The 72,089-nt window shown below is 37.7% G+C and overlaps 1 protein-coding gene and 10 non-coding genes across 11 annotated transcripts in view; all 11 read left to right on the top strand.

Annotated features, from left to right (window-relative positions):
* The window catches only part of LOC141378811 (uncharacterized), a 2,025-nt gene extending 1,759 nt beyond the window's left edge, over positions 1-266 (top strand). Inside the window, exon 4 of the mRNA XM_073930296.1 lies at positions 48-266. Within this exon, the coding sequence (XP_073786397.1) occupies positions 48-146 (99 nt within the window). The 3' untranslated portion in view covers positions 147-266. The remainder of the gene's footprint in view (positions 1-47) is intronic.
* Positions 267-39,430: 39,164 nt separating this feature from the next.
* Positions 39,431-39,549, top strand: LOC137488371 (5S ribosomal RNA). Its single transcript, XR_011007388.1, has one exon. It is a non-coding gene; the product is annotated as a 5S ribosomal RNA (ribosomal RNA).
* Positions 39,550-41,390: 1,841 nt separating this feature from the next.
* Positions 41,391-41,509, top strand: LOC141378858 (5S ribosomal RNA). Its single transcript, XR_012394376.1, has one exon. It is a non-coding gene; the product is annotated as a 5S ribosomal RNA (ribosomal RNA).
* An 8,334-nt stretch (positions 41,510-49,843) lies between these two features.
* LOC137488368 (5S ribosomal RNA) lies at positions 49,844-49,962 on the top strand. The gene has a single exon (XR_011007385.1). It is a non-coding gene; the product is annotated as a 5S ribosomal RNA (ribosomal RNA).
* Positions 49,963-51,809: 1,847 nt separating this feature from the next.
* On the top strand, positions 51,810-51,928 carry LOC137488367 (5S ribosomal RNA). Its single transcript, XR_011007384.1, has one exon. It is a non-coding gene; the product is annotated as a 5S ribosomal RNA (ribosomal RNA).
* Positions 51,929-53,782: 1,854 nt separating this feature from the next.
* On the top strand, positions 53,783-53,901 carry LOC141378856 (5S ribosomal RNA). The gene has a single exon (XR_012394373.1). It is a non-coding gene; the product is annotated as a 5S ribosomal RNA (ribosomal RNA).
* Positions 53,902-55,750: 1,849 nt separating this feature from the next.
* Positions 55,751-55,869, top strand: LOC137488365 (5S ribosomal RNA). The gene has a single exon (XR_011007382.1). It is a non-coding gene; the product is annotated as a 5S ribosomal RNA (ribosomal RNA).
* Positions 55,870-65,155: 9,286 nt separating this feature from the next.
* LOC137488393 (5S ribosomal RNA) lies at positions 65,156-65,274 on the top strand. The gene has a single exon (XR_011007409.1). It is a non-coding gene; the product is annotated as a 5S ribosomal RNA (ribosomal RNA).
* A 1,850-nt stretch (positions 65,275-67,124) lies between these two features.
* Positions 67,125-67,243, top strand: LOC137488392 (5S ribosomal RNA). Its single transcript, XR_011007408.1, has one exon. It is a non-coding gene; the product is annotated as a 5S ribosomal RNA (ribosomal RNA).
* A 1,851-nt stretch (positions 67,244-69,094) lies between these two features.
* LOC137488366 (5S ribosomal RNA) lies at positions 69,095-69,213 on the top strand. The gene has a single exon (XR_011007383.1). It is a non-coding gene; the product is annotated as a 5S ribosomal RNA (ribosomal RNA).
* Positions 69,214-71,059: 1,846 nt separating this feature from the next.
* Positions 71,060-71,178, top strand: LOC141378912 (5S ribosomal RNA). Its single transcript, XR_012394432.1, has one exon. It is a non-coding gene; the product is annotated as a 5S ribosomal RNA (ribosomal RNA).
* The last annotated feature ends 911 nt before the right edge of the window (positions 71,179-72,089 follow it).

Raw genomic sequence — 72,089 nt, 5'->3', positions numbered from 1 at the left:
AGAACTTGTGGCATTGGCTGACTGCCCTTTATGTGTCTCTTTACCAGGAGGGAACCAGCAGGAGGACGCTGCCATGGCGCCCTGCCAGGGGGAAAAGCCAGGGCGCTCGCCCACTCGAACAAACAGAAGACTCTGAATCGTCCTAAATAAATATTGTACAACTTAACGGTCAAATGGTGTTCAGTGTCTTCATTATTCCTTTTATTTATTATCTGTGTGGTAAAAGTAGATTCAGTAGGGACAAAAATGAGCCCTGTCTTCTTAGTTCAACGCTGTATGCCTGCTGCGTCCAGGTTCTGCCTTGGCTACGTTCCGATTGGGACAGATTATCCCTAACTTGTGTGTTAAAAGTGTCACGTGGGATGCCCTCGTCCAGGTTCTGCCTTGGCTACGTTCCAATTGGGACAAACTATCCCTGCCTTGTGTGTTAAAAGTGACTCGCGGGATGCCCTCGTCCAGGTTCAGCCTTGGTTGATAGCTCATAGGGAGAATTAATCCCTTTTGCAGCACAAGGAGGTGATGGGCTGGACAAATCTGTCCAGGTCTGCAAATGCTTTGAACGCCCAGAAGGCCTTGAGTCCAATTCTGTATATTAGCAATCTTCTCCCGGGACAGCTCGGTCCTTTGAGATGCATGAATAGGTCAGGACAGGGCAGCTGTGGAGTGGAGGTTAACTTTATGGAGAAATCTCCACTGTGCTACTGGGTGAGAGCGTATGGCAAGCCGTTTTAGCATTTAAACCTTGTTCTGACTATCCATAAATATATTTAGAGATATCTAATTATATTTTGACTAGTCATAATTACAATTCGACTAGTCAGATTTGAGATATTTGCAAATATATTATGACTGACTAGTCATATTCCTCCATTGACTTCCATTGAAAAATATTTGCAGATATCTCTAAATTAATTTTGATTAGTCACAATTGTAATTAGAGATATCTCCAAATGAACTTTGACTAGTCAAAAATCCAATTCAAGATATCTACAACTGTAATCCGACTATTAGTAAATTAATTAGAGATATCTTCAAATATATTTGTAAATATCTCTAAATATGACGAATTAAAGATATCTCTAAATGTATTATGACTAGTAAAAACTCAGTTAGATATATCTCTAATTACAATTGTGACTAATCAAAACTCATTTAGAGATATCTGCAAATATTTTTCAATGGAAGTCAATGGAGGAATATGACTAGTCACAATATATTTGCAGATATCTCCAATCTGATTTCGTACTAGTACAATTGTAATTGCAGATATCTCTATTGTCATTCTGAGTAGTGGAATTATAATTATGACTAGTCAAAATATAATAAGAGATATCTCTAAATATATTTATGGAGTCAGAACAAAGATTTAAATGCTAAAAAGGCTTGCCATAGAGAGTGCTTCTCACTGAAAAGAGCAGCAGCGATGACGTAAGTTTGCCGAGGCCCGATATGGTGTGAGCGCGGGCCGTCGGGGGAGACGGGAGAGGGGACAAGTGTGCTTTGGCCCGGTTCGAGGCAACTGTACCTAGTGTGAGTACAGCCTTAGAGTGTGTGCTACACCCAGTGGTGTAAAGTAACTAATTACAAATACTCAAATTACTGTAATTCGGTAGTTTTTCTCAGAAATTGTAATTTACTGAGTAGTTTTATAAATGTGTACTTTTACTCTCTCGAGTACATTTTTACTGCTGTATTGGTACTTTTACTCCACTACTTTCCTTCAACCTGTAGTCACTACTTTTTTTTCTTGTCTATATGGAATAGAAAAAGCAGCCCTGTGATTCCTGTCTAATCAAATAGCACATAGAAGGTAAATCACATCATAATGATCTACCTCAAGACATGTGCAATTTATAATTGCAGCAAACTGTTTAAAAGACGTATACAGTTATAGCTGCTTATGCGGTATATCAAATGTACCAAAAGGCTGGATCATAAAATCCCATCCAATAAGCACAGAATGGATTGCTGTATGTGTTATATGAAAAGTATGAGAAAAAGACTAGAGATGAGAAGTAACAAAGTACAATACTTGTTACTGTACTTTAGTAGATTTTTCTGGTATCAGTTCTTTACTCCGCTACTTATTTTTTTGACAAATTTTTACTTTTACTTCTTACATTTTTACACAAATATCTGTACTTTCTACCTCTTACATTTTTAAAATCACCCTCGTTACTTTAGTTTTCATGTGTTTTGTGGCGCGATCTATATTATTTCTTGTCATAGCGCAATAATATGAGCGCCTTTGAATGCAGTCAGTCTATTTATGTTATGTTGTAATTGACAGCATCACAGGCGTATGTAGTATCTGTTAAGGTGGTGCAGAGGTGTGGACTCGAGTCAGACTCGAGTCATGAATTTGATGACTTTAGACTCGACTTGACAAAATATAAAAAGACTTGCAACTCGACTTGGACTTGAACATAAATGACTTGGACTTTGACTAGGACTTGCCCCTATTGACTTGTAAAGACTTGCTGCTTTCCATGAAAAGCCCAAAAGATAAAAAAGTATGTTGACATGGACCGCTCTCTCTCTCTCCCCCCCGTTTATGTGTGTGTGTGACAGCATGCGCGCGTGTGTGTGTGACAGCATGCGCGCGTGTGTGTGTGAGCATGCGCGCTTTCGGCATGACATCCAATCAAAGCACGGTAGATTGTTTTGATTCCACAGTATCCAACGTGACTACTATGAGGCGCCGGAGCGGACAAAAGTCAAGCGAACGCAGAGAGAATTTGAATTTGAACTTGAGATCGAGCCAATACTCGCGTGCCAATACTCGTTTTCTCTCTCCCTCTCTCTCTCTCTCACACATACAACATACACCTCTCTCTCTCTCTCTCTCTCTCTCTCTCGTGCATTCAGTCTCTTTGCATTCGCTTGACTTTTGTTTACGATGGCGTCTCATACCTTTAGTGCTTTTGCTCTCACGGGATCCTCCTGCTAAACTGACCCTTCGCTAAGCCACGCCCAAAAACCGCCACCCACCAATCGCGGCTTACCAATCGTAGCTACGGGCAGGGGCTCTGTCAAGCTTTCGAGCGAGGGAAACAAGCCAAATCGTTGCGCAATTGGATTGTGCAAATCTGACACCCGCCATCCTAAAAGTTTGGACTGGGTGGTGGGATTTTTTCCCTTTTCAAAACCAAAGCCCAAGAGGAGAAATGCCAGCGTGGATCAAGCTGTGTGAGGGGCGGTAAAGGAGTTAAGCTAAGTTGGTTTTGTTTTCGATATTCACATTCAGTGATAGGTGGCAATAACTCACACTCCTCTTATCCTAAACAGATCTAAACTGTGTTTCTTATAAAAAAACAAAAAAAAAACAAAGCAGGTTATGTTTCCCAGCGGTCTTTTTCTTTTTTTCCACTCGATATTATGAGCACTGCTTAGTTTAAACCCTCGCTATTGTAACGCATATAAATACATACACTAATATTTGCTGGTAGGAAAAATCTATTTGTTCACTTCTGTTATTTATACTTTGATTTGCATTTCAATTTTTTTTCTTCCACTTAACTGCAAATTTGAATAAAAACTGGATAAAGAGCACACAAACATGCTGACAGTAATAGGTACTGTACACTGTTATGGGTCAATGATGCTAATATTCGGCACAAATCCATCAGTTTCTTAGGTTATTAGATTATTTTATAATTTCACCTCTCCTGCTGTGCATGAACTATGCTGTTGAATGTTCAGCGTATGAGGTGGCTAGGCTAACCTTGCTTCAATTTTGATAAAATTATTTTCTAATCAGTTGCTATTATGTTGTGAATATACCCCTGTAATGTATACTGCAGTCCTCTTTTGTCTGGCTTTCTCAGATATCTCACCTGTTTGCCAAAAATGACTAATTAAATCCTTGGGAATGTCTGACACCTGCGCATACACACTGTAATAGATGTGCCAGGCATGAAAGCTTGACAGGCGTAGCAGCAGTAACTAAGGAGGGCGAGGCTTAGCGAAGGGTTATTCCAAGAATGTTGATATGGTTTCTTTCTTGCTTTACTATTTATTAACAATACACAAAAAACTAAAAGGTTAAGGTAAATTCTTTAATAAATTCTAGTGTTTTTGAGTATTATACTTGTTGTATACTTGTATTATACTTATGTTTTAGGCTAGTATTATTTACGACTTGTTAATGAATGCTTCATAATACAGTAGCATTACCAATAGTGAACAGATAAAATAACACAAAGTGTAGTTTTACTACAGTAAAGTGTAGTGATTTGTAGTATAAAATACCCTATATTGTAAAGTAATACAGCACTGGGTAATTTGTTTATATTACACTTGTGTTACCATAGCAACTATAGTATTACCACAACTGATCAATTGAAGTTCTTTACTGTAGTAGGCTACTGTTCAAAACACAGTACATGCCAATATACGTGTTCAGGGGCCCTGTGGAACAGCTTTCCTCAAAATGAAGAGGATGACATGGAAAATGTCCTCCACAATCTCATCAGCAAAGTGGAAGCCAGCAGACACTAGTTTACTTTATTTTAGCTGCCATGATAAAATGAGATTGATAGTGAGATTTATTTGAAGAGTGAATAGTACAGTAGGCTATAATACCTTATCAAGTGTTTCCTTATTTTTATCACAGTTACATTTCTGCTTGCATTAGTTTTTGTTTAAATGCTTTTAAAATAAAATGTATTCTTTACATCCAACATCTATTCCAGGGGTGCCTTATAGTGGTGTAAACCCCTTTACAAGGGGTGTTACCCCTGTGTAAACTCAAGCCACCCCTGTGGCCACCCCGATATGATTTTGCTGTTGACATTATTTATTTAAATCTACTTACATAAATGAAATACAATGCAATATTTCAATAAATAAATAGCAGCCACTAAATTTTTGTGGATTGATTGGTGCCACTGACGTAGCTGGCCTCTTCTGGCCCCCCTTAAGCAAATTTTCAGGGGGGCACCACTGGTCTATTCTCTGTCTTTAAGTGTTTGAAACTGAAAATATCTCATCATATAAAACAACCAAAAGTGTTATGGTTAATTAGATTAAACATTTAATATGTAAGTCTATTTTAGTATTTTGGTTATTGTTATTAAACAGTGCAGCAATATGAATCATATCAAAAAGCATGAAAGGAAGAGGGAACACGACACAAATTGTGAGTTTGCATATAATCTCTGAGAGCTCTCAAGAAAATGTGTGTGTGAGCAGTGCATATTTGAGAGCGAGAGAAAATTTGCGCGTGAGCAGCGTATATTTGAGAAGTCGCAATCAGTTTTGTCCACAAACAGAGGAAATCCGTGCACGAGCATCACACAAGGTAGAGAGCAAAGCTCTTCAACGTTATGTGAAGAAAACAACGTTATTGTTTGTATGAAGTAGCCTACTTCATTAACAATATGTGCTACCATTTTACATTGCTGCTAGACGGATTTGCAACTCCATCTCTTTAGCACACACGAGATTCAATTGACAAAATTCCAATTTCACTCAATTTAACTTTGCAGCATATACAGGAGTTGGTCTACTGCTACCACATTGAGGTTATGTAATTTTGGTTAATCACAAGTTGATCACCGAAGACATAATATAGCACAACTAAACTTAATGAATTAGACAGCAGTAGACCTGCAATTTCTGTGTGATGTGAGGCAAAATGGAGTCTTTTTTTTGGTGGAACTCGTTCTTGTGCATTATGCTGTGTAGACGAGACGCAGCACTGTTCAGTACTTTTTCAGAAAATTGCATTTGTATTTTTATATATCTGAGCGATGTTCTTTCATAAAAAAAGGTTTGTTTAATTAATACAGATCTTACAACCATACCTAATCTGTATATATTTTATTTTTCTGTTAAAAAGACTCGAAAAGACTCGAAAATCAAACTGCAGGACTTTGGACTTGACTTGAGACTTGTTGCCTTTGACTCGGGACTTGACTCGGGACTTGCCTGTCTTGACTCGGGACTTGACTCGGGACTTGAGGGCAATGAATTGAGACTTACTTGTGACTTGCCAAACAATGACTTGGTCCCACCTCTGAGGTGGTGCGCTTACCCAGGTAAAAAAAAAAAAAAAAAAGTGCACTTAAATACACCTTATTTAAGTATACTTAGTACTAATTTCAATGTGCTAAATGTGCTCTATTTTCAACACACTAATTTTGTACTTAATGTACTAAAAATAGTAATAAGAATATGTTAAGATGAACTTAATACCATCTAGGTGTACTCAACTGTGCTATTTTGAGACACCCTAAAATTGAACAAAAAATTGCTTTTAACATACTATATCTGTATTTTAAAAAGTATATTTATTTACAACTACAAATACACTGAAACCTAATTTTAAGCATTTATAAATATACTTAAGAATAGTTTAAAGTACAATTGTAATACATTTAAAAAAATGTTCAAAATGTGAAAAAACGGTGATCAAATTCACTTTAAATAACATTAAGTATACTTTTCAGTAATTAACTAAAAGTGCTAGTTTTTCAACGCACTAATTTTGTACTTAATGTACTAAAAATATAGCATTAAGTATGTTAAGATGAACTTAATACCATTTAAGTGTACTCAACTGTGCTATTTTGAGAAACCATGGAATTGAACTAAAATGTGCTTTTAACATACTATATCTGTATTTAAAAAAATACTTTAGTTACAACTAGAAATACACTAATTTTAAACATTTATCAATATATTTATGATATATAGTATATATCATATAAGTGATATATACTATATACTTATACTTATATAAGTATAATAGTAACATATTATAAGAATATACAAATTGTGAGGTGTGCTAAATACTGTATTAAAAAGTGCTTTATTTTCACTTCTTTCACAATAACTTTTATACTTTATACTATTCTTAAAAATATTTATAAATGTTTAAAATTAGGGTTCAAGTGTATTACTAATTATATTTTTTAAAATATAGTATGTTAAAAACACATTTTAGTTCAATTTCAGGGTGTATGGGGTGTATATAGAAAAGTGTACTACATACTTAACAAATCTAAGCTTGTTTTTAATAAAACAATTATAAATACGCATATAATAAATAATACTGCTAATAATAATAACATTATACAAAAGTAAATTGTTATGGATAAACTGAAAAAGCCTCCCGAGATGAAGAATGCATGAAGGCAGTGGTTTTTATATTTATGTTGGCTAGAAATAATGTTTTGTAATATTGTAAGTCTTTATATTAATATAATATCATATATATATATATATATATATCCTTAATATTTTCATTCTTTTTCATATGTAAAGATATTTGCGTATTGCTCTACATCTTGTGTGTATTAAGCAGTGTGTAAGCGAGGCGCATGACTAACGTGCTCTGTGCTGGACAATAGACCAGCTTTGTTCTGGTCTATTGAAAAATCTATTATAGTTTCTCAAAATAGCACCTAAACACGCCTCCCTTTTTAGACCAGAACGCCTATGGGTGCACATATGAACGCAAATGCATTTGCTATTTAAACAGCATGGTGCAAAACATCAAAACGACTCTTGCGCCAAGCTGAAACTAGCAAGCCTATCCTTGCATCACATTGAGCCGAGTGTATGATAGGGCCCGAGATCTTTAAAAGCTAAGCAGTATCAGTTATTTGAATACAATAAGTAGACTAGGTTTTATTTTACTGTAACAACAGCTTAAGTAATATTTAAAGGGGTGTTCCACTACAATATCATATTTAAAACTTTAGTTGATGTGTAATGTAGCTGTATGAACATAAACAGCATTTCTGAATGTAAAATGCCCAAAAGTTCAATGCAAAGGGAGACTTAGATTTTTATAGAGTTAGCTTAGCAAAGCCTACATTGAACAAATTTTGGGGACTACAAAAATACTTCCGCCCCCTGTGAGATCACAAAGGTTTGTTTACCACGCACACACACTGCGCAGCTAAGGGCCGTGGCCAGAGGCGCTGTAACTTTACAGCAGAGAGAGAAATGCCATCCTGCTATTTCCACAGAGCTCTTCCGTTTCTGTATTTGGGCTTCCAGATGACATGACCCAAACACAATAGTGCAATATTAATTATGTTCCAGAGAACTATAAAATACATAGCAAGCATGATTTGACAAAACACAGCTTCCAGAATCTCTCTCAGTTCAGTGCTGGATTCAGCTAAAATCTCCTCAAAGATGGAGCAACTATACAGAGACAACGGAGCCACGACCTGTAAGTGTTTTTATTTGTTAAAATTTATAATGACATGTACAGTGTCTAGCATTAACGGTATGTTGTGACAAAGATGTAAACAACGGGAAATGATATTCGCCATCGCTAACAATTTAGCTACAAATCCATATTTATCAGGCAAACTGCTGTAAACACACACACACACACACACGCAGTCTTGACCAGCACGTGCGTCTCTCTGTGTGCGACGGCAGTGTTTCTCTATTGTTACGGACCCCAGTTTTTAAGGCTCATCTAGGGAAGGGGTTAGCAACATAAAAGGACACAGAAACCAGAAATCCAATTCTCTATTTATTTAGAGACCAGAACATATGTGTCCTATTTAATTAAGGTGGGAACAGAAATATAAATTATTAATTAAACAATATCTTAGTGAAAGCAATTACTTTAACAAACAAACAAAACATAAATCATAAAGAAATATATAGATAAAGTATAAATAAACAGATCAACAGATCAAAGAAACGGCACAACACCACCATGGCTCCTCAGCAGTGGCTGCACAAGATGCGCACAGAAGTTTTGGACCTTCATCAGGGCAAGATACAGAGAGATTCTCAGCAAGTACGGGTCATACTCTCCAAAGAGAGAGAAGATCGGGTAGATCAGTCAGAAAAACAAGCGCTGGAAAACAAGAGCCACCCCGACACACACTCAGCTTTAGCTTGTAAAGGCAACCAGCCGAATTAGGGGCAGGTGCAAGGTGGAGCCAGCCTCAAAGAAAAGAAAAAACAACTAGTAAAACAATCTCCACCACAACACAAAATCACGGAGAATAATAATAATAACTAGAATTGTACATTTCCTAAAGGAAATGTGAATGGGGTTTGCGTGGCAAATCGATGGGGTACAAAATGGTACTAAACTGGGCAATAGCACTGGAAAGGTAAGTTTCTAGGCGGTTGCTAGGGTGTTCTGAGTGGTTGCTAGGTGGTTGCTAGGGTGTCCTGAGTGGTTGCTATGCGGTTGCTAGGGTGTTCTGAGTGGTTGCTAGGTGGTTGCTAAGGTGTTGCTAGGCGGTTGCTAAGGTGTCCTAAGTGGTTGCTAGGTGGTTGCTAAGGTGTTGCTAGGTGGTTGCTAGGGTATTCTGAGTGGTTGCTAAGGCGTTGCTAGGCGGTTGCTAAGGTATCCTGAGTGGTCGCTAGGCCCTTACTAAGGCGTTACTAGGCGGTTGCTAGGTGGTTGCTAGGCGGTTGCTAGGGTAATTTGGGTGGTTGCTAGGCAGTTGCTAGGGTACCCTGGGTGGTTACTAGGCAAGCCTCACATACATGCCTGATAAAATATTTATACTTAGTAAGCATTTCTAGCAAGTTACAGTACATGGCTAGTCAATATTAGCATGTAGCTAGTCACTGCTAGCATGAGTAGCATATAGGAAGTTCCGATTGCTAGCATGAGTCAAACGAGCCAATCCCCAAGTGTCTACGATGTTCCGATGCTGAGATATAGCGGTTGATGAATGGTTGCTAGGGTACTCTGTTTTGTTGCTATGGGCGAGGTTACAGAGTGAACTTGAATGTGGTTGGCTGTCTAAGTCAAATGAACCAACCCCCATGTCTCTATGACACTGCTATGTAAAGATATGCATGTAGGCCAGTTATAATGGCAGTCTATGGGACCAGTTTGGGGGCGTGGCTTGTGAGCTTCATTATCATATTGAGATGCTCATTGGTTGTCTTAGTCAGATGAGCCAACCCCCAAGTCAATAGGACACTGCTAAGCAAAGATATGCATGTAGACCAGTTACAATGGCAGTCTTTGGGACCAGTTTGGGGGCGTGGCTTGTGAGCTTCATTATCATATTGAAAAGCTCATTGGTTGTCTGAGTCCAATGAGCCAACCCCTAAGTCTATAGGACACTGTTATGCAAAGATATGCATGTAGACCAGTTAAAATGGCAGTGAATGGAACAGTTATTAAGGGTATTTAAATGGATTTGGGTGCGTGGCTTAAGAGCTTCATTATCATATTGAAAAGCTGATTGGTTGTCAGAGTCAAATGAGCCTTCCCCCAAGTCTGTATGACACTGCTATGCAAAGATATGCATCTAGCCTTATTATAATAGAAGTCTATGGGACCAGTTTGGGGGCGTGGCTTGTGAGCTTCATTATCATATAGTGATGCTGATTGGTTGCCTATGTCAAATGAGCCCACCCCCATTTCTCTATGACACTCCTATGTAATGTTATAGATGTGTGACCTTTATAATGGAAGTCAATGGGATGTGCAATGGGACGTCCCACCCCATGTTAAGTCAATGGGGCAGTTATTAAGGGTCTTCAAATGGTTTGGGGGGGCGTGGCTTGTGAGCTTCAAAATCATATTGAGATGCTGATTGGTTGCCTCAGTCAAATAAGCCAACCCCTAAGTCTATGACACTGCTATGTAATGTGATTGACATGTGAGTCAAGAAATGAATGGGAGTCAATGGGCAATGTAAAGTCAATGGGGACCCCTTTGGGACGTCCTAGCACCCCAGGGGTACAACTTATACCCCTTTTCGGGGTATGTTCTCATGTAGGCTGCAAGCCCCTACAGATGTTGCGAATCCCATATTTCTACGAATTTCACACTTGGCGCTATAACGTGTTAAAGGTCGGCCCATTTCGCGGCGCGTTTGGTGCTCTTCTAGAAAAATGAATGGGAGTCAATGGGCCAATGTAAGTCAATGGGAGCACTTTGGGACGTCCTAGAGCCCCAGGGGTGCAACTTATACCCCCTTGCGGGGTATGTTCTCACTTAGGCTGCAACCCCCTACAGATGCTGTAAATCCCATATTTCTATGAATTTCACACTTGGCGCTATAATCTGTCAAAGTTGGGCGTAATGTTGAGTCAATGCGTTTTGGGGGGTGGTTTTGGGGCCCCTGCGGGGCCCCAAAACCACCCACCCCTTATAAAAGTCATAGCACACCATTCCCGATAAGACCGCACGATTTGAGGCCACTTTCAAGGGTCTGGGACGAAAGCTGCGGGACTAGTTACGCGCCGAAAAATAGGACGGAAGAAGGAAGAAGAAGAAGAAGAAGAAGAAGGAAGAAGAATAATAAACCAGGCACAATAGTAAGAATGGACTTTGCCTATGGCAAACCCCATTAATAATAATAATAATAATATAGAAGGAAGTCTAAATAAAGAATAAACCGTGACACCTCCCCCCCCCCTGAAGAAAGAAAGTTTTGTTTTCTCCCGTCCTTGTTTTCCCAATGGAAAAAATGACAAGAGGATTATGGTCAGTATGGACAATAACTGGATAGTAACTACCTGAAACATAGACATCAAAATGTCTCAATGCTAAGAGTAGTGCCAGGGTTTCTTTTTCTATGGTGGAATAGTTTAACTGATGTCGATTAAACTTAGCAGAAAAATAGGATACAGGATGCACCACTCCGTCAGCACCCTCCTGGAGAAGAACAGCTCCCGCTCCCACGGCATTAGCATCCACCTCCAGCTGGAACGCACGAGACATGTCAGGAGCGGAGAGAACAGGAGCACTGCAAAGAAGGGATTTTGCAGACAAAAATGCCTGTTGGCAGTCATTAGTCCAACAAAACTCAATCTTTGAACTGCACAATTGCGTTAACGGAGCTACCACGCTTGAAAAGTTTTTACAAAAGCAACGGTAAAATCCCACCATACCCAGAAATCGACGCAACTCTCGTCTCGTAGCAGGTACAGGATACTCTGAGATCGCAGAGATTTTTACATCTACGGGCTTCACAAACCCATTTCCCACTTGCCTACCTAGATAGGTAACAGAAGCTTTAGCGAACTCACACTTTTTGAGATTCAAGGTGAGGGAGGCAGCAGATAAACGATGAAAAACATCAGAAAGGGATGAAAGATGTTCAGACCAAGTCAGAGAGTGAATTACTACATCGTCCAAGTAGATGTTACAGTTTGGAACATCACCCAACACGATCGACATTAAACGCTGAAAAGTTGCCGGTGCATTTCGCAAACCGAATGCCATCCGCGTATACTGTAGAAATGCGTCCGGAGTCACAAACGCAGAGATATTAGATGCGCGCTCCGATAGTAATGTCTGCCAATAACCTTTTAAGAGATCTAATTTCGTGATTCTTATTTCGCAGCACCAAGATTATCGATGCAGTCGTCAATACGGGGAATGGGAACGCATCAGGCACAGTAACAGCATTAATTTTTCGAAAATCTGTACAAAAACGAAAAGATCCATCAGCTTTCGGCACTAATACGCATGGAGAGCTCCACGAACTACTACTTGGAACAGCAAAACCATTTCGCAAAAGATAATCAACTTCGGCTTTCATTACCTCTCTCTTATTTATTGGACAGCGATAAGCATGTTGCATAATCGGTAATGCATCTCCATCATCGATGTCATGCGTCAGGAGAAGTTAGTAACAATTCTGAGTTTTTCATTAATCCACCGTTTAACACTTATATCGGCATACTAAAGCCATCATCCACATCCTCAGGTAACGTGCGAGTCAGCAAAGACACACCCTCCTTTATGTCAGTCGCTGGTTTACACTCAGCTGCAAAAAACACTAACGGTCTCAGTATCAGCACGGTCGACATATGACTGAATCATATCGACATGGCAAAAACGAGTCTTTCTCCTCCGATCAGGAGTATGGATTATATAGCCCGTTTCACCAACCTTACTTTTCACAAAGTACGGACCAGAAAACCTCGCAGTCAGAGCAGACCCAGGGGTAGGAATTAAAATCAACACTTTCTCACCTGGCAAAAAATTACGCACCACTGTTTTTTGATCATAGAAACGCTTCATTTTCTATTGAGAGAGTGAAAGAGCTGAAAGAGCTTCCCTAGCAAGCGCTCCACTGTTTCTCCGCGTACGAGAAACAAAGTCAATCACATTAGTCTTACAAGGACTGGTACCAAGGAATTCCTCCTTTAGCATCTTCATTGGTCCTCGAATTTCATAACCGAACACCAACTCAGATGGGCTAACTCCTAGGGAATCTTGTCGCGATTTACGCATTGCAAATAAAATAAAAGGAACGGCTTCGTCCCATTCGTTTCCAGTTTCAACGCAGAATTTACGGAGAACAAATTTTATTGTTTGATGCCAACGATCTAAAGCTCCTTGCGACTCTGGGTGATACTCTCTTGACACAACATGAGAAACTCCTAATGCTTTTAGTGAGTTTTTAAACACGCGAGAAAAAAAGTTTGAACCCTGGTCTGTTTGAACAATTTTTGGCAATCCAAAAGTTGTGAAGAATTTTGTTAACGCTTTTGTGACAGATTTAGCAGTTATATTCCTTAAAGGAATCGCTTCTGGGAATCGAGTAGCGGCGCACATAACGGTTACTAGATATTGGCAACCAGATTTTGCACGAGGAAGAGGACCGACACAGTCCACCAAAACTCGTTCAAATGGCTCACCTACAGCAGGTATAGGACAGAGAGGAGCAAAGTGAGATATGTGAAAAAATAACGTGATTTCCTTCAAGTGAAACATGAGCACACATTGCTTTGCATCTTAATAACACAACCAAGACTTAAAATTACATTCTGGACCTTACATTCTACATTAATAATTATTTATAATGTTAGCTGTTTGGAGTTTAGATAGCGGTCCACAGCTGGACTGGGATCAAAGTGCTTTAATGAAGGCTTCTCTAAACAGATCTGAATCAAATCTTCAGTTGTTGACATGCCTAGGCAGCTTCTTGTTAAATTTTTTATCCAGTTTCAAGCTAAAAATCCCTTTCACACTAGCCATCAAAAATAGGGAGTTATTATTAAGTTATTGTTAAGTTAAAAAAATGTGCAGTATAGTTAGTGCAAACATTCACATGAACAGTTAACATAAGATTATATTTATCTTATTATATTTAATTTACTATTAAATAGGCTTGCAGTAGCTAGATTGAAACACAAATTTTCTCCACAGCACATAAAATAATGTGACTTTTAAGAATAATGATATTTATCAAAATTAATTTATTTGCATAATATATATCCCACAGATTCCACCCTACTTCCCATATGGGAAAAGTACGACAATATAAAGAAAGACACAACTACAAACTCATGTGCAAAGCTGACACTGTTTATGAAACCACTTTATCTTTCTGGGTTTTTTAAAAAAAGACCTGAATTTAGGAATCCCTCTATGAATTAAAGTTTCCTTCTGCTCCAAAGTATTACCATCTTTTCTATTAAACTTTAATGGCCCTAAGCAACAAAATGTGTAATTATTCTTATTTAATAGACAAATAAAAACTTTTAGCATTTAACACCTTTAACCTGACAGGGTGTTTCTTTTCAGTGTGTTAAGTAAAAAAAAATCTTACTGTCCATGTGTGCCTCTGACAGCTCAAATCTGCTCTCTTTCTCTCTCTGCTGTATTGTTGGTGCTGCTGAGAGATTAAGCAGCAGCAGCCAAAGTTTGCCATAAAGTAGTGCAAAAGCAAATACAATTAATATCGAAAGCAGAATCGCGAACGTGTCCGGGAAAAAGAGGATGCATTGTCACCCCAGACTGGATCAGTCTATTTAGTAAAAGGCTTTTGTTTTCCGCGTGTCCGCTCTTATCAAAGCTACTACCAAAGTCAGAACAGCAGTTCGCTCTCCAGCGTGTCTCTGTGGGTCTGCATGCAGTGGGAAGTGCTGATGTTGAATTCGGTCTCACACTAGACGTGCCACGATATGCCATCATACCTGAGAGGTCGGCCGGATATAAAAATTCTTTCAGTGTTATTTGTTCATCATTTATCTGTAGATTAATTAACATTTATTTCCTCTGTGTATTTATTGCAACTAATTATTACATGTTCTACTGTCTCTCTCTCTCTCTGCATCCATCACACGGAACCACACACGGATCCGCGAGGTTCACTGAGAACCCCGAAGTTACAACAGCTGTGTCTAGTACCTCCGCAGATAGCCAGATTTCTGTAAGGCAGATAATGCAGCAGTTTCTTGATTCCCGTTGGAAGGAAATGCGCGTCTATAGCTCGCAAAGTTTGTTGTCCAGTGACTGAATGTTAGCCAGCTGAATGGTGGGAGCGGAGGTCAAAATCCACGGCGCCTCAGTCTAACGAGGACGCCGGCTCTCTTTCTTCTTTTCCGGTTGCGTTTCCTTCGCGGCATCGGTTGTGTGACCCAGATAAAGGGCTCTTTTGCTGTGTTTGTAAACAGAGCATCGTTAAAAAACTCAAAGTCCAGTTTTCGATGTGCAACAAGGGAGCAAATTACCCGAAGTGTGTCTGTCGTAGGTAATGAGAGTGTGTACATCCAGCACGAAAAACAACAAAAATAAAACATAAAAAACACAAAGTTTGCTAGGAGCTCGCAACATGGCGGCCATGGTTGGCGCCATCTTGATGAAGTATATGGTTATATATGACGTATATGCAGCATTATGTCCTCCTCCACAGTTGCAACATTTCAACTCAACTCTTTCACGCTTTCCAAATTCCAAATTTCCATAGAGCCGCTGTATGACCGTACCTCTGACAGTTGTAACATTTCATTGGAGGCGCTTTATATTCTCTAACAGGGTAGCTGATGAATCCCATTTTGACTCTATCTGGCATTTCCCTTCCTTTAAATTTAATGCGCACTGAAAGACTGTCCAATCTTCTTCCTTTTCTATTTATCTTCAATTGAACTGCGTCTATGACTTTACCTCCATCAAGATTCTTTTTTAATTCCTCTGTTGTCACACCAATCACGCCAAATACCCATGAATTCTGACCTATAATCTTACTACTCGTAACAACCTGCTTCCCCACTGTTTTTAACTTCATTGCCTTATTTTTCTGTTCTTCATTTTTGCACGCAATCAATAACGCCCCATCCTGAAGCACCTTTGCGAATGCTATTTCAGCTACTTGTTTCTTTAATTCATGTGTCAACATGTGATTTATTTTAAGCTCCCATTACTTCTTTGAATCTTAATATTATCCTAAATCCTAAATTGGTCTTTTCTCCAACCCCTTCCTCCTTGCTAGCTAGCGAACTTTCCGATGCGTCCTCCTTATCTTTTTTCCTTTTCCTAGATGCTTTTTTCCCCATATCGTCCTTCTATTTATGTCCATCCTATATCCATATCATCCTCTTCACCACTATCCTCCACTCTTAAAGTCTCCGATCCATTACCAACTCTATTTTCTCAAGATCTATTCTTTGGATTTTTTTTGTTTGTTTGATTTCGCCGCCATTACTCCGTGCATCAACCTCCCCACTCTCACTACTGAAGTCCAGTCTCTCTTTAAAGTTTTCTAAGCATCGGTGCTATTACTTCTGTTAAAATGCTGTCATCGTAAGTTTGAATATTGGCTGACAGATACACACTTGAGAAGACAAGGAGGTTGTTCCTCCTGGTTTTGTGTCTATGCGACCTATGCTGCGCTTGCTGCTGCCTTTTAAATACCCAGATCTTGACTGCAACATTCCCTTACGGCCATACCACCCTGAACACGCTAGAGGAAGCTAGAGTGCAATAGGAAGTGTAAGGCTGCAGACGGGAGAGAGAGGCTCTCCTTTTTTTGTGTTATTTTGAGTTTATTTTTTTATTTTTTTTAGTGATGGTGGGCATTTTTTGATTTTTTGTCTTTAAACCACCTGACAGCAGCACATGCTGGCTGGAAGGTGGTTACCACAGTTTTTTTTTTTGATAGAAAATTATGGACTCACAAAGCAACAGCACAGATTTGTTTGATGAAGCACATGGGGAAAACATCACAGGAAGGAGTGGGGAAAGACATAAAGAAAACAGCACTGGATTACGAGGGAAAGACAATTGGAAAACCACATTGGACGGGATGGAGAAGAAAACATGGCAAACAAAGAATGACAAGAAAACCAACAACAGGAGAGGCAACAACAAAGAAGTGGGGAAAAGTACATGAAGGAAGCAACGGTGATTCTAAATGTGGACAAAGTTAAAGAGGTGAGAGTTTTGGAAACAATTAATGCAGTAACTGAAAAGTGTGGACTTGGGAAAGTTCTTGCGATAAGGCCTAGACAGGACAAAGATTATAAACTACCTTTAGAAAATGAAGAAACATGCGATAAACTGATGGATGGACTAATAATAAAAGGAGAAACCTGTGTAGTGAAAATGCTTCAAAATAGAGACTATGTAGTTTCCTTTATGCATTTGCCCGCTTACCAGGATGATCAATTAATATTAGATAAATTAGAAGGCTGGGAAGTATTTCCCATAACAAAAATTAAAAGAAGGCTATATCCGAGCACAGAAATAGAAGACGGAGCACGATTTATCAAAGGGATTCCCCAGAGAAGTGATATCTCTCCCTTACAGCACAAGGCTGGAAACAGCAGAAGGTCAGCAATATTTTAGGGTGATGCACAGTCACCAGGTTAAGACTTGTAGGCTGTGCATGAGCCCAGATCATATGGTCAAAGATTGCCCTGACTTTAAATGCCATAAATGTGAGGAAAGGGGACATTTGGCCCGAGACTGTGATTCCATTAAGTACCCGGACTGCCAGAACTATTTAAGTAAGTGTGAATGTTGGAGTAAGAGGAGGAGGAGGATGAGATCCAGGTGAGTGGCCAAATGCATGAAGGAAACAGTGAAAAAGAAAGTAATGAAGAGGAACAAACGATGACACAAACAATACAAATTACAACAGAGGAAATAACATTGGATGAGGAGAAAGCAAAAAAAGAAAAGTAAAAAGAAAAAGAAACAGAAACAGACAGTCACCAGAATAGAGCATGGAGGAGGTAGCATGGACACCAATGGACATAACTTCTAGCTTCAAAAACATTTTGGATGTAATTGAAAAAGAGGATCTTAAAGAACAAAGCAAGGGAACAGACAGAGAGACTGGAAAACATGAAGAGGAAGAGAGGTTCCTCTTCTTTGAGAGGTTTGGGAGAAGAAGAGGACTAAGATGACGGTTTTTATTTCCTTTTTCGTTCTTTTAATGGTTTTAAATTGTGTGTCTTTTAAGCAAGAGATTTAATGGAATTAAGAATTTCAGAATGTAAAAGAAAAATGTAAAAGCGAAGAAATAATTATTTTACAAGAAACAAATTGGAAAAATGAGGTGATGGACGTATATAAAAAAGAATGGGATGGGGACTTTTATTACAGTGATGGAGATGCGAAAGCTGGGAGAGGAGTAGCAATTTTAATAAAGAAGAATGCACTGCAAATGAGTAAAGTAATATATAAAGACAAACAAGGAAAATGTATGATCTTAGAAATAAAATATGAAGGGAAAGAAATCATTTTAGTTAATGTGCATGCACCAAATGAAGAGAGTAAAAAGAAAAAAGTTTTTTTTTTAACACATTAAGAAAGTTTTTAAAAAACTATAAACAAATAATAGTATGCGGGGATTTTAACACTGTTTTTAGCAGACAGGACATAACAGAAGGTATGGTTTTTAAATCAGACACGGGAAGAAAAGAACTAAAATCACTAATAGAGGAAAAAGGAATGATAGACATTTGGAGAGAAAGAAATGGGAAGAAAAAGGAGTTTTCTGGAAGACAAATAGTAGGGAATTTTGTAAACCAATCAAGAATAGACTGTTTTATGCACAAGAAATATAGAAATTTATATAGAAAATATAAGGTACGATGAAACTGTTTTAAGTGACCATAAATTTGTATTTTTTCATTTTAATACAGATGAAATACAAAGAGGCCCAGGGGTATAGACATTAAATAGTGACATTTTAAAAAACGAAGACTATGTTAAAAAAATAAAAGAAATAATAGAAAAGGAAAAAGGAAACCAGATTTATAATGAAGAAAAAACACTATGGTGGGAAAATGTCAAATTTCTGATTAAAAAATCTACATTAACATTCTGTAGGATAATACAAAAGAATAAAAGACATCAAGAAAAAACAATAAAAGAAAACTTGGACAAAGAACTAGAAAAAAATGAAAAAGACATACAAAAAAATACAAGAAATGGAGCGAAAACGAGAAATAAGAAATAAGAGAAGAAGAAATAAGAAAAGCAATAGAAAGCTTGAACAAAAGGAAAAGTCCAGGAATAGATGGTTTAAATAGTGAATTTTATGTATGTTTTAAAGAAATTTTAATTCCAATTTTAACTGACGTTTTTAAAGAAATACTGCAAAAAGAAGAACTAAATGAAAGAATGGGAATGGGGTTAATGAAATTAATACACAAAAAAGGATAAAAGACATTGTTAAAAAAATTACAGACCAATCACAATGTTAAACACAGATTTGAAGGTTTTAACTAAAATTATAGCAAATAGATTAAAAGAAGTGATGCCAACAATAATTAAAACAACACAGGCCTATGCGATAAAAGGAAGAGACATAGCAGACATAACAATGAGCATAAAAGACATCATAGAATATATGAAGGAGAAAAAAGAGCAAGGATATATAATAAGTCTGGATTTTGAAAAAGCTTTTGATAGAGTTGAACACCAGTTTTTATTCAAAGTTCTCAAAAAGTTTAGTTTTGGAGAAGATTTTAGGAAATGGATAAATATTTTGTATAAGGGTATTTTAACAAAAATTAAATGTAATGGCTTTTTAACAGAATGTTTTAAAATAACAAGATCGATAAGACAAGGATGTCCTCTGTCAGCTCTTTTATATTCACTTGTGGCAGAACCCCTGGGCTTAGCTATCAACGAAGAAGAAAAAATAAAAGGAATTGAGATTGAAGAAAATAAAGTAAATAAAAAAATGTTTCAATATGCAGATGACACTACATTAATAGTAAAAGGAAAAGAGAGTGTGAAAGAAGCCATGAAAATAGTACAACAATTTTTGAAGGATCAGGTAGTAAAGTAAATGAATACAAAATGGTTTATAAAATTTGGAAAGGAAACAGATTTAGCAGAATGCACCAATTTCAAAGAAGTAGAAGAAATCAAGATTTTAGGGGTTTTAATGGGGAAAGATGCCAGAAAAGCGAGAGATAAGATGTGGGAAGGTTTTTTAACAGATATAAAAAGGAGGTTAAATTACTGGAAACTAAGAACACTAACATTAAAAGGAAAAATTATGATTTTAAATGTTTTAATGGAGTCTAAATTGTAGCATGCTTTAGAAATGCTGATGTGCATAGAAAAGAGGTTTTACTGATTTTTTATGGGGAGGTAAGCCACAGAGGATTGCTTTTAATACAGTTGTAGGAAATAGACAAAGGTGGTCTGGGTTTAATAGATGTAGAACAAAGGAAAAATAGTTTAAGAGTGAAAAGAGTAAAGAAGTATTTAGAAAAAGAAAACAAAGCAGAGTGGAAAAAAACAATGAAATATTTTTAAACAAATGTGGTAATTTCAACATGGGAGATGGGATTTTATAGATGAAAACAAAAGCTTGGATGACAGAAAACTTACCTGAATTTTATAGAGAAATTTTAAGTGCGTGGGGGGATTTTTTAAAACAAGTGGAATATAGTCCACATGGAAGGGAAAACATTTTAAACCAACCTCTTTTCTTGAACAACATTTTAAGTCAAGGGAAGGTTTTATACTATAAGAAATGGATAGAAGTTGGGATTTTAAAAGTACGAGACATTTTATATGAATTTAAAGAAGGTTTTTTACTGAACAATATGTTATAGACACAATGGAAGAGGCAAAAGAGGAATACAACAGAAGGGAAATTGAGAAAAATCTTGAAATAATTAAACAGGCGATTCCAAAAGAATGGATAAGAAGCATAGAAAATTTTGAAAAAGAAACAAATAAAGTGTATGTGAAAATAGGTGAAAGAAATTACAATTTTAAAGAATGTATTGTGAAAAATATTTATTATTTTAGAGAGAATGTTTTTAAAGAACCAACAGCAAACAAATACTGGATAGAGAAATACAAAAATGTAAAAGCAAATGAAATATGGGGAAACATGAAAGGAAGGTATGTAGAAACAAAAGTCGAATGTCTAGAATTTTAATAAGGCACAAAGCAATCTTTTCTGATGTCATTTTAAACAAGATAGGGATGGAACAAAGTGGAATGTGTAAAGTATGTCAAAAAGAAGAAGAGAGTTTTTAACACATGTTTTTATATTGTCAAGAATTGGAAGATTTTTTAAAAGATTTTTAAAAAGAATTTAAAAGAAGTTTTAATTAAAGGACTACTTGGAGACTGGGATGAAAATGAAACAGAATGGAGCAGAGTAATGATGTTGGGATAGAATAAGAACAATGAAAATAAGAAAATAGTAAACCTATGTATAATGCTGATGAAAAATGGGAAAGGAGAATTGTGGCAAAAAAAGAGAAAATGGTGATGGATGTATGGGGAATTTTTAAGAGGAAAACGGAGAGATATGTGGAAAAATTGTATGTATATCATAAAAATGAGAACATTTTGAGTGAGCTGCACAAAATTCTGACGGACAAAGCATGTCAAGTTTTTAAAGAAATGAACTGGAAAATACCACAGTTTTAATGTTTTTGAATATGAAATGATCTTTTAATGTCTGTTTTATTATGATTTACTGTATAAGATTGCAATTAAAATAGTTTCAATTTAAAAAAAAAAGGCAAAAAAAAAAAAAAAAAAGCACGCCCGATCTCGTCCGATCTCAGAAGCCAAGCAGGGTCGGGCCTGGTTAGTACTTGGATGGGAGACCGCCTGGGTATACCAGGTGCTGTAAGCTTTTGGTTCTCCTTCATTTGTCAGCTAATACACTTCTTCAGCTCCCAGCTTTGCTGCTATCTATAAACTTTCAATTCCATTGCTTCCTATTCGCTTTTCTCTGGGACTTCTGTCCTTTTCAGAGCAGCAAGGGAAAGCCCAGCTGTGTCATTTTTTTCTTTCCTCCTCCAGGGGGCGATGGAGAGGCTTCTCCCTCTCTCTCTCTCCCCCTCCCTCTCAATAGCAACACGCACTGAAACTGTCAAGTGCTACAAGCTCCCCAAGCTATAGCCCACGCGGGTTTACAAAGTTTTGGGGGACCCGAAGCCCTTACATACCATTTATTTACAAAAAGTACCCCCACATATTGCAAGCCATCAGTACAGTAATTTAACCTCACTCACTGGCATGCTTAATGACATTTATTGAGCCTTTTCAAGTCCTACATTTTATTTGTTATCATTTTTAAATCAATAGCATACAGGGCGTCAGACGGAGGGCCTGTTAATATCATTATATGAATAACTAATTCTTTTGATGACATCATTTACACTGAAAAGAAAAATGTCCGTAAAAATGCGGTTTTCCGTATTTTGTGATTTATGTTTTTATTAATTCCCTCCACCACCATCCCCTACCCCCCCACCCCCCCACACACAACTTTTAACCTCGAAAGGTACGAAACAGTGACTTTTATCGACATGTTTATTAGTTAAAAGTGATATATTGTCTGGGTTGTCATTGTATACACTACAAAAACAAGCACATGTTATTTTCCATACTTTTCTTTTCTCTGTATACGTTCTAATATTCCAAACTGCTACACCGTCTATAAAGGTTACTGTAATATAGCATAATAATGTTGTCCAGTAGGGGGCAATGTGTCACTTGATGGTGTGTGCAGTAAATAAAGGGGCCAAGAAGAAGACCAGCAGGTGTGTTACCATTTTGATGTGTATTGTCTTGGTGGTGTCCCAATAAATGACCAGCATGAACGTTTGGCTCTAAGTTACCTTTATTAACTCAAGATACAACATATGGCGACGAGGATAAACAGGGATGAAGACAAAGACAAGTTTGTGATTCAAAGAGGCAAGTGAGAAACTGGACGCTGAAGCACTCGGCTCATTGAAACGAGCTGCTAGCACCTGGAAAGAGTGATTGCAGAGACAATGGCTGAAATGGTTGGCGCTGTGACACCATTTGACAATAAGTCACAATTATGGGAAGAATATTGTGAGATATTGAATCATCTTTTTGTGGCAAATGATATTGAAAACACAGAGAAGAAACGAGCAATATTGTTGAGTTGTGTTGGGACACCGACGTACACATTGATGAGAAATTTGCTAAGTCCAGAAAAGCCAGGTCCAAAGAGTTTTGATGAATTGGTGAGTTTATTGAAAAACCACTTTAATCCAAAGCCAAGTGAAATAGTTCAGAGGTGGAAGTTTAACTCTCGTAACAGACGCCCTGAAGAAAGCATAGTAGAGTATGTGGCTGAATTAAGAAAACTTGCACAAGATTGTAATTTTGGAGACACACTCACAGTTATGCTGAGAGACAGATTAGTGTGTGGTGTTAATGATGACAGCATACAACGAAGACTACTGGCTGAAGATGGATTAACTTTTGAAACTGCACTAAGAAAAGCTCAAGCTATTGAAGCAGCAAATAATGATATGGCAGATTTGCACAGATATAAAGGGAGTGCTACTGTTTTTAAAGTGGACACTGATGAAAGAAATTATACAAAGGTTGCTGGAATGTGTTATCGATGTGGGGGAGTTAACCATTCTCCAAAAGACTGTAAGTTTGCAAAAGAAAAATGCTACAAGTGTAAAAAAATGGGGCATGTGAAAAAAATGTGTAGAATGAAATCACAGGTTTTTGCTTGTAACAAAGGCAAGAAAACTGCAATGGGAGAATGGAAAGAAATCAAAGAGGGCTAATTATTTGCAAGAGGAAGAGGTATGCGAAGAAGTTTTCACAATGTATAGTATACAAACAGTTCAGCCTTCAGTGCCTCCTTTTGCCCAAGTGTTACTGGTTAATGAGTGCCCTGTGAAGTTTGAAATTGACACAGGATGTAGTGTCACCGTGTTGTCACAAGGGGAATATGACAAACTGAAAGTCCTTGAAAAGAAGCCTGAACTAAAACCCAATTCTCTCAAGTTAAAAACATATACAGGTCAATCGGTAAAGGTTCTAGGAGTCAGTGACGTGCAGGTCAAGTATAAAGGACTGGTGAAAAATCTCTCATTGGTGGTGGTGGCTGGATCTGGTCCTAACTTGTTGGGAAGAGCTTGGCTGGCTGAATTGGACATAGGCTGGGAAAAGGTAAATCACTTGCAAGCAAGCTCAAGAATTTTGCGAGACATTTTAAAAAAACATGAATTGGTTTTTAAAGAAGAACTGGGAACATTAAAAGGAGCCACAGCGAAGATCCATGTAGCTAATGATGCAAAGCCTCATTTTTTTAAATCACGCTCATTACCATTTGCCATGAGAGAGAAAGTGAAAGTTGAACTAGATCGACTGATCAAAGAACACATAATTGAACCTGTGAATTTTTCAGAGTGGGCAGCTCCTGTTGTGCCAGTGTTGAAGTCAGATGGATCGGTAAAACTGTGTGGAGATTATAGAGTGACGGTGAATAAAGATTCATCGTTGGAGCACTATCCCATTCCGAGAATGGAGGACATGTTTGCGGTGTTAGGAGGTGGTGAGAAATACACAAAACTAGACATGAGTCATGCCTATCAACAGATTTTGTTGGACGAAACATCTAAGAAGTATGTCACTATCAATACACATAAAGGCCTCTTCACGTACACCCGTTTACCATTTGGGGTGAGTTCAAGTCCTGCAATTTTCCAAAGAACAATGGAAGGAATATTAAAAGATGTGCCAAAGGTCACTGTGTATTTGGATGATATTTTGTTGACAGGAAGAAATGACCAAGATCATCTAAAGACACTGGATAAAGTATTGCAGAGATTGGAGGAGTGTGGATTGCAGCTAAAAAGAGAAAAATGCAAGTTTATGGAACCAGAAGTGGTTTTCTTGGGCCACAAAGTCAATGCCATGGGTATTCATCCGGTGCCAGAGAAAGTTAAGGCAGTAAAGGAAGCACCAACCCCAACTTCGGTGACAGAACTAAAAGCCTGTTTGGGTTTGTTAAATTTCTATAACAGATTTCTGCCAAATATTTCAACTTTGCTGGCTCCATTGCACAAGCTTTTAAGGAAGGGTGTTGCTTGGTTCTGGGGAAAGGATCAAGAAAAAGCCTTCAAAAAATCCAAACAATTGTTACAATCTAATTGTGTTTTGATTCACTATGATGACCAGAAAGAGCTACTCCTGTCATGTGATGCCTCAGCATATGGAGTGGGGGCCGTATTGGCACATAGTATGAAGGATGGAACAGAAAGACCAATTGGATTTTTGTCTAGAACACAAACAGTTGCTGAGAAGAACTACTTGCAGGTAGAGAAAGAAGGATTAGCAGTGGTGTTTGGAGTTAAGAAATTCCACAAATACTTGTATGGTCGTAAGTTTGTTATCTGTACTGACCCCAAACCTCTCCTCAGTTTGTTGGGTGAATTGAAAGCTGTCCCTCAAAGCATTATGAGGTGGGCTGTAATGCTGGGAGCCTATGAGTATTCCATTTCTTACAGAGCCAGTAAAGATCATGGAAATGCTGACGCTCTTGGTCGTCTTCCTGTTCCACAATTGGGTGGGGATGAACCAGAGGAAGAATATGTTTTGATGCTGCAAAGTGGTTCTTTGACGACTGCAGAGCAGATTAAGCAGTGGACTTCAAAAGACCCCGTGTTAGCCAGAGTACGTGAGTATGTACTTAAAGGATGGCCAAACCACTGTGATGCTATGGAATTTGTCGCTTACAAGCAGAGACAACATGAACTCAGTATTCAGGATGGATGCATTTTGTGGGGAAACCGTGTAGTTGTTCCAGAGCAGGGATGATTGGAGTTGTTGGAACAATTACATCAATCTCACCCAGGTATGTCCAGGGTGAAAGTGGTGGCTGAATCTTGATGCGGCTATTGAAACTCGAGTAAGAGATTGTAAGGTTTGTCAAGAACATCGGAAAAATCCTGTGAAAGCCCCACTTCATCCCTGGGAGTGGCCTAGACAACCCTGGAGGAGAATTCACATGGATTATGCCGGCCCTTTCCAAGGTAAATGGTTTTTAATTCTAATTGATGCTCATTCCAAGTGGATTGATGCATATGTAGTACATTCAGCAACCACAGCAGCTACTTTGGACTGTTTTGTAAGAGTTTTAGTGTACATGGAATTCCTGAAATATTTGTGTCTGTCTGACAATGCTCAGTGTTTTGTAAGTGAAGCCAGTAAAGCATTTATGTCTAAGAATGGAATAACCCATATGACTTCTGCACCGTATCACCCCTCATCCAATGGGTTGGCAGAGCGAGCTGTGCAAACTTTTAAAGACTTTTTGAAGAGGAGTTCAGGGGACACCCTGGAGACGAAGGTACAGAGAGTTTTGTTTAATTATCGCATTACACCTCAATCTACAAATGGATTGTCTCCTGCTGAATTGTTGATGGGTCGGAAATTGCGTTGCACGCTAGACAAGATGCACCCAGACTTCACTGGTAAAATGGAAGTGAAGCAGCAAGTACAGAAGGAGTATTATGATCAACGTGAAATCTCATTCTTTTCAGATTGGAGACTCCGTGTATACTCAGAATTTTGGGTGTGGACCAAAATGGGTGTATGGAACAATCCAGGACATTACAGGACCAGTCTCTTAGGCCGTACTCACACTAGGTACAGTTGCCTCGAACCGGGCCAAAGCACACTTGTCCCCCCTCCTGTCTCCCCCGACGGCCCGCGCTCACACCACAAACGGGCTTCGGCACGCTTACGTCATCGCTGCTGCTCTGTTCTGTGAGAAGCACTCTCTCACTCAGCAGCACAGTGGAGATTTCTCTAGTTATATTGTTTCAGTCGTTTGATATGCCGTCAAATATTTCGCCAAACAGTCCTTAGGGATGCGGGGACACGCAGTCAGATATTTCGCTGAAGAGATCCGCCACTTTTGGCGCTCATAAACAATCATTAAGCTCTCATGCTACAGGAATGAGGAGGTCTGCTGAAGCTGCGCAGCTGTCGTGCAGTGAGGGGTTTGCGTCTTTAATAAACTACGGCAGTTTGCGTTCACTGAACAGTAAGAATTATTAATAAATCCATATGAAACAGTGCCTCACAAGTCACGTCTCGCTTTCAGTTTCGGGCTTTGGCGCGTTTTGCACTCACACACAAGCGTACCGCGCCAAAGCCCAAGTGAACCGGACTCAGGCACACCTCTTCCAACCGGGCCAGGGCCGGCCAAGTGAACCGTGCTTGAGCACGATTCAGCGCACGCGCACTTCTCAAATGATCCGGGAAACGGGCCTGGGCAAGGTACGGATGGCATAGTGTGAGTAGGCCCTTATACAGTGGCTTTGGGTAATGCTCAAATAGTGAGGCGTCATGTGGATCAATTATTCCATGGCCGATCAAAGGAAATGCCTATGGAACAACCAAGCATGGATGTTCAGTTAAGTGAGGATGAGGCGGTATCTCAGGATGTGGTTGTTCATGTGACCGAATCACCTAGCATTCCCATCAGATCAAATGAGTGTGTTACAACGAATACAGATGAGTTGGAAAACTGGCAAACTGCTGGTTCCAGTCAGCCTTTGGAAGAGTTAGGTAATACTCCTTTGACTCCAGAATTGATGCCAAGAAGTAACTCTGAAACTGTGTCTACCGAAGTGCTACGATGCTCAAGGAGGGAGCGTAAACTACCAAAACACTTAAAGGACTTTGTGATGTGAAAAAATAATAATAATAATATGTTGTACTTGATTAATATTGGTGTTGTGAAATGTGGGGGGACTGTCTTTGGATTTATGTGGGAAGGAGTGTAATATAGCATAATAATGTTGTCCAGTAGGGGGCGATGTGTCACTTGATGGTGTGTGCAGTATATAAAGGGGCTAAGAAGAAGCCCAGCAGGTGTGTTACCAGTTTGATGTGTATTGTCTTGGTGGTGTCCCAATAAATGACCAGCATGAACGTTTGGGTCTAAGTTACCTTTATTAACTCAAGATACAACAGTTACCTTAAACTGCAGAGTTGAATTTTAAAAATCAAAAGTCGACAGAGCAGAGATCAGGGTCCCGTAATGCAATTCACAACCATAAATTAACGGGAAACACTTATGAATCACAATATACTGTGAATTGACAGTTTGTTTGTTGTTTTTTTTTCATACTTTGCACAGTTGCTTCATTAAAAAGCCAAAAAACTCTGTTACAAAGTCCATCAAAAAAATGTTGTGATGCCTTTTACCCAGTATCAAAATAGAACTTTGCTAATTTCACACGCAAGAATCACCGGCGGCCCGAGACTATTTTGCAAATTCGTTAAATGGTGATGGACTTTCATTGCTTATGATTAAACTCTGGCCCCTGACCGTTTTTACGAGCGGTCAGGTGTGCAAAATTAGCACTCTGTAACATGACAAACATGACATTTGTTGTAGAGAAAAACAGCACTCACATTCATGTTTAGTCACATCTCCGGATTGATTGTGTTCACGGAGTTTCTCTGTCCAGCGTTCATTGGAGCTTTTAGTCCAGATATTTGGATAAAAGTTGGTATGTTGTGCAAGCCACAAACATACAAATAATAAATAAATAAATATATAAATGAATGAATTAATGAATAAATAATTAAATAAATAATTAATGCAGTTGCGAGGGCAAATCGGGGGGGGCAACTCTGAACTAATAAGGTGTCTCTAATGAAGGGGCCGGTAAGCATCTGTACAGAAGTCGTGTGCTGCACAAGTCTGCTTTAAAGTTTTCCAGGCATCGGCCGCTTTTACTTCCGGTAAAATGTTGTCATTGTAAGTTTAAATACTGGCTGACAGATACACACTTGAGAAGACAAGGAGGGTTGTTCCTCCCGGTGTTGTGTCTGTGTGAGCTATTCTGCTCTCGCCGCTGCCTTTTAAATAGCCAGATTTTGACTGCAACATTCGCTTACGGCCATACCACCCTGAGCATGCTAGAGGGAGCTAGAGTGCAACAAGGAAGTGACTGGCAGCAGTCAGGAGAGGAAGGCTCTCCTACATTTTTTCTGTTTATTTTTTTGTGTTTTACACTTTTTGTGGACTAATATAGTTTTTTTTTTTTTTTTTTTTTTTTTTTTTTTTTTTTTTTAACCACCTGACAGCAGCATTTTGCTGGCTGGAGGGTGGTTTTTTTGCGTGTGTTTTTTTTTTTTGCTATGGAGCAAACAAAGGACGGTTTGATGGCAAACGACCCTGGACTGGATGCAGAGACACGAAAGGAATCTGAAACAAGACTGGATGACGCGAATAGAATGGTTAAAGACAACGGACTGGAAAATAGACAACGAGCTGGACAACGGAAAAGCCAAGATGCACGGGGAAACAGCACTGTTTTTTTGGGACAAACACAAGGAGAAAAAAAACACTGGACTGGCAGGAGAAAGACAAAAAGGAAACGGCACCACATCACAAGAGGAAAGACGAATTGAAAACAACAACGGACAAGTGAGAGAAACAAACACGCCAAATAAAGAGCAATGGGGAAAACAACAACAAGAGAGACAACAGGAGAGGAGGAGTGAGAAAAAGTACAAGAAAGAAGCAACATTGATCCTGAATGTGGATAAAATAAAAGAGGTGAGAGTTTTGGACATTATTAATGCAATAACAGAAAAATGTGGACATGGCAAAATACTGGCAATAAGACCAAGACAAGAAAAACAATATGAAATAACTTTCGAGACAGAGGAAACATGTGATAAACTACTGGATGGACTAAAAATTAAAGGAGAAAACTGTGAAGTTAAAAGTTTACAAAATAGAGATTATGTGGTTTCCTTCATGCATTTGCCCGCTTACCTGGAAGATCAAATTATTTTAGACAAATTAGAGGGCTGGGGAGTTTTCCCAATATCAGATTTTAAAAGAAGGCTTTATCCGGGTACAGAGATTGAGGATGGCACACACTTTATTAAAGCAAGGTTTCCAAAGGAAGTTATCTCTCTCCCATACAGTACGAAGCTGGAAACAGCAGAAGGGATGCAGTATTTTAGGGTATTGCACAGCAACCAGGTGAAGACCTGTAGGCTGTGCATGAGCCCAGACCATATGGTCAAAGACTGCCCCGATTTTAAATGTTACAAGTGTGAGGAGAGAGGACATTTTGCCAAGAACTGCGACACCGTAAAGTGCCCGGATTGCCTAAAATATATTAATAAGTGTGAATGCTGGATGGAGGAAGAGAAGGAGGAGGAGGTTGAGAACCAGGTGAGCGGGCAAATGCATGAAGGAAACAGGGAAAATGAAAGTAATGAAGTAGAAAAAACAACAGCTGAAGTACAACAAACTACAACAGACGAAATAACAGATGAGGAAGTAACAAAAGGGAAAAAGAGAAAAGAAACGGACATTCAACAAACAGAGCAGGAAGAGGACTTAGTATGGACACCCATGGACATCACACCCAGTTTTAAAAGCATTTTGGATGCAACAGAAAATGAAGTTTTAAAAGAACAAACTAAAGAAACAGAAAGAGAAACTGAGAAACATGAAGTGGAAACTGAGAAAGACAATTTTGAAAAAAGGCAAACGAGACGATCAGCAAAAGCGTTATCAAAAATGGAAACTACCAGGAAAAAAGTTTTTAAAAAAGGACAATTGAAAAGCCACAATCGTTATGAGTTTTTGAGGAGCCTAGGAGAAGAGGACTAAGATGCTGAGGTTTATTTCCTTTTTCTTTCTTTTAATGGTTTTAAATTGCGTGTCTTTTAATGCAAGAGGTTTAATTGATTTAAGAAAATTCCAAAATGTAAAAGAAAAATGTAAAAGAGAAGAAATAATTATTTTACAAGAAACAAATTGGAAAAATGAGTTGATGGACGTATATAAAAAAAGAATGGGATGGGGACTTTTATTATAGTAATGGAGATACGAAAGCTGGGAGAGGAGTAGCAATTTTAATAAAGAAGAATGCACTGCAAATGAGTAAAGTAATATATAAAGACAAACAAGGAAAATGTATGATCTTAGAAATAAAATATGAAGGAAAAGATATTATTTTAGTAAACGTGCATGCACCCAATGAAGAGAGTGAAAAGAAAAGTTTTTTTTTAACATATTAAAAAGGTTTTTAAAAAACTATAAACAAATAATAGTATGCGGGGATTTTAACACTGTTTTTAGCAGACAGGACATAACAGAAGGTATGGTTTTTAAATCAGACACGGGAAGAAAAGAACTAAAATCACTAATAGAGGAAAAAGGAATGATAGACATTTGGAGAGAAAGAAATGGGAAGAAAAAAAGAGTTTTCTAGAAGACAAATAGTAGGGAATTTTGTAAACCAATGGAGAATAGACTATGTGTTATGCACAAGAAATATAGAAATTTATATAGAAAAAATAAGCTACGATGAAACTGTTTTAAGTGACCATAAATTTGTATTTTTTAATTTTAATACAGATGAAATACAAAGAGGCCCAGGGGTATGGACATTAAATAGTGATATTTTAAAAAACGAAGACTATGTTAAAAAAGTAAAAGAAATAATAGAAAAGGAAAAAGGAAACCAGATTTATAATGAAGACAAAAGACTATGGTGGGAAAATGTCAAATTTCTGATTAAAAAATCAACATTAACATTCTGTAGGATAATACAAAAGAATAAAAGACATTAAGAAAAAACAATAAAAGAAAACTTAGAAAAAGAACTAGAAAAAATGAAAAAGACATTCAAAAAATAAAAGAAATGGAGGGAAAACTGAAAGAAATAGAAGAGAAGAAATATGAAGGAGCTAGACTAAGAAGCAAAGCAAAATATGTAGTAGAGGGAGAAAAATGCACAAAGTTCTTCTTTGATTTAGAAAGACAAAAAGGAAAAGCAGAAACAATAAAGATAATACAAGGGGCAAAAGAAGAAAGCATAGAAGGAAATGAAGAAATTTTAAAAGAAATCAAAAAATACTATGAGGAGTTATTTAAAACACAGGGAGTTGATGAAGTACAAATGGCAAAATTATTAAAACAGATAAAAACAAAAATAGATGAAGAGGAAAAAAAAAGAAAGCGACCAAGAAATAAGGGAAGAAGAAATAAGAAAAGCAATAGAAAACTTGAACAAAAAGAAAAGTCCAGGAATAGATGGTTTAAATAGTGAATTTTATGTATGTTTCAAAGAAATTTTAATTCCAATTTTAACTGACGTTTTTAAAGAAATACTGCAAAAAGAAGAACTAAATGAAAGAATGGGAATGGGATTAATGAAATTAATACACAAAAAAAGGAGAAAAGACATTGTTAAAAAATTACAGACCAATCACAATGTTAAACACAGATTTGAAGATTTTAACAAAAATTTTAGCAAATAGATTAAAAGAAGTGATGCCAAAAATAATTAAAACAACACAGGCCTATGCGATAAAAGGAAGAGATATAGCAGACATAACAATGAGCATAAAAGACATCATAAAATATATGAAGGAGAAAAAAGAGCAAGGATATATAATAAGTCTGGATTTTGAAAAAGCTTTTGATAGAGTTGAACACCAGTTTTTATTCAAAGTACTCAAAAAGTTTGGTTTTGGAGAAGTTTTTAGAAAATGGATAAATATTTTGTATAAGGGTATTTTAACAAAAATTAAATGTAATGGCTTTTTAACAGAATGTTTTAAAATAACAAGATCGATAAGGCAAGGATGTCCTCTGTCAGCACTTTTATATTCACTTGTGGCAGAACCCCTGGGCTTAGCTATCAACGAAGAAAAAAAATAAAAGGAATTGAGATTGAAGAAAATAAAGTAAATAAAAAAATGTTTCAATATGCAGATGACACTACATTAATAGTAAAAGGAAAAGAGAGTGTGAAAGAAGCCATGAAAATAGTACAACAATTTTGTAAAGGATCGGGGAGTAAAGTAAATGAAGACAAAACGGTTTATATGAAGTTTGGAAAGGAAACAGATTTAGCAGAATGCACCAATTTCAAAGAAGTAAAAGAAATCAAGATTTTAGGGGTTTTATTGGGGAAAGATGCCAGAACAGCGAGAGATAAGATGTGGGAAGGTTTTTTAACAGATATCGAAAGGAGGTTAAATTACTGGAAACTAAGAACACTAACATTAAAAGGAAAAGTTTTGATTTTAAATGTTTTAATGGAGTCTAAATTGTGGCATGTTTTATATGTTTTAGAAATGCCAATGTGGATAGAAAAGAGGTTGAAAAAATGTTTTACTGATTTTTTATGGGGAGGTAAGCCACCAAGGATTGCGTTTAATACAGTCGTAGGGGAAATAGACAAAGGTGGTCTGGGTTTAATAGACGTAGAACAAAGAAAAAATAGTTTAAGAGTGAAAAGAATAAAGAAGTATCTAGAAAAAGAAAACAAAGCAGAGTGGAAAAAGACAATGAAATATTTTTTAAACAAATGTGATAATTTTAACATGGGAGATGGGATTTTATGGATGAAAACAAAAGCTTGGATGACAGAAAACTTACCTGAATTTTATAGAGAAATTTTAAGTGCGTGGGGGAATTTTTTAAAACAAGTGGAATATAGTCCACATGGAAGGGAAAACATTTTAAACCAACCTCTTTTCTTGAACAACATTTTAAGTCAAGGGAAGGTTTTATACTATAAGAAATGGATAGAAGTTGGGATTTTAAAAGTGCGGGACATTTTATATGAATTTAAAGAAGGCTTTTTAACTGAACAATATGTTATAGACACAATGGAAGAGGCAAAAGAGGAATACAACAGAAGGGAAATTGAGAAAAATCTTGACATAATTAAACAGGCGATTCCAAAAGAATGGATAAAAAGCATAGAAAATTTTGAAAAAGAAAAAGAAACAAAAGAAGTGTATGTGAAAACAGGTGAAAAAATAGGTAATTTTAATGAATGTACTTTGAAAAATATTTATTGTTTTTTTTAGAGAGAATGTTTTTAAAGAACCAACAGCAAACAAATACTGGATAGAGAAATACAAAAATGTAAAAGCAAAAGAAATATGGGGAAACATGAAAGGAAGGTATGTAGAAACAAAAGTCGAATGTCTAGAATTTTAATAAGGCACAAAGCAATCTTTTCTGATGTCATTTTAAACAAGATAGGGATGGAACAAAGTGGAATGTGTAAAGTATGTCAAAAAGAAGAAGAGAGTTTTTAACACATGTTTTTATATTGTCAAGAATTGGAAGGTTTTTTAAAAGATTGTAAAGTTTTAATTAAAGGACTACTTGGAGACTGGGATGAAAATGAAACAGAATGGAACAGAGTAGTGATGTTGGGATGGAATAAGAACAATGAAAAGAATGAAAATAGTAAACCTATGTATAATGCTGATGAAAAATGCAATGTGGGAAAGGAGAATTGTGGCAAAAAAAGAGAAAATGGTGATGGATGTATGGGGAATTTTTAAGAGGAAAATAGAGAGATATGTGGAAAAACTGTATGTATATCATAAAAATGAGAACATTTTGAGTGTGCTGCACAAAATTTTGACGGAGAAAGAATGTCAAGTTTTTAAAGAAATGAACTGGAAACTACCACGTGTTTAATGTTTTTGAATATGAAATGATCTTTTAATGTCTGTTTTATTATGATTTACTGTAAAAGATTGTAATTGAAATTGGTTCAATAAAAAGAAAAAAAAAAAAAAAAGGACGCCCGATCTTATCCGATCTCGGAAGCTAAGCAGGGTCGGGCCTGGTTAGTAGAGATGCGCAGATGGGCTATTATTTCATCCGCAACCGCATGACAAAATTCATCATCCATCCGCAGTAACATTTTTGACCAATTTTTAAAACCGCACCCGCCCGCCATCTGCTGATTGGGCTCTTTATTTGAATGGCTTATTCCTTTTTATTATTAAATTAATGTTTCTTTATTGATCATTATAGAATAGAGAATGACTTTAATGTAGACATGCAGTTAATCCAAACGTGCAAGTCATAAATTGACGACGCTTTGAAGTGACGCTAAAGATACGAGGACGTGTCTTTTCACTTGATTCGATTCCTCGGTCCTTGAGTCTTTTCTTTGCGTCCTTCCCTCATATCCCGGTGGGGTGAAAACACGAGGAAAGAAAGCAAGGAAAGGAAGCGAGGATGCACGAATAAGAAATGAGAAGCACCCGAGGTCTCAGAATATCAGCAGTGAACTCCGTCTGCAATCGGCGCACAGGGACAAAAGTAAATAAATAGCCTAAATTAAACGCACTGTACTATACAACTTTTTTTATTGTAGCCTAATAGAAAACGCATTGACACATCATTTCAACATGCTGCTATTTAGTCTACTACTAAATGCCTTTTTTACTTTACTTTTTAGGAAATAGATAGAATAATAAGTCATTTACATTATAGCCTAATAATGTTTACATTTGTAGTTGTCCATAGCAACCCCAAAAACGTAGCCTACCTGATTGCCTTGCACATCTAATTAATGGGCACAGTTTTTCGACTATTTTTTTATTTATTTATTTATTATTTTTTGCTGTAGATGTTATTGAGCTTGTAGAAATCGGAAACAACACCAGTTCTGCTACAAGATGAACCTTTATTTATATCTCTATCAGACAATACCTATTTTATATGCCAAAAGAAACAACAGGCAGTAAAAAAATATTAACATAAATATCTTAATGTAGGCATAGGCTATAGTTGCATGCTTTGGCAAACAGTTGAAAAAAATGTTAATAAAAACGTCATATCGTGCCTAAGCCTTGTAGGCTCAGTCACCCCCACAATTAGAAATTAAATTAGAAAAATAGATATGCCATTCCTCTTTGAGCGAACATAAAGTCTGACCAGGTGCATGTATGTATGACAAGTGCCCCAATAACCCATGGATTTAGGAGTATCCCCATTCCCCTCAAACTTGAAGCATAACGAAATACTACGCCAGTTGCGACAAAGAAATTCTGGCAAAATAACCTTAGCCTCGGAACGTAAAAGCGAGGCCAACATGTCTAGAATAGAATAGGCTAAACCAATATGAACGTAAAATTATCAGCTGACCGAACTCAAAAGTTTATATTGAACATATGTGTAGCCTAAATAACATAGGCTAATTGGTTTAATATGCCTGACCTTAGGTTTTTTTTTCTTGGCACAATGCAGGAATAAAATAGCATCTACAGTGTCAGGATTCAGACGGGAGCGCCTGCATAGCCACTAGAATGCGCCCTGCTGCACTAAAGGAGCGCTCGCTCGCAGCAGTTGTTCCTGAAATGCATAGAATTCTCTTGGAAAGGTGCTGTAGTCGTGGGAATGACTGGCCTTATTTCTCCCAAAAGGAAGTAGATTTTCCTCTGCTAATCCGTCTATACGGAAGTTTGTAGAGGAATACTTCTGTACTTCATCCAGAATTAGTGTATCCGATTCCTCCTCCCATTCTGTGAAGTCAGTCCTAGGCTTTTTCGTTGGTGCGCCAGCTATGCCTATAAAACAACCGCCCGCCACCCGCCCGAATTTAATTAAAATTTTATTTTTTCGTAACGTCATCCGCCCGATCCGCGGTTTATCCGCGGAGTCCGCGGCTATAACCGCCAACCGCGCATCTCTACTGGTTAGTACTTGGATGGGAGACTGCCTGGGAATACCAGGTGCTGTAAGCTTTTGGTTCGCCTTCATTTGTCAGCTAATACACTTCTTCAGCTCCCAGCTTTGCTGCTATCTATAAACTTTCAATTCCATTGCTTCCTATTCGCTTTTCTCTGGGACTTCTGTCCTATTCAGAGCAGCAAGGGAAAGCCCAGCTGTGTCATTTTTTCTTTCCTCCTCCAGGGGGCGATGGAGAGGCTTCTCCCTCTCTCTCTCTCCCCCTCCCTCTCAATAGCAGCACGCACTGAAACTGTTAAGTGCTACAAGCTCCCCAAGCTATAGCCCACGCGGGTTTACAAAGTTTTGGGGGACCCGAAGCCCTTACATACCATTTATTTACAAAAAGTACCCCCACATATTGCAAGCCAACAGTACAGTAGTTTAACCTCACTCACTGGCATGCTCAATGCCATTTTTCACGGTCTACTGATGTGCCTTCACCAAGTGCACATAGATGGATAAAATATTGAGCCTTTTCAAGTCCTACATTTTATTTGTTTTCATTTTTAAATCAATAGCATACAGGGCGTCAGACGGAGGGCCTGTTAATATCATTATATGAATAACTAATTCTTTTGATGACATCATTTACACTGAAAAAAAAAAAATTCCGTAAAAATGCGGTTTTCCGTATTTTGTGATTCATGTTTTTATTAATTCTCCCCCCACCCCGGTTTATTTATGCTTTTGAATTGCATTCTGGGACCTTGAACTTTCTCCCAACAACTTCTAACCTCGAAAAGTACGAAAAGGTGACTTTTATAGACATGGTTATTAGTTGAAAGTGATATATTGTCTGGGTTGTCGTTGTACACGCTACAAAAACAAGCACATGTTATTTTCCATACTTTTTTTTTCTCCCTATACGTTCTAATATTCCAAACTGCAACACCGTCTAGGTTACCTTAAACTGCAGAGTTGAATTTTAAACATCAAAAGTCGACAGAGCAGAGATCAGGGTCCCGTGATGCAATTCACAACCATAAATTAACGGGAAACACTTGTGAATCACAACATATTGTGAATTGACAGTTTGTTTGTTTTTTTCATACTTTGCACAGTTGCTCCGTGAAAAAGCCGAAAAACTCTGTTAAAAGGCCATCAAAAAATGTTGTGATGCCTTTTACCCAGTATCAAAATAGAACTTTGCTCATTTCACACACAAAAATCGCCGGCGGCCCGAGACTATTTTGCAAATTCGTTAAATGGTGATGGACTTTCATTGCTTATGATTAAACTCTGGCCCCTGACCCTTTTTACGAGCGGTCAGGTGTGCAAAATTAGCAATCTGTAACATGACAAACATGACATTTGTTGTAGAGAAAAACAGCACTCACGTTCATGTTTAGTCACATCTCCGGATTGTTTGTGTTCACGGAGTTTCTCTGTCCAGCGTTCATTGGAGCTTTAAGTCCAGATATTTGGATAAAAGTTGGTATGTTGTGCATGCCACAAACATAAAAATAATAAATAAATAAATAAATATTTAAATAAATAAATGAATGAATTAATGAATAAATAATTAAATAAATAATTAATGCAGTTGCGAGGGCAAAACGGGGGGTGGGGGGGTGGGGGGGGAGCAACTCTGAACTAGGGTTGTAACAATATACCGGTATGACGGTTTACCACGATTTGAACGTGCACGATTATCATACCATGAACAATTGCATATCAACGGTTTTAACCCTTAAAGACCGAGACAGCCGCCCGCGGCTAAAAATAAGTATTGCTCTTAAATGTTTAATAACTTTTGATCCGCTGATCCGATTCATACAATTCAAAGATTGGCATAAAGAAGAGAATCTCAGCTTTCCAGTGCTGTATCACATAACATTCGCGGACTTTCAGAGGCTCCGGAATCAGTGCGGTTACGTCATCAACATTTGACAACGCTGATTTGACAAAGAAACGCTCGTCACTGTGTCTCCGGACAAATCAGACATGATACATTGATGCATTGTCCCTCCTCCATGCCCAGATTGGTTCAAACTCGCTATATCACAACCAATAAGCATAGGTTTCGCTTTTGTTTGTGGACCAAGCTTTTTGAACAACACGGAATGAGAGATAGGCATACATTTATGCGCGGCTAAATAAAACGCAAAAAAAAAAAGTTTTGCATGAAATAATTCTCATACTAAGTACTTTTGCATGCACAGCAGCACAGAAACATGACAAAACAGTGACACAGCAAAGACGAACTGCTGCTCTTGCTGTTTTCAAAAGACACAAATGAAGATGCAGCTGTTTGTCTGCATTGCAGACAACCATATCCATATCCATATCGATTGACAACCATATCCATGCTGGCACATAAAACCTAAGGATGTTCCATATTGAATCTAGTTTCGTTATGTAACTATTTATAGTATAGTAAATATTTATATCTATTTTTTTACTGAGGATTTGCACCATGTTTATTTGGACTTTATTTGAACTTTAACACATTATTTATTATTTTCTTATTTTTTTATTTGTTCATTGTAAGTGGTGTTTATAGTAACTAAAATATATTATTTGGAAAAAGTCAAATTTGCTTCACTGTTCTATTATTTTGTAACATTTGTAACATACCGTATACCGCGAAACCGTCAAACCGTGGTATTGTTTTAGACGATTATCATACCGTGAAAAATTCATACCGTTACAACCCTACTCTGAACTAATAAGGTGTCTCTAATGAAGGGGCCGGTAAGCATCTGTACAGAAGTCGTGTGCTGCACAAGTCTGCTTTAAAGTTTTCCAAGCATCGGCCGCTTTTACTTCCGGTAAAATGTTGTCATCGTAAGTTTAAATACTGGCTGACAGATACACACTTGAGAGGACAAGGAGGGTTGTTCCTCCCGGTGTTGTGTCTGTGTGAGCTATTCTGCTCTCGCCGCTGCCTTTTAAATAGCCAGATTTTGACTGCGACCTTCGCTTACGGCCATACCACCCTGAGCACGCCCGATCTCGTCCGATCTCGGAAGCTAAGCAGGGTCGGGCCTGGTTAGTACTTGGATGGGAGACCGCCTGGGAATACCAGGTGCTGTAAGCTTTTGGTTCTCCTTCATTTGTCAGCTAATACACTTCTTCAGCTCCCAGCTTTGCTGCTATCTATAAACTTTCAATTCCATTGCTTCCTATTCGCTTTTCTCTGGGACTTCTGTCCTATTCAGAGCAGCAAGGGAAAGCCCAGCTGTGTCATTTTTTCTTTCCTCCTCCAGGGGGCGATGGAGAGGCTTCTCCCTCTCTCTCTCTCCCCCTCCCTCTCAATAGCAGCACGCACTGGAACTGTCAAGTGCTACAAGCTCCCCAAGCTATAGCCCACGCGGGTTTACAAAGTTTTGGGGGACCCGAAGCCCTTACATACCATTTATTTACAAAAAGTACCCCCACATATTGCAAGCCAACAGTACAGTAGTTTAACCTCACTCACTGGCATGCTCAATGCCATTTTTCACGGTCTACTGATGTGCCTTCACCAAGTGCACATAGATGGATAAAATATTGAGCCTTTTCAAGTCCTACATTTTATTTGTTTTCATTTTTAAATCAATAGCATACAGGGCGTCAGACGGAGGGCCTGTTAATATCATTATATGAATAACTAATTCTTTTGATGACATCATTTACACTGAAAAAAAAAAAAATTCCGTAAAAATGCGGTTTTCCGTATTTTGTGATTCATGTTTTTATTAATTCTCCCCCCACCCCGGTTTATTTATGCTTTTGAATTGCATTCTGGGACCTTGAACTTTCTCCCAACAACTTCTAACCTCGAAAAGTACGAAAAAGTGACTTTTATAGACATGGTTATTAGTTGAAAGTGATATATTGTCTGGGTTGTCGTTGTACACGCTACAAAAACAAGCACATGTTATTTTCCATACTTTTTTTTTCTCCCTATACGTTCTAATATTCCAAACTGCAACACCGTCTAGGTTACCTTAAACTGCAGAGTTGAATTTTAAACATCAAAAGTCGACAGAGCAGAGATCAGGGTCCCGTGATGCAATTCACAACCATAAATTAACGGGAAACACTTGTGAATCACAACATATTGTGAATTGACAGTTTGTTTGTTTTTTTCATACTTTGCACAGTTGCTCCGTTAAAAAGCCGAAAAACTCTGTTAAAAGGCCATCAAAAAATGTTGTGATGCCTTTTACCCAGTATCAAAATAGAACTTTGCTCATTTCACACACAAAAATCGCCGGCGGCCCGAGACTATTTTGCAAATTCGTTAAATGGTGATGGACTTTCATTGCTTATGATTAAACTCTGGCCCCTGACCCTTTTTACGAGCGGTCAGGTGTGCAAAATTAGCAATCTGTAACATGACAAACATGACATTTGTTGTAGAGAAAAACAGCACTCACGTTCATGTTTAGTCACATCTCCGGATTGTTTGTGTTCACGGAGTTTCTCTGTCCAGCGTTCATTGGAGCTTTAAGTCCAGATATTTGGATAAAAGTTGGTATGTTGTGCATGCCACAAACATAAAAATAATAAATGAATAAATAAATAAATAAATATTTAAATATTTAAATAAATAAATGATTGAATTAATGAATAAATAAATAAATAAATAAATAATGCAGTTGCGAGGGCAAAACGGGGGGGGGGGCGGCAACTCTGAACTAATAAGGTGTCTCTAATGAAGGGGCCGGTAAGCATCTGTACAGAAGTCGTGTGCTGCACAAGTCTGCTTTAAAGTTTTCCAAGCATCGGCCGCTTTTACTTCCGGTAAAATGTTGTCATCGTAAGTTTAAATACTGGCTGACAGATACACACTTGAGAGGACAAGGAGGGTTGTTCCTCCCGGTGTTGTGTCTGTGTGAGCTATTCTGCTCTCGCCGCTGCCTTTTAAATAGCCAGATTTTGACTGCGACCTTCGCTTACGGCCATACCACCCTGAGCACGCCCGATCTCGTCCGATCTCGGAAGCTAAGCAGGGTCGGGCCTGGTTAGTACTTGGATGGGAGACCGCCTGGGAATACCAGGTGCTGTAAGCTTTTGGTTCTCCTTCATTTGTCAGCTAATACACTTCTTCAGCTCCCAGCTTTGCTGCTATCTATAAACTTTCAATTCCATTGCTTCCTATTCGCTTTTCTCTGGGACTTCTGTCCTATTCAGAGCAGCAAGGGAAAGCCCAGCTGTGTCATTTTTTCTTTCCTCCTCCAGGGGGCGATGGAGAGGCTTCTCCCTCTCTCTCTCTCCCCCTCCCTCTCAATAGCAGCACGCACTGGAACTGTCAAGTGCTACAAGCTCCCCAAGCTATAGCCCACGCGGGTTTACAAAGTTTTGGGGGACCCGAAGCCCTTACATACCATTTATTTACAAAAAGTACCCCCACATATTGCAAGCCAACAGTACAGTAGTTTAACCTCACTCACTGGCATGCTCAATGCCATTTTTCACGGTCTACTGATGTGCCTTCACCAAGTGCACATAGATGGATAAAATATTGAGCCTTTTCAAGTCCTACATTTTATTTGTTTTATAAATAAATAAATATTTAAATAAATAAATGAATGAATTAATGAATAAATAATTAAATAAATAATTAATGCAGTTGCGAGGGCAAAACGGGGGGGGGGGGGGGGGGGTGGGGGGGGAGCAACTCTGAACTAATAAGGTGTCTCTAATGAAGGGGCCGGTAAGCATCTGTACAGAAGTCGTGTGCTGCACAAGTCTGCTTTAAAGTTTTCCAAGCATCGGCCGCTTTTACTTCCGGTAAAATGTTGTCATCGTAAGTTTAAATACTGGCTGACAGATACACACTTGAGAGGACAAGGAGGGTTGTTCCTCCCGGTGTTGTGTCTGTGTGAGCTATTCTGCTCTCGCCGCTGCCTTTTAAATAGCCAGATTTTGACTGCGACCTTCGCTTACGGCCATACCACCCTGAGCACGCTAGAGGGAGCTAGAGTGCAACAAGGAAGTGACTGGCAGCAGTCAGGAGAGGAAGGCTCTCCACCATTTTTTCTGTTTATTTTTTTGTGTTTTACATTTTTTGTGGACTGATATAGTTTTTTTTGTTTTTGATTTTTGTTTTTTAACCACCTGACAGCAGCATTTTGCTGGCTGGAGGGTGGTTTTTTGCGTGTGTTTTTTTGCAATGGAGCAAACAAAGGACGGATTGATGGCAAACGACCCTGGACTGGATGCAGAGACACGAAAGGAATATGAAACTGGACTGGATGACGAGACAAGAATGGTTAAAGACAACGGACTGGAAAATGGACAACGAGCTGGACAACGGAAAAGCCAAGTAGGTGGAAGAAAGTATTTAAAGGAGGCAACAGTTATCATTAATGTGGAAGATGTACAGGAAGTGAGAGCAGAAGATATTATTAAAGCAGTGATTGAAAAGTGTGGACATGGAAAAATTCTGGCTTTAAGACCAAGACAAGGGAAGGAGTACGAACTAACAATGGAAACAGAAGAATTATGTGAACAATTGACTGACAAACTGATGATAAATGGGGTGAACTGTGAAATTAAAAAGCTTCATAATAGGGATTTTGTTGTTTCCTTCATGCACCTGCCGGTCTATCTGGAAGATAAGGAAATTCTGGAAAAATTAGATACTTGGGGAGTTTGTCCCATATCTAAAATTAAACGAAGGTTTTATCCGGGTACCGACATAGAAGACGGAACAAGGTTCCTTAAAGTGAGGTTCCCTAAAGAGGTGGCATCCTTGCCATACAGCACAAAAATGGAGACAGCAGAAGGAACGCAGTACTTCAGGGTGATGCACAGCCATCAGGTGAAGACCTGTAGGCTGTGCATGAGCCCGGAACACATGCTGAAAGACTGTCCAGAATTCAAGTGCTACAAATGCGAGGAAAGGGGGCATTTTGCAAGACACTGTATCACTGTCAGGTGCCCGGAATGTAAAAATTTTTTAAACAAGTGTGAATGCTGGATGGAAGGAGAGGAAGGAGGAGGAGAAGATCGGGACCGGCAGGTGCATGAAGAAAACAACAAAAGGGAAGAAGATAATGAAGCAATAGAAAGGACAATGGAGGAGGAAATGAATAACAATGAAAAAAAGGAAGGAAAAAACGAAAATGAAGAGAATGAAGTACAGTTATCAGGACAGGATGGACAGTGGTCACAAATGGAAATATCGGACAGTTTTAAAACTTTTTTAAGCACTGTGGAAAAAGAGGAACTAAGAAAGACTGGTCAAGCTGAAGGAATGGCAAATGATGAAGAAACAAGGATGGAAAATGTGGATAAGAACAAAGTGGAAAGAGGATTTTTAAGAAGAAGAACTTTTAAGGTAAAACCAAACTTGGACATGGCAAAGAAAAAAGTTTTAACAAAGAACAGAGCTAAATATGTAAATAGGTATGAAGTGTTAAGGGGACTGGAAGAAGATGAAGAAAAATGATGTTTTTAAAATATTTTATCTATTTTAAAATGCTTTTAATCTTTGTCTCTTTTAACGGAAGGAGTTGTTGGTTGAGAGCGTTGGAAGGAGATGAAGGACAATGAGGATGTGTAGGTTTTTAATTTCATTTTTATTTATTTTAATGGTTTTAAACTGTGTGTCTTTTAATGCAAGGGGACTGATGGGAAAAGATAAATTTGAGAAAATAAGAGAGAAATGTAAAAACAAGGAAGTGATAGGTTTACAGGAAACAAACTGGAAAGAACATGCAATGAATGATTTTAAAAAGTTGTGGCAAGGGGATATAATATATAATAATGGTGATGGTAAATCTGGAAGAGGTGTTGCTTTTTTAATAAGGAAAGATGTTTTAAACTTTAAAAGAATTGTGTATAGGGATAATTATGGAAAATGTTTAGTAATAGAGGTGAACTATGAAGGACATGAATTAATAATAGCAAATATACATGCACCAACAGAAGATAAAGACAAAAAAGAATATTTTGAGGTTTTAAATAAAGTATTAAAAGGTTTTAAAGAAATAATAATGATGGGAGATTTTAATACTGTTTTTAGAAAACAAGATATGGCTGATGGAATGGTTTTTAAATCGGATATAGGAAGAAAGCAACTAAATGAGTTAATAAAGGAAAATAGTTTAATAGATATATGGAGGGAAAGGAATAGAGAAAAAAGAGAGTTTTCAAGGAGACAAATAGTGGGGAATTTTATATGTCAAACGAGAATAGATTTTATTTTATGTACTAGAAATATTGAAAATTTTATAGAAAACATACAGTATGAAGAGAACAGTTTTAGTGATCATAAGCTCTTGCATTTTAAAGTGAATATAGAAAACATACAAAAAGGACCAGGGACTTGGATTTTAAACACAACCATTTTAAAAAATCAAGATTATGTTCAAAAAGTCAAAGAAATAATAGAGAATGAAAAAGAAAATAGAATGTATGATGAAGATAAAAGGATATGGTGGGAAAACACAAAATATCAAATCAGGAAATACACAATCAAATATTGCGCAGTACTACAAAGATGTAAAAAGTATACAGAAAAAGAAGTTAAAAGATCCTTAGAAAAAGAATTAAACAAGGAAAATAAAGATATTGAAAAAATCAAAGAAATAGAGCAAAAATTACGAGATTTAGAAGAAGACAAATATAAGGGGGCAATGTTGAGGAGCAGATCTAAATACACAGTAGAAGGGGAAAAATGCACGAAATTCTTTTTTGATTTAGAGAAGCAAAGAGGTAAAGCAGGAATACTAAAGGAAATTAAAGGGAGGAATGGAAAAATTGCGAAAGGAAACATAGAAATACTAGAAGAAATCAAGCATTTTTATGAAGATCTATTTAAAGCAAAAGGTATTGATGAAGAAAAAGAAAGGAAGATTCTAAATTATATAAAAGTAAAACTAGAAAAAGATGACAACAAAGAATGTGACAGAGAAATAGAAGAAGAAGAGATTGAAATTGCAATAAATCAACTAAATAAAAAGAAAAGTCCAGGTATAGATGGAATAGGAAATGAATTTTATATTGTTTTTAAAGATATTTTAAAAGGAATACTTAAAGAAGTTTTTAAAGACATTTTTAAATGTAAAGAGATGAATGAAAGAATGGGGATGGGATTAATGAAGTTAATATATAAAAGAAAAGGAGCAAAAACTGAATTACAAAATTATAGACCAATAACAATGTTGAATACAGATTTAAAGATTTTAGCAAAAGTTTTAGCGAATAGATTAAAGGAAGTAATGCCTAAATTAATTAAATCAAACCAAGCATATGCAATAAAAGGGAGAGATATAGCAGATGTAACAATGAGTATTAAAAGCACAATAGATTATTTGCAAGAAAAGAAGATGAATGGTTTTTTAATTAGTGTAGATTTTGAAAAGGCTTTTGACAGAATAGAACATACTTATTTATTTGATGTACTCAAAACATTTGGATTTGGAGAGAATTTTATTAATTGGATTAAAATTTTATATAAAGGGGCTTTTACAAAAGTAAAATGTAATGGTTTTTTAACAGATTGTTTTAAAATTACAAGATCAATTAGACAAGGATGTCCTCTTTCAGCACTATTATATTCCCTAATCGCAGAACCATTAGGGTTAGCAATAAAACAAGAAACTAAAATTAAAGGAATAAAAATAGAAGAAGAGGAGGATGAAGGAAAAATATACCAGTATGCTGATGATACAACAATAATAGTGAAGGAGAAAAAGAGTGTAAAAGAAGCCATGAAAAAAGTACAGGAGTTTTGTAAGGGAACAGGAAGCAAAATAAATGAAAATAAAACACAATATATGAGGTTTGGTAAAGCAGATATTTTAACAGATTGTTTCCAATTTAGAGAAGTAGAAGAACTGAAAATTTTAGGAATTTTAATTGGTAAAAATGAAAGAAAAGCAACAGAAAAGATGTGGGATGATCTAATAAGAGGAATAGAATCAAGATTAAATTTCTGGAGGATGAGAGAACTTTGCTTAAAGGGGAAAGCCTTAATATTAAATGTTTTAATGACATCAAAGCTATGGTATAAATTATATGTAACAGAAATGCCATGTTGGATAGAAGCGAGATTGAAAAAGTGTGTTCAAGATTTTTTATGGGAGGGGAAACCCCCAAGAATTGCGTACAATACAATAATAGGAGCAACAGAAGAAGGAGGGATAGGATTGATGGATATTAAACAAAGGAAGAATTGTCTTAGAGTGAAAATAGTTAAAAAGCTTTTACAAGAGGAGAACTCAACAGAATGGAAAAAGGTTATGAAATATTTTTTAAACAAAGTTGGCAATTTTAACTTAGGAGAAGACATTCTTTGGTTAAAAACAAAAAACTGGATGACGGAAAAGTTACCAGGGTTTTATCAAGAAATTTTAAGTGCATGGGGGAAATTTTTAGACGGAGTATTTTACCAAGTAAAGGGAAGAGAAAACTTATTAAATCAACCTTTGTTTTTAAATAAAAGTATTTTAAAAGAAGGGAAGGAACTATTTTTTAAAAAATGGATGGATGTGGGGATTTTAAGAATAAGGGATGTTCTTTATGAATTCAAAAAGGGATTTTTACCTAAGCAATATATAGTAGACTTAATGGAAGAAGCTAAAGAGGAATACAGTGTAAAGGAAATAGAAAATAAACTTGAAACGGTCAAAGGTGCCATACCAAAAGAATGGATTACAAGAATAGAAAATATGGAAGAATGTGGGAATGAAAAAGTCATACATGTCTATTTAAAAGGAAAGCTTTGTAATTTTAAAGATTGTTTACTGAAAGACTTTTATGTTTATTTTAGAGATAGTGTATTTCAAGAACCAATAGCAAATAACTTTTGGGTACAAAGATTGAATAGTGTGAAAAAGGAAAATATATGGAAAAACATGAGAGGAAAAATAATAGAAACAAGATTGGAATGTTTTGAATATTTTATAAGACACAAGGCAATTTTTACTGAGTGCATTTTAACAAAGATACATATAGAACAAAATGCAACATGTAAGGTTTGTTTTCAAGAAGATGAAGGAATTTTACACCTGTTTTTATACTGTAAAGAATTAGAATGTTTTTACAAGAAATGCCAAAAAATGCTAAAAGATTTATTGAAAGATTGGGATGAAGAACAATTGGAATGGAATACTCTGGTGATGTTCGGATGGAATATGCAAAACAAAAACAAAAAGTTTGTAAATCTTCTTATAATGATGATTAAAAAATGTGTGTGGGAAAGAAGAAATGTAGCAAAACAGGAAAAAGTTGTTTTAAATGTGTGGAATGTACTAAAACGAAAAATGGAAAGATACATAGAAAGACTGTACTGCTATTTTAAAGGAGAAGATATGTTACCAAGCTTTTATGATGTGTTTAATGATGAAGTGTATAATGTTTTAAATGGTTTAAAGTGGAAAATGCCCAAAGAGGATGTTATGTTATGAAGAATGTTGATTTTAACAAAAAAAAAAAAAAAAAAAAAAAAAAAAAAAGCACGCCCGATCTCGTCCGATCTCGGAAGCTAAGCAGGGTCGGGCCTGGTTAGTACTTGGATGGGAGACCGCCTGGGAATACCAGGTGCTGTAAGCTTTTGGTTCTCCTTCATTTGTCAGCTAATACACTTCTTCAGCTCCCAGCTTTGCTGCTATCTATAAACTTTCAATTCCATTGCTTCCTATTCGCTTTTCTCTGGGACTTCTGTCCTATTCAGAGCAGCAAGGGAAAGCCCAGCTGTGTCATTTTTTCTTTCCTCCTCCAGGGGGCGATGGAGAGGCTTCTCCCTCTCTCTCTCTCCCCCTCCCTCTCAATAGCAGCACGCACTGGAACTGTCAAGTGCTACAAGCTCCCCAAGCTATAGCCCACGCGGGTTTACAAAGTTTTGGGGGACCCGAAGCCCTTACATACCATTTATTTACAAAAAGTACCCCCACATATTGCAAGCCAACAGTACAGTAGTTTAACCTCACTCACTGGCATGCTCAATGCCATTTTTCACGGTCTACTGATGTGCCTTCACCAAGTGCACATAGATGGATAAAATATTGAGCCTTTTCAAGTCCTACATTTTATTTGTTTTCATTTTTAAATCAATAGCATACAGGGCGTCAGACGGAGGGCCTGTTAATATCATTATATGAATAACTAATTCTTTTGATGACATCATTTACACTGAAAAAAAAAAAAAATTCCGTAAAAATGCGGTTTTCCGTATTTTGTGATTCATGTTTTTATTAATTCTCCCCCCACCCCGGTTTATTTATGCTTTTGAATTGCATTCTGGGACCTTGAACTTTCTCCCAACAACTTCTAACCTCGAAAAGTACGAAAAAGTGACTTTTATAGACATGGTTATTAGTTGAAAGTGATATATTGTCTGGGTTGTCGTTGTACACGCTACAAAAACAAGCACATGTTATTTTCCATACTTTTTTTTTCTCCCTATACGTTCTAATATTCCAAACTGCAACACCGTCTAGGTTACCTTAAACTGCAGAGTTGAATTTTAAACATCAAAAGTCGACAGAGCAGAGATCAGGGTCCCGTGATGCAATTCACAACCATAAATTAACGGGAAACACTTGTGAATCACAACATATTGTGAATTGACAGTTTGTTTGTTTTTTTCATACTTTGCACAGTTGCTCCGTTAAAAAGCCGAAAAACTCTGTTAAAAGGCCATCAAAAAATGTTGTGATGCCTTTTACCCAGTATCAAAATAGAACTTTGCTCATTTCACACACAAAAATCGCCGGCGGCCCGAGACTATTTTGCAAATTCGTTAAATGGTGATGGACTTTCATTGCTTATGATTAAACTCTGGCCCCTGACCCTTTTTACGAGCGGTCAGGTGTGCAAAATTAGCAATCTGTAACATGACAAACATGACATTTGTTGTAGAGAAAAACAGCACTCACGTTCATGTTTAGTCACATCTCCGGATTGTTTGTGTTCACGGAGTTTCTCTGTCCAGCGTTCATTGGAGCTTTAAGTCCAGATATTTGGATAAAAGTTGGTATGTTGTGCATGCCACAAACATAAAAATAATAAATGAATAAATAAATAAATAAATATTTAAATATTTAAATAAATAAATGATTGAATTAATGAATAAATAAATAAATAAATAAATAATGCAGTTGCGAGGGCAAAACGGGGGGGGGGCGGCAACTCTGAACTAATAAGGTGTCTCTAATGAAGGGGCCGGTAAGCATCTGTACAGAAGTCGTGTGCTGCACAAGTCTGCTTTAAAGTTTTCCAAGCATCGGCCGCTTTTACTTCCGGTAAAATGTTGTCATCGTAAGTTTAAATACTGGCTGACAGATACACACTTGAGAGGACAAGGAGGGTTGTTCCTCCCGGTGTTGTGTCTGTGTGAGCTATTCTGCTCTCGCCGCTGCCTTTTAAATAGCCAGATTTTGACTGCGACCTTCGCTTACGGCCATACCACCCTGAGCACGCCCGATCTCGTCCGATCTCGGAAGCTAAGCAGGGTCGGGCCTGGTTAGTACTTGGATGGGAGACCGCCTGGGAATACCAGGTGCTGTAAGCTTTTGGTTCTCCTTCATTTGTCAGCTAATACACTTCTTCAGCTCCCAGCTTTGCTGCTATCTATAAACTTTCAATTCCATTGCTTCCTATTCGCTTTTCTCTGGGACTTCTGTCCTATTCAGAGCAGCAAGGGAAAGCCCAGCTGTGTCATTTTTTCTTTCCTCCTCCAGGGGGCGATGGAGAGGCTTCTCCCTCTCTCTCTCTCCCCCTCCCTCTCAATAGCAGCACGCACTGAAACTGTCAAGTGCTACAAGCTCCCCAAGCTATAGCCCACGCGGGTTTACAAAGTTTTGGGGGACCCGAAGCCCTTACATACCATTTATTTACAAAAAGTACCCCCACATATTGCAAGCCAACAGTACAGTAGTTTAACCTCACTCACTGGCATGCTCAATGCCATTTTTCACGGTCTACTGATGTGCCTTCACCAAGTGCACATAGATGGATAAAATATTGAGCCTTTTCAAGTCCTACATTTTATTTGTTTTCATTTTTAAATCAATAGCATACAGGGCGTCAGACGGAGGGCCTGTTAATATCATTATATGAATAACTAATTCTTTTGATGACATCATTTACACTGAAAAAAAAAAAATTCCGTAAAAATGCGGTTTTCCGTATTTTGTGATTCATGTTTTTATTAATTCTCCCCCCACCCCGGTTTATTTATGCTTTTGAATTGCATTCTGGGACCTTGAACTTTCTCCCAACAACTTCTAACCTCGAAAAGTACGAAAAAGTGACTTTTATAGACATGGTTATTAGTTGAAAGTGATATATTGTCTGGGTTGTCGTTGTACACGCTACAAAAACAAGCACATGTTATTTTCCATACTTTTTTTTTCTCCCTATACGTTCTAATATTCCAAACTGCAACACCGTCTAGGTTACCTTAAACTGCAGAGTTGAATTTTAAACATCAAAAGTCGACAGAGCAGAGATCAGGGTCCCGTGATGCAATTCACAACCATAAATTAACGGGAAACACTTGTGAATCACAACATATTGTGAATTGACAGTTTGTTTGTTTTTTTCATACTTTGCACAGTTGCTCCGTTAAAAAGCCGAAAAACTCTGTTAAAAGGCCATCAAAAAATGTTGTGATGCCTTTTACCCAGTATCAAAATAGAACTTTGCTCATTTCACACACAAAAATCGCCGGCGGCCCGAGACTATTTTGCAAATTCGTTAAATGGTGATGGACTTTCATTGCTTATGATTAAACTCTGGCCCCTGACCCTTTTTACGAGCGGTCAGGTGTGCAAAATTAGCAATCTGTAACATGACAAACATGACATTTGTTGTAGAGAAAAACAGCACTCACGTTCATGTTTAGTCACATCTCCGGATTGTTTGTGTTCACGGAGTTTCTCTGTCCAGCGTTCATTGGAGCTTTAAGTCCAGATATTTGGATAAAAGTTGGTATGTTGTGCATGCCACAAACATAAAAATAATAAATGAATAAATAAATAAATAAATAAATAAATATTTAAATATTTAAATAAATAAATGATTGAATTAATGAATAAATAAATAAATAAATAAATAATGCAGTTGCGAGGGCAAAACGGGGGGGGGGCGGCAACTCTGAACTAATAAGGTGTCTCTAATGAAGGGGCCGGTAAGCATCTGTACAGAAGTCGTGTGCTGCACAAGTCTGCTTTAAAGTTTTCCAAGCATCGGCCGCTTTTACTTCCGGTAAAATGTTGTCATCGTAAGTTTAAATACTGGCTGACAGATACACACTTGAGAGGACAAGGAGGGTTGTTCCTCCCGGTGTTGTGTCTGTGTGAGCTATTCTGCTCTCGCCGCTGCCTTTTAAATAGCCAGATTTTGACTGCGACCTTCGCTTACGGCCATACCACCCTGAGCACGCCCGATCTCGTCCGATCTCGGAAGCTAAGCAGGGTCGGGCCTGGTTAGTACTTGGATGGGAGACCGCCTGGGAATACCAGGTGCTGTAAGCTTTTGGTTCTCCTTCATTTGTCAGCTAATACACTTCTTCAGCTCCCAGCTTTGCTGCTATCTATAAACTTTCAATTCCATTGCTTCCTATTCGCTTTTCTCTGGGACTTCTGTCCTATTCAGAGCAGCAAGGGAAAGCCCAGCTGTGTCATTTTTTCTTTCCTCCTCCAGGGGGCGATGGAGAGGCTTCTCCCTCTCTCTCTCTCCCCCTCCCTCTCAATAGCAGCACGCACTGGAACTGTCAAGTGCTACAAGCTCCCCAAGCTATAGCCCACGCGGGTTTACAAAGTTTTGGGGGACCCGAAGCCCTTACATACCATTTATTTACAAAAAGTACCCCCACATATTGCAAGCCAACAGTACAGTAGTTTAACCTCACTCACTGGCATGCTCAATGCCATTTTTCACGGTCTACTGATGTGCCTTCACCAAGTGCACATAGATGGATAAAATATTGAGCCTTTTCAAGTCCTACATTTTATTTGTTTTCATTTTTAAATCAATAGCATACAGGGCGTCAGACGGAGGGCCTGTTAATATCATTATATGAATAACTAATTCTTTTGATGACATCATTTACACTGAAAAAAAAAAAATTCCGTAAAAATGCGGTTTTCCGTATTTTGTGATTCATGTTTTTATTAATTCTCCCCCCACCCCGGTTTATTTATGCTTTTGAATTGCATTCTGGGACCTTGAACTTTCTCCCAACAACTTCTAACCTCGAAAAGTACGAAAAAGTGACTTTTATAGACATGGTTATTAGTTGAAAGTGATATATTGTCTGGGTTGTCGTTGTACACGCTACAAAAACAAGCACATGTTATTTTCCATACTTTTTTTTTCTCCCTATACGTTCTAATATTCCAAACTGCAACACCGTCTAGGTTACCTTAAACTGCAGAGTTGAATTTTAAACATCAAAAGTCGACAGAGCAGAGATCAGGGTCCCGTGATGCAATTCACAACCATAAATTAACGGGAAACACTTGTGAATCACAACATATTGTGAATTGACAGTTTGTTTGTTTTTTTCATACTTTGCACAGTTGCTCCGTTAAAAAGCCGAAAAACTCTGTTAAAAGGCCATCAAAAAATGTTGTGATGCCTTTTACCCAGTATCAAAATAGAACTTTGCTCATTTCACACACAAAAATCGCCGGCGGCCCGAGACTATTTTGCAAATTCGTTAAATGGTGATGGACTTTCATTGCTTATGATTAAACTCTGGCCCCTGACCCTTTTTACGAGCGGTCAGGTGTGCAAAATTAGCAATCTGTAACATGACAAACATGACATTTGTTGTAGAGAAAAACAGCACTCACGTTCATGTTTAGTCACATCTCCGGATTGTTTGTGTTCACGGAGTTTCTCTGTCCAGCGTTCATTGGAGCTTTAAGTCCAGATATTTGGATAAAAGTTGGTATGTTGTGCATGCCACAAACATAAAAATAATAAATGAATAAATAAATAAATAAATAAATAAATATTTAAATATTTAAATAAATAAATGATTGAATTAATGAATAAATAAATAAATAAATAAATAATGCAGTTGCGAGGGCAAAACGGGGGGGGGGGGGGGGGCGGCAACTCTGAACTAATAAGGTGTCTCTAATGAAGGGGCCGGTAAGCATCTGTACAGAAGTCGTGTGCTGCACAAGTCTGCTTTAAAGTTTTCCAAGCATCGGCCGCTTTTACTTCCGGTAAAATGTTGTCATCGTAAGTTTAAATACTGGCTGACAGATACACACTTGAGAGGACAAGGAGGGTTGTTCCTCCCGGTGTTGTGTCTGTGTGAGCTATTCTGCTCTCGCCGCTGCCTTTTAAATAGCCAGATTTTGACTGCGACCTTCGCTTACGGCCATACCACCCTGAGCACGCCCGATCTCGTCCGATCTCGGAAGCTAAGCAGGGTCGGGCCTGGTTAGTACTTGGATGGGAGACCGCCTGGGAATACCAGGTGCTGTAAGCTTTTGGTTCTCCTTCATTTGTCAGCTAATACACTTCTTCAGCTCCCAGCTTTGCTGCTATCTATAAACTTTCAATTCCATTGCTTCCTATTCGCTTTTCTCTGGGACTTCTGTCCTATTCAGAGCAGCAAGGGAAAGCCCAGCTGTGTCATTTTTTCTTTCCTCCTCCAGGGGGCGATGGAGAGGCTTCTCCCTCTCTCTCTCTCCCCCTCCCTCTCAATAGCAGCACGCACTGGAACTGTCAAGTGCTACAAGCTCCCCAAGCTATAGCCCACGCGGGTTTACAAAGTTTTGGGGGACCCGAAGCCCTTACATACCATTTATTTACAAAAAGTACCCCCACATATTGCAAGCCAACAGTACAGTAGTTTAACCTCACTCACTGGCATGCTCAATGCCATTTTTCACGGTCTACTGATGTGCCTTCACCAAGTGCACATAGATGGATAAAATATTGAGCCTTTTCAAGTCCTACATTTTATTTGTTTTCATTTTTAAATCAATAGCATACAGGGCGTCAGACGGAGGGCCTGTTAATATCATTATGTGAATAACTAATTCTTTTGATGACATCATTTACACTGAAAAAAAAAAAAATTCCGTAAAAATGCGGTTTTCCGTATTTTGTGATTCATGTTTTTATTAATTCTCCCCCCACCCCGGTTTATTTATGCTTTTGAATTGCATTCTGGGACCTTGAACTTTCTCCCAACAACTTCTAACCTCGAAAAGTACGAAAAAGTGACTTTTATAGACATGGTTATTAGTTGAAAGTGATATATTGTCTGGGTTGTCGTTGTACACGCTACAAAAACAAGCACATGTTATTTTCCATACTTTTTTTTTCTCCCTATACGTTCTAATATTCCAAACTGCAACACTGTCTAGGTTACCTTAAACTGCAGAGTTGAATTTTAAACATCAAAAGTCGACAGAGCAGAGATCAGGGTCCCGTGATGCAATTCACAACCATAAATTAACGGGAAACACTTGTGAATCACAACATATTGTGAATTGACAGTTTGTTTGTTTTTTTCATACTTTGCACAGTTGCTCCGTTAAAAAGCCGAAAAACTCTGTTAAAAGGCCATCAAAAAATGTTGTGATGCCTTTTACCCAGTATCAAAATAGAACTTTGCTCATTTCACACACAAAAATCGCCGGCGGCCCGAGACTATTTTGCAAATTCGTTAAATGGTGATGGACTTTCATTGCTTATGATTAAACTCTGGCCCCTGACCCTTTTTACGAGCGGTCAGGTGTGCAAAATTAGCAATCTGTAACATGACAAACATGACATTTGTTGTAGAGAAAAACAGCACTCACGTTCATGTTTAGTCACATCTCCGGATTGTTTGTGTTCACGGAGTTTCTCTGTCCAGCGTTCATTGGAGCTTTAAGTCCAGATATTTGGATAAAAGTTGGTATGTTGTGCATGCCACAAACATAAAAATAATAAATGAATAAATAAATAAATAAATAAATAAATATTTAAATATTTAAATAAATAAATGATTGAATTAATGAATAAATAAATAAATAAATAAATAATGCAGTTGCGAGGGCAAAACGGGGGGGGGGGCGGCAACTCTGAACTAATAAGGTGTCTCTAATGAAGGGGCCGGTAAGCATCTGTACAGAAGTCGTGTGCTGCACAAGTCTGCTTTAAAGTTTTCCAAGCATCGGCCGCTTTTACTTCCGGTAAAATGTTGTCATCGTAAGTTTAAATACTGGCTGACAGATACACACTTGAGAGGACAAGGAGGGTTGTTCCTCCCGGTGTTGTGTCTGTGTGAGCTATTCTGCTCTCGCCGCTGCCTTTTAAATAGCCAGATTTTGACTGCGACCTTCGCTTACGGCCATACCACCCTGAGCACGCCCGATCTCGTCCGATCTCGGAAGCTAAGCAGGGTCGGGCCTGGTTAGTACTTGGATGGGAGACCGCCTGGGAATACCAGGTGCTGTAAGCTTTTGGTTCTCCTTCATTTGTCAGCTAATACACTTCTTCAGCTCCCAGCTTTGCTGCTATCTATAAACTTTCAATTCCATTGCTTCCTATTCGCTTTTCTCTGGGACTTCTGTCCTATTCAGAGCAGCAAGGGAAAGCCCAGCTGTGTCATTTTTTCTTTCCTCCTCCAGGGGGCGATGGAGAGGCTTCTCCCTCTCTCTCTCTCCCCCTCCCTCTCAATAGCAGCACGCACTGAAACTGTCAAGTGCTACAAGCTCCCCAAGCTATAGCCCACGCGGGTTTACAAAGTTTTGGGGGACCCGAAGCCCTTACATACCATTTATTTACAAAAAGTACCCCCACATATTGCAAGCCAACAGTACAGTAGTTTAACCTCACTCACTGGCTTGCTCAATGCCATTTTTCACGGTCTACTGATGTGCCTTCACCAAGTGCACATAGATGGATAAAATATTGAGCCTTTTCAAGTCCTACATTTTATTTGTTTTCATTTTTAAATCAATAGCATACAGGGCGTCAGACGGAGGGCCTGTTAATATCATTATATGAATAACTAATTCTTTTGATGACATCATTTACACTGAAAAAAAAAAAATTCCGTAAAAATGCGGTTTTCCGTATTTTGTGATTCATGTTTTTATTAATTCTCCCCCCACCCCGGTTTATTTATGCTTTTGAATTGCATTCTGGGACCTTGAACTTTCTCCCAACAACTTCTAACCTCGAAAAGTACGAAAAAGTGACTTTTATAGACATGGTTATTAGTTGAAAGTGATATATTGTCTGGGTTGTCGTTGTACACGCTACAAAAACAAGCACATGTTATTTTCCATACTTTTTTTTTCTCCCTATACGTTCTAATATTCCAAACTGCAACACCGTCTAGGTTACCTTAAACTGCAGAGTTGAATTTTAAACATCAAAAGTCGACAGAGCAGAGATCAGGGTCCCGTGATGCAATTCACAACCATAAATTAACGGGAAACACTTGTGAATCACAACATATTGTGAATTGACAGTTTGTTTGTTTTTTTCATACTTTGCACAGTTGCTCCGTTAAAAAGCCGAAAAACTCTGTTAAAAGGCCATCAAAAAATGTTGTGATGCCTTTTACCCAGTATCAAAATAGAACTTTGCTCATTTCACACACAAAAATCGCCGGCGGCCCGAGACTATTTTGCAAATTCGTTAAATGGTGATGGACTTTCATTGCTTATGATTAAACTCTGGCCCCTGACCCTTTTTACGAGCGGTCAGGTGTGCAAAATTAGCAATCTGTAACATGACAAACATGACATTTGTTGTAGAGAAAAACAGCACTCACGTTCATGTTTAGTCACATCTCCGGATTGTTTGTGTTCACGGAGTTTCTCTGTCCAGCGTTCATTGGAGCTTTAAGTCCAGATATTTGGATAAAAGTTGGTATGTTGTGCATGCCACAAACATAAAAATAATAAATAAATAAATAAATATTTAAATAAATAAATGAATGAATTAATGAATAAATAATTAAATAAATAATTAATGCAGTTGCGAGGGCAAAACGGGGGGGGGGGGGGGGGGTGGGGGGGGAGCAACTCTGAACTAATAAGGTGTCTCTAATGAAGGGGCCGGTAAGCATCTGTACAGAAGTCGTGTGCTGCACAAGTCTGCTTTAAAGTTTTCCAAGCATCGGCCGCTTTTACTTCCGGTAAAATGTTGTCATCGTAAGTTTAAATACTGGCTGACAGATACACACTTGAGAGGACAAGGAGGGTTGTTCCTCCCGGTGTTGTGTCTGTGTGAGCTATTCTGCTCTCGCCGCTGCCTTTTAAATAGCCAGATTTTGACTGCGACCTTCGCTTACGGCCATACCACCCTGAGCACGCTAGAGGGAGCTAGAGTGCAACAAGGAAGTGACTGGCAGCAGTCAGGAGAGGAAGGCTCTCCACCATTTTTTCTGTTTATTTTTTTGTGTTTTACATTTTTTGTGGACTGATATAGTTTTTTTTGTTTTTGATTTTTGTTTTTTAACCACCTGACAGCAGCATTTTGCTGGCTGGAGGGTGGTTTTTTGCGTGTGTTTTTTTGCAATGGAGCAAACAAAGGACGGATTGATGGCAAACGACCCTGGACTGGATGCAGAGACACGAAAGGAATATGAAACTGGACTGGATGACGAGACAAGAATGGTTAAAGACAACGGACTGGAAAATGGACAACGAGCTGGACAACGGAAAAGCCAAGTAGGTGGAAGAAAGTATTTAAAGGAGGCAACAGTTATCATTAATGTGGAAGATGTACAGGAAGTGAGAGCAGAAGATATTATTAAAGCAGTGATTGAAAAGTGTGGACATGGAAAAATTCTGGCTTTAAGACCAAGACAAGGGAAGGAGTACGAACTAACAATGGAAACAGAAGAATTATGTGAACAATTGACTGACAAACTGATGATAAATGGGGTGAACTGTGAAATTAAAAAGCTTCATAATAGGGATTTTGTTGTTTCCTTCATGCACCTGCCGGTCTATCTGGAAGATAAGGAAATTCTGGAAAAATTAGATACTTGGGGAGTTTGTCCCATATCTAAAATTAAACGAAGGTTTTATCCGGGTACCGACATAGAAGACGGAACAAGGTTCCTTAAAGTGAGGTTCCCTAAAGAGGTGGCATCCTTGCCATACAGCACAAAAATGGAGACAGCAGAAGGAACGCAGTACTTCAGGGTGATGCACAGCCATCAGGTGAAGACCTGTAGGCTGTGCATGAGCCCGGAACACATGCTGAAAGACTGTCCAGAATTCAAGTTTTGCAAGACACTGTATCACTGTCAGGTGCCCGGAATGTAAAAATTTTTTAAACAAGTGTGAATGCTGGATGGAAGGAGAGGAAGGAGGAGGAGAAGATCGGGACCGGCAGGTGCATGAAGAAAACAACAAAAGGGAAGAAGATAATGAAGCAATAGAAAGGACAATGGAGGAGGAAATGAATAACAATGAAAAAAAGGAAGGAAAAAACGAAAATGAAGAGAATGAAGTACAGTTATCAGGACAGGATGGACAGTGGTCACAAATGGAAATATCGGACAGTTTTAAAACTTTTTTAAGCACTGTGGAAAAAGAGGAACTAAGAAAGACTGGTCAAGCTGAAGGAATGGCAAATGATGAAGAAACAAGGATGGAAAATGTGGATAAGAACAAAGTGGAAAGAGGATTTTTAAGAAGAAGAACTTTTAAGGTAAAACCAAACTTGGACATGGCAAAGAAAAAAGTTTTAACAAAGAACAGAGCTAAATATGTAAATAGGTATGAAGTGTTAAGGGGACTGGAAGAAGATGAAGAAAAATGATGTTTTTAAAATATTTTATCTATTTTAAAATGCTTTTAATCTTTGTCTCTTTTAACGGAAGGAGTTGTTGGTTGAGAGCGTTGGAAGGAGATGAAAGACAATGAGGATGTGTAGGTTTTTAATTTCATTTTTATTTATTTTAATGGTTTTAAACTGTGTGTCTTTTAATGCAAGGGGACTGATGGGAAAAGATAAATTTGAGAAAATAAGAGAGAAATGTAAAAACAAGGAAGTGATAGGTTTACAGGAAACAAACTGGAAAGAACATGCAATGAATGATTTTAAAAAGTTGTGGCAAGGGGATATAATATATAATAATGGTGATGGTAAATCTGGAAGAGGTGTTGCTTTTTTAATAAGGAAAGATGTTTTAAACTTTAAAAGAATTGTGTATAGGGATAATTATGGAAAATGTTTAGTAATAGAGGTGAACTATGAAGGACATGAATTAATAATAGCAAATATACATGCACCAACAGAAGATAAAGACAAAAAAGAATATTTTGAGGTTTTAAATAAAGTATTAAAAGGTTTTAAAGAAATAATAATGATGGGAGATTTTAATACTGTTTTTAGAAAACAAGATATGGCTGATGGAATGGTTTTTAAATCGGATATAGGAAGAAAGCAACTAAATGAGTTAATAAAGGAAAATAGTTTAATAGATATATGGAGGGAAAGGAATAGAGAAAAAAGAGAGTTTTCAAGGAGACAAATAGTGGGGAATTTTATATGTCAAACGAGAATAGATTTTATTTTATGTACTAGAAATATTGAAAATTTTATAGAAAACATACAGTATGAAGAGAACAGTTTTAGTGATCATAAGCTCTTGCATTTTAAAGTGAATATAGAAAACATACAAAAAGGACCAGGGACTTGGATTTTAAACACAACCATTTTAAAAAATCAAGATTATGTTCAAAAAGTCAAAGAAATAATAGAGAATGAAAAAGAAAATAGAATGTATGATGAAGATAAAAGGATATGGTGGGAAAACACAAAATATCAAATCAGGAAATACACAATCAAATATTGCGCAGTACTACAAAGATGTAAAAAGTATACAGAAAAAGAAGTTAAAAGATCCTTAGAAAAAGAATTAAACAAGGAAAATAAAGATATTGAAAAAATCAAAGAAATAGAGCAAAAATTACGAGATTTAGAAGAAGACAAATATAAGGGGGCAATGTTGAGGAGCAGATCTAAATACACAGTAGAAGGGGAAAAATGCACGAAATTCTTTTTTGATTTAGAGAAGCAAAGAGGTAAAGCAGGAATACTAAAGGAAATTAAAGGGAGGAATGGAAAAATTGCGAAAGGAAACATAGAAATACTAGAAGAAATCAAGCATTTTTATGAAGATCTATTTAAAGCAAAAGGTATTGATGAAGAAAAAGAAAGGAAGATTCTAAATTATATAAAAGTAAAACTAGAAAAAGATGACAACAAAGAATGTGACAGAGAAATAGAAGAAGAAGAGATTGAAATTGCAATAAATCAACTAAATAAAAAGAAAAGTCCAGGTATAGATGGAATAGGAAATGAATTTTATATTGTTTTTAAAGATATTTTAAAAGGAATACTTAAAGAAGTTTTTAAAGACATTTTTAAATGTAAAGAGATGAATGAAAGAATGGGGATGGGATTAATGAAGTTAATATATAAAAGAAAAGGAGCAAAAACTGAATTACAAAATTATAGACCAATAACAATGTTGAATACAGATTTAAAGATTTTAGCAAAAGTTTTAGCGAATAGATTAAAGGAAGTAATGCCTAAATTAATTAAATCAAACCAAGCATATGCAATAAAAGGGAGAGATATAGCAGATGTAACAATGAGTATTAAAAGCACAATAGATTATTTGCAAGAAAAGAAGATGAATGGTTTTTTAATTAGTGTAGATTTTGAAAAGGCTTTTGACAGAATAGAACATACTTATTTATTTGATGTACTCAAAACATTTGGATTTGGAGAGAATTTTATTAATTGGATTAAAATTTTATATAAAGGGGCTTTTACAAAAGTAAAATGTAATGGTTTTTTAACAGATTGTTTTAAAATTACAAGATCAATTAGACAAGGATGTCCTCTTTCAGCACTATTATATTCCCTAATCGCAGAACCATTAGGGTTAGCAATAAAACAAGAAACTAAAATTAAAGGAATAAAAATAGAAGAAGAGGAGGATGAAGGAAAAATATACCAGTATGCTGATGATACAACAATAATAGTGAAGGAGAAAAAGAGTGTAAAAGAAGCCATGAAAAAAGTACAGGAGTTTTGTAAGGGAACAGGAAGCAAAATAAATGAAAATAAAACACAATATATGAGGTTTGGTAAAGCAGATATTTTAACAGATTGTTTCCAATTTAGAGAAGTAGAAGAACTGAAAATTTTAGGAATTTTAATTGGTAAAAATGAAAGAAAAGCAACAGAAAAGATGTGGGATGATCTAATAAGAGGAATAGAATCAAGATTAAATTTCTGGAGGATGAGAGAACTTTGCTTAAAGGGGAAAGCCTTAATATTAAATGTTTTAATGACATCAAAGCTATGGTATAAATTATATGTAACAGAAATGCCATGTTGGATAGAAGCGAGATTGAAAAAGTGTGTTCAAGATTTTTTATGGGAGGGGAAACCCCCAAGAATTGCGTACAATACAATAATAGGAGCAACAGAAGAAGGAGGGATAGGATTGATGGATATTAAACAAAGGAAGAATTGTCTTAGAGTGAAAATAGTTAAAAAGCTTTTACAAGAGGAGAACTCAACAGAATGGAAAAAGGTTATGAAATATTTTTTAAACAAAGTTGGCAATTTTAACTTAGGAGAAGACATTCTTTGGTTAAAAACAAAAAACTGGATGACGGAAAAGTTACCAGGGTTTTATCAAGAAATTTTAAGTGCATGGGGGAAATTTTTAGACGGAGTATTTTACCAAGTAAAGGGAAGAGAAAACTTATTAAATCAACCTTTGTTTTTAAATAAAAGTATTTTAAAAGAAGGGAAGGAACTATTTTTTAAAAAATGGATGGATGTGGGGATTTTAAGAATAAGGGATGTTCTTTATGAATTCAAAAAGGGATTTTTACCTAAGCAATATATAGTAGACTTAATGGAAGAAGCTAAAGAGGAATACAGTGTAAAGGAAATAGAAAATAAACTTGAAACGGTCAAAGGTGCCATACCAAAAGAATGGATTACAAGAATAGAAAATATGGAAGAATGTGGGAATGAAAAAGTCATACATGTCTATTTAAAAGGAAAGCTTTGTAATTTTAAAGATTGTTTACTGAAAGACTTTTATGTTTATTTTAGAGATAGTGTATTTCAAGAACCAATAGCAAATAACTTTTGGGTACAAAGATTGAATAGTGTGAAAAAGGAAAATATATGGAAAAACATGAGAGGAAAAATAATAGAAACAAGATTGGAATGTTTTGAATATTTTATAAGACACAAGGCAATTTTTACTGAGTGCATTTTAACAAAGATACATATAGAACAAAATGCAACATGTAAGGTTTGTTTTCAAGAAGATGAAGGAATTTTACACCTGTTTTTATACTGTAAAGAATTAGAATGTTTTTACAAGAAATGCCAAAAAATGCTAAAAGATTTATTGAAAGATTGGGATGAAGAACAATTGGAATGGAATACTCTGGTGATGTTCGGATGGAATATGCAAAACAAAAACAAAAAGTTTGTAAATCTTCTTATAATGATGATTAAAAAATGTGTGTGGGAAAGAAGAAATGTAGCAAAACAGGAAAAAGTTGTTTTAAATGTGTGGAATGTACTAAAACGAAAAATGGAAAGATACATAGAAAGACTGTACTGCTATTTTAAAGGAGAAGATATGTTACCAAGCTTTTATGATGTGTTTAATGATGAAGTGTATAATGTTTTAAATGGTTTAAAGTGGAAAATGCCCAAAGAGGATGTTATGTTATGAAGAATGTTGATTTTAACAAAAAAAAAAAAAAAAAAAAAAAAAAAAAAAAGCACGCCCGATCTCGTCCGATCTCGGAAGCTAAGCAGGGTCGGGCCTGGTTAGTACTTGGATGGGAGACCGCCTGGGAATACCAGGTGCTGTAAGCTTTTGGTTCTCCTTCATTTGTCAGCTAATACACTTCTTCAGCTCCCAGCTTTGCTGCTATCTATAAACTTTCAATTCCATTGCTTCCTATTCGCTTTTCTCTGGGACTTCTGTCCTATTCAGAGCAGCAAGGGAAAGCCCAGCTGTGTCATTTTTTCTTTCCTCCTCCAGGGGGCGATGGAGAGGCTTCTCCCTCTCTCTCTCTCCCCCTCCCTCTCAATAGCAGCACGCACTGGAACTGTCAAGTGCTACAAGCTCCCCAAGCTATAGCCCACGCGGGTTTACAAAGTTTTGGGGGACCCGAAGCCCTTACATACCATTTATTTACAAAAAGTACCCCCACATATTGCAAGCCAACAGTACAGTAGTTTAACCTCACTCACTGGCATGCTCAATGCCATTTTTCACGGTCTACTGATGTGCCTTCACCAAGTGCACATAGATGGATAAAATATTGAGCCTTTTCAAGTCCTACATTTTATTTGTTTTCATTTTTAAATCAATAGCATACAGGGCGTCAGACGGAGGGCCTGTTAATATCATTATATGAATAACTAATTCTTTTGATGACATCATTTACACTGAAAAAAAAAAAAAATTCCGTAAAAATGCGGTTTTCCGTATTTTGTGATTCATGTTTTTATTAATTCTCCCCCCACCCCGGTTTATTTATGCTTTTGAATTGCATTCTGGGACCTTGAACTTTCTCCCAACAACTTCTAACCTCGAAAAGTACGAAAAAGTGACTTTTATAGACATGGTTATTAGTTGAAAGTGATATATTGTCTGGGTTGTCGTTGTACACGCTACAAAAACAAGCACATGTTATTTTCCATACTTTTTTTTTCTCCCTATACGTTCTAATATTCCAAACTGCAACACCGTCTAGGTTACCTTAAACTGCAGAGTTGAATTTTAAACATCAAAAGTCGACAGAGCAGAGATCAGGGTCCCGTGATGCAATTCACAACCATAAATTAACGGGAAACACTTGTGAATCACAACATATTGTGAATTGACAGTTTGTTTGTTTTTTTCATACTTTGCACAGTTGCTCCGTTAAAAAGCCGAAAAACTCTGTTAAAAGGCCATCAAAAAATGTTGTGATGCCTTTTACCCAGTATCAAAATAGAACTTTGCTCATTTCACACACAAAAATCGCCGGCGGCCCGAGACTATTTTGCAAATTCGTTAAATGGTGATGGACTTTCATTGCTTATGATTAAACTCTGGCCCCTGACCCTTTTTACGAGCGGTCAGGTGTGCAAAATTAGCAATCTGTAACATGACAAACATGACATTTGTTGTAGAGAAAAACAGCACTCACGTTCATGTTTAGTCACATCTCCGGATTGTTTGTGTTCACGGAGTTTCTCTGTCCAGCGTTCATTGGAGCTTTAAGTCCAGATATTTGGATAAAAGTTGGTATGTTGTGCATGCCACAAACATAAAAATAATAAATGAATAAATAAATAAATAAATAAATAAATATTTAAATATTTAAATAAATAAATGATTGAATTAATGAATAAATAAATAAATAAATAAATAATGCAGTTGCGAGGGCAAAACGGGGGGGGGGGCGGCAACTCTGAACTAATAAGGTGTCTCTAATGAAGGGGCCGGTAAGCATCTGTACAGAAGTCGTGTGCTGCACAAGTCTGCTTTAAAGTTTTCCAAGCATCGGCCGCTTTTACTTCCGGTAAAATGTTGTCATCGTAAGTTTAAATACTGGCTGACAGATACACACTTGAGAGGACAAGGAGGGTTGTTCCTCCCGGTGTTGTGTCTGTGTGAGCTATTCTGCTCTCGCCGCTGCCTTTTAAATAGCCAGATTTTGACTGCGACCTTCGCTTACGGCCATACCACCCTGAGCACGCCCGATCTCGTCCGATCTCGGAAGCTAAGCAGGGTCGGGCCTGGTTAGTACTTGGATGGGAGACCGCCTGGGAATACCAGGTGCTGTAAGCTTTTGGTTCTCCTTCATTTGTCAGCTAATACACTTCTTCAGCTCCCAGCTTTGCTGCTATCTATAAACTTTCAATTCCATTGCTTCCTATTCGCTTTTCTCTGGGACTTCTGTCCTATTCAGAGCAGCAAGGGAAAGCCCAGCTGTGTCATTTTTTCTTTCCTCCTCCAGGGGGCGATGGAGAGGCTTCTCCCTCTCTCTCTCTCCCCCTCCCTCTCAATAGCAGCACGCACTGAAACTGTCAAGTGCTACAAGCTCCCCAAGCTATAGCCCACGCGGGTTTACAAAGTTTTGGGGGACCCGAAGCCCTTACATACCATTTATTTACAAAAAGTACCCCCACATATTGCAAGCCAACAGTACAGTAGTTTAACCTCACTCACTGGCATGCTCAATGCCATTTTTCACGGTCTACTGATGTGCCTTCACCAAGTGCACATAGATGGATAAAATATTGAGCCTTTTCAAGTCCTACATTTTATTTGTTTTCATTTTTAAATCAATAGCATACAGGGCGTCAGACGGAGGGCCTGTTAATATCATTATATGAATAACTAATTCTTTTGATGACATCATTTACACTGAAAAAAAAAAAAAAATTCCGTAAAAATGCGGTTTTCCGTATTTTGTGATTCATGTTTTTATTAATTCTCCCCCCACCCCGGTTTATTTATGCTTTTGAATTGCATTCTGGGACCTTGAACTTTCTCCCAACAACTTCTAACCTCGAAAAGTACGAAAAAGTGACTTTTATAGACATGGTTATTAGTTGAAAGTGATATATTGTCTGGGTTGTCGTTGTACACGCTACAAAAACAAGCACATGTTATTTTCCATACTTTTTTTTTCTCCCTATACGTTCTAATATTCCAAACTGCAACACCGTCTAGGTTACCTTAAACTGCAGAGTTGAATTTTAAACATCAAAAGTCGACAGAGCAGAGATCAGGGTCCCGTGATGCAATTCACAACCATAAATTAACGGGAAACACTTGTGAATCACAACATATTGTGAATTGACAGTTTGTTTGTTTTTTTCATACTTTGCACAGTTGCTCCGTTAAAAAGCCGAAAAACTCTGTTAAAAGGCCATCAAAAAATGTTGTGATGCCTTTTACCCAGTATCAAAATAGAACTTTGCTCATTTCACACACAAAAATCGCCGGCGGCCCGAGACTATTTTGCAAATTCGTTAAATGGTGATGGACTTTCATTGCTTATGATTAAACTCTGGCCCCTGACCCTTTTTACGAGCGGTCAGGTGTGCAAAATTAGCAATCTGTAACATGACAAACATGACATTTGTTGTAGAGAAAAACAGCACTCACGTTCATGTTTAGTCACATCTCCGGATTGTTTGTGTTCACGGAGTTTCTCTGTCCAGCGTTCATTGGAGCTTTAAGTCCAGATATTTGGATAAAAGTTGGTATGTTGTGCATGCCACAAACATAAAAATAATAAATGAATAAATAAATAAATAAATAAATAAATAAATATTTAAATATTTAAATAAATAAATGATTGAATTAATGAATAAATAAATAAATAAATAATGCAGTTGCGAGGGCAAAACGGGGGGGGGGCGGCAACTCTGAACTAATAAGGTGTCTCTAATGAAGGGGCCGGTAAGCATCTGTACAGAAGTCGTGTGCTGCACAAGTCTGCTTTAAAGTTTTCCAAGCATCGGCCGCTTTTACTTCCGGTAAAATGTTGTCATCGTAAGTTTAAATACTGGCTGACAGATACACACTTGAGAGGACAAGGAGGGTTGTTCCTCCCGGTGTTGTGTCTGTGTGAGCTATTCTGCTCTCGCCGCTGCCTTTTAAATAGCCAGATTTTGACTGCGACCTTCGCTTACGGCCATACCACCCTGAGCACGCCCGATCTCGTCCGATCTCGGAAGCTAAGCAGGGTCGGGCCTGGTTAGTACTTGGATGGGAGACCGCCTGGGAATACCAGGTGCTGTAAGCTTTTGGTTCTCCTTCATTTGTCAGCTAATACACTTCTTCAGCTCCCAGCTTTGCTGCTATCTATAAACTTTCAATTCCATTGCTTCCTATTCGCTTTTCTCTGGGACTTCTGTCCTATTCAGAGCAGCAAGGGAAAGCCCAGCTGTGTCATTTTTTCTTTCCTCCTCCAGGGGGCGATGGAGAGGCTTCTCCCTCTCTCTCTCTCCCCCTCCCTCTCAATAGCAGCACGCACTGAAACTGTCAAGTGCTACAAGCTCCCCAAGCTATAGCCCACGCGGGTTTACAAAGTTTTGGGGGACCCGAAGCCCTTACATACCATTTATTTACAAAAAGTACCCCCACATATTGCAAGCCAACAGTACAGTAGTTTAACCTCACTCACTGGCATGCTCAATGCCATTTTTCACGGTCTACTGATGTGCCTTCACCAAGTGCACATAGATGGATAAAATATTGAGCCTTTTCAAGTCCTACATTTTATTTGTTTTCATTTTTAAATCAATAGCATACAGGGCGTCAGACGGAGGGCCTGTTAATATCATTATATGAATAACTAATTCTTTTGATGACATCATTTACACTGAAAAAAAAAAAAAATTCCGTAAAAATGCGGTTTTCCGTATTTTGTGATTCATGTTTTTATTAATTCTCCCCCCACCCCGGTTTATTTATGCTTTTGAATTGCATTCTGGGACCTTGAACTTTCTCCCAACAACTTCTAACCTCGAAAAGTACGAAAAAGTGACTTTTATAGACATGGTTATTAGTTGAAAGTGATATATTGTCTGGGTTGTCGTTGTACACGCTACAAAAACAAGCACATGTTATTTTCCATACTTTTTTTTTCTCCCTATACGTTCTAATATTCCAAACTGCAACACCGTCTAGGTTACCTTAAACTGCAGAGTTGAATTTTAAACATCAAAAGTCGACAGAGCAGAGATCAGGGTCCCGTGATGCAATTCACAACCATAAATTAACGGGAAACACTTGTGAATCACAACATATTGTGAATTGACAGTTTGTTTGTTTTTTTCATACTTTGCACAGTTGCTCCGTTAAAAAGCCGAAAAACTCTGTTAAAAGGCCATCAAAAAATGTTGTGATGCCTTTTACCCAGTATCAAAATAGAACTTTGCTCATTTCACACACAAAAATCGCCGGCGGCCCGAGACTATTTTGCAAATTCGTTAAATGGTGATGGACTTTCATTGCTTATGATTAAACTCTGGCCCCTGACCCTTTTTACGAGCGGTCAGGTGTGCAAAATTAGCAATCTGTAACATGACAAACATGACATTTGTTGTAGAGAAAAACAGCACTCACGTTCATGTTTAGTCACATCTCCGGATTGTTTGTGTTCACGGAGTTTCTCTGTCCAGCGTTCATTGGAGCTTTAAGTCCAGATATTTGGATAAAAGTTGGTATGTTGTGCATGCCACAAACATAAAAATAATAAATGAATAAATAAATAAATAAATAAATATTTAAATATTTAAATAAATAAATGATTGAATTAATGAATAAATAAATAAATAAATAATGCAGTTGCGAGGGCAAAACGGGGGGGGGGGGGGGGGGGGCGGCAACTCTGAACTAATAAGGTGTCTCTAATGAAGGGGCCGGTAAGCATCTGTACAGAAGTCGTGTGCTGCACAAGTCTGCTTTAAAGTTTTCCAAGCATCGGCCGCTTTTACTTCCGGTAAAATGTTGTCATCGTAAGTTTAAATACTGGCTGACAGATACACACTTGAGAGGACAAGGAGGGTTGTTCCTCCCGGTGTTGTGTCTGTGTGAGCTATTCTGCTCTCGCCGCTGCCTTTTAAATAGCCAGATTTTGACTGCGACCTTCGCTTACGGCCATACCACCCTGAGCACGCCCGATCTCGTCCGATCTCGGAAGCTAAGCAGGGTCGGGCCTGGTTAGTACTTGGATGGGAGACCGCCTGGGAATACCAGGTGCTGTAAGCTTTTGGTTCTCCTTCATTTGTCAGCTAATACACTTCTTCAGCTCCCAGCTTTGCTGCTATCTATAAACTTTCAATTCCATTGCTTCCTATTCGCTTTTCTCTGGGACTTCTGTCCTATTCAGAGCAGCAAGGGAAAGCCCAGCTGTGTCATTTTTTCTTTCCTCCTCCAGGGGGCGATGGAGAGGCTTCTCCCTCTCTCTCTCTCCCCCTCCCTCTCAATAGCAGCACGCACTGGAACTGTCAAGTGCTACAAGCTCCCCAAGCTATAGCCCACGCGGGTTTACAAAGTTTTGGGGGACCCGAAGCCCTTACATACCATTTATTTACAAAAAGTACCCCCACATATTGCAAGCCAACAGTACAGTAGTTTAACCTCACTCACTGGCATGCTCAATGCCATTTTTCACGGTCTACTGATGTGCCTTCACCAAGTGCACATAGATGGATAAAATATTGAGCCTTTTCAAGTCCTACATTTTATTTGTTTTCATTTTTAAATCAATAGCATACAGGGCGTCAGACGGAGGGCCTGTTAATATCATTATATGAATAACTAATTCTTTTGATGACATCATTTACACTGAAAAAAAAAAAAAAATTCCGTAAAAATGCGGTTTTCCGTATTTTGTGATTCATGTTTTTATTAATTCTCCCCCCACCCCGGTTTATTTATGCTTTTGAATTGCATTCTGGGACCTTGAACTTTCTCCCAACAACTTCTAACCTCGAAAAGTACGAAAAAGTGACTTTTATAGACATGGTTATTAGTTGAAAGTGATATATTGTCTGGGTTGTCGTTGTACACGCTACAAAAACAAGCACATGTTATTTTCCATACTTTTTTTTTCTCCCTATACGTTCTAATATTCCAAACTGCAACACCGTCTAGGTTACCTTAAACTGCAGAGTTGAATTTTAAACATCAAAAGTCGACAGAGCAGAGATCAGGGTCCCGTGATGCAATTCACAACCATAAATTAACGGGAAACACTTGTGAATCACAACATATTGTGAATTGACAGTTTGTTTGTTTTTTTCATACTTTGCACAGTTGCTCCGTTAAAAAGCCGAAAAACTCTGTTAAAAGGCCATCAAAAAATGTTGTGATGCCTTTTACCCAGTATCAAAATAGAACTTTGCTCATTTCACACACAAAAATCGCCGGCGGCCCGAGACTATTTTGCAAATTCGTTAAATGGTGATGGACTTTCATTGCTTATGATTAAACTCTGGCCCCTGACCCTTTTTACGAGCGGTCAGGTGTGCAAAATTAGCAATCTGTAACATGACAAACATGACCTTTGTTGTAGAGAAAAACAGCACTCACGTTCATGTTTAGTCACATCTCCGGATTGTTTGTGTTCACGGAGTTTCTCTGTCCAGCGTTCATTGGAGCTTTAAGTCCAGATATTTGGATAAAAGTTGGTATGTTGTGCATGCCACAAACATAAAAATAATAAATGAATAAATAAATAAATAAATATTTAAATATTTAAATAAATAAATGATTGAATTAATGAATAAATAAATAAATAAATAAATAATGCAGTTGCGAGGGCAAAACGGGGGGGGGGGGGGCGGCAACTCTGAACTAATAAGGTGTCTCTAATGAAGGGGCCGGTAAGCATCTGTACAGAAGTCGTGTGCTGCACAAGTCTGCTTTAAAGTTTTCCAAGCATCGGCCGCTTTTACTTCCGGTAAAATGTTGTCATCGTAAGTTTAAATACTGGCTGACAGATACACACTTGAGAGGACAAGGAGGGTTGTTCCTCCCGGTGTTGTGTCTGTGTGAGCTATTCTGCTCTCGCCGCTGCCTTTTAAATAGCCAGATTTTGACTGCGACCTTCGCTTACGGCCATACCACCCTGAGCACGCCCGATCTCGTCCGATCTCGGAAGCTAAGCAGGGTCGGGCCTGGTTAGTACTTGGATGGGAGACCGCCTGGGAATACCAGGTGCTGTAAGCTTTTGGTTCTCCTTCATTTGTCAGCTAATACACTTCTTCAGCTCCCAGCTTTGCTGCTATCTATAAACTTTCAATTCCATTGCTTCCTATTCGCTTTTCTCTGGGACTTCTGTCCTATTCAGAGCAGCAAGGGAAAGCCCAGCTGTGTCATTTTTTCTTTCCTCCTCCAGGGGGCGATGGAGAGGCTTCTCCCTCTCTCTCTCTCCCCCTCCCTCTCAATAGCAGCACGCACTGGAACTGTCAAGTGCTACAAGCTCCCCAAGCTATAGCCCACGCGGGTTTACAAAGTTTTGGGGGACCCGAAGCCCTTACATACCATTTATTTACAAAAAGTACCCCCACATATTGCAAGCCAACAGTACAGTAGTTTAACCTCACTCACTGGCATGCTCAATGCCATTTTTCACGGTCTACTGATGTGCCTTCACCAAGTGCACATAGATGGATAAAATATTGAGCCTTTTCAAGTCCTACATTTTATTTGTTTTCATTTTTAAATCAATAGCATACAGGGCGTCAGACGGAGGGCCTGTTAATATCATTATATGAATAACTAATTCTTTTGATGACATCATTTACACTGAAAAAAAAAAAAATTCCGTAAAAATGCGGTTTTCCGTATTTTGTGATTCATGTTTTTATTAATTCTCCCCCCACCCCGGTTTATTTATGCTTTTGAATTGCATTCTGGGACCTTGAACTTTCTCCCAACAACTTCTAACCTCGAAAAGTACGAAAAAGTGACTTTTATAGACATGGTTATTAGTTGAAAGTGATATATTGTCTGGGTTGTCGTTGTACACGCTACAAAAACAAGCACATGTTATTTTCCATACTTTTTTTTTCTCCCTATACGTTCTAATATTCCAAACTGCAACACCGTCTAGGTTACCTTAAACTGCAGAGTTGAAT

The sequence above is a fragment of the Danio rerio genome, chromosome 18, assembly GCF_049306965.1.
Source record: "Danio rerio strain Tuebingen ecotype United States chromosome 18, GRCz12tu, whole genome shotgun sequence".
Classification (NCBI taxonomy): domain Eukaryota; kingdom Metazoa; phylum Chordata; class Actinopteri; order Cypriniformes; family Danionidae; genus Danio; species Danio rerio.
The sequence above is the reverse complement of the archived record's forward strand: the minus strand, read 5'-3'. Positions and strand labels throughout refer to the sequence as shown.